Raw genomic sequence first — 72,089 nt, forward strand, 5'->3', positions numbered from 1 at the left:
GGGTCGTCAACAGGGTGAACGAATAGAGAGAAGGAAAGAGAAGGTAACAAACTTACTATGCCATACTGTATATAAGTAGATTACTGACTCCACTTCTATTAAAATCTGTTACAGCACACGTAACAACTATGTGGCTAACAACCTAGCTGGGTTTACTTTAGCAAGAGTGGCTTGACCCTCCTGAATTCCACTGTAACAAATATATATAGGTATCGTAACGCATTCTTTTCACGAGGGGGCGTAAATTTAAAATGCTTATAAAATGACAAACAACTAAAAGACAAACATGTATAATTCCCTCAATAGAAGTTCCAATACAACTGTCATAACATAAATGGTTTCCAATGAGTCGACACTTTTTTTCTTGCCTACTATATTAAGAACTGACATCTCTAATTGGCCTAGGGAATGAAAAGTATAACAAAGGGACACATATTGTAGAGTATTCCTGAACTAAAATCCCAACGTCACCTATTCAATTAGGACCTTATTAATTTCTGACTTCTCTAAAGATGAAAAGTTTGAGAAATGTTGAACAGGAGTATCATAGTCGCCAACTAAATATTTAAAGTGAAAACTAATCCTAATTAACGTGTACAGAAAAGAAAAAATTAATATGCACTGCAAAACTAGTGACATGTTTAACCATAGGTCTCCTGTAGATCATACTGATTTTCATGGTTTATAAATATCGCAGTTCGCTTCTGCATCAAAGGCGACGACGTGGTCTTTCTTCGGCAACGTTCACCCGGAGAGCTCGCCCGTCCAGACTCTGCACCACCAGCAAAAGAAGCAAGAGCATGTTTTGTAAAGAAAGTTGGGCAAGTAGCTACTAGAATGGTAGTGACAGTAAGAACAAATAGCAATATGATCCAGTAAGGCCACTAATCATCCTAGATTGTAAATCACTCTATTTTGGTGCTTGTTTCTTAGTTCTAAGTTCGCTGATGTAATGGTCGAGTAGCCTGACCATTAACTTTTCATCAATTTCAAACAAAGAAAGAGCAAATCAGCATTAGATTCATATAATTTTTTCACAGTTATTTATGTGCCTTCTGAATCATCACTAAAGAATTTATCTTCCTTGTTTTTAACATTCAAATGCCATTTAGTTAGGCCAGAATGGAAACCATGAGTCTAGACTCGTTCGGCAATTAAAATAAGCATTCTACAGTAATGATAGTACTACAATACACTACATATTTAAGAAAGAGGTCGCATCTAAAATACAATGCTAAGAAGAGGACTCACCTGCCCATCAAGTGCAGCAATGGCATCGTCCAGTTCACTTTGTGTTGCCATTGTAACAAAACCAAATCCACGTGAGCGTCCAGTTTCTCTGTCATATACAACCCTCGCATCAACAACTTTTCCATGCTCACTGAACACTTGTTCCAAGCGTGCATCATCCACTTGCCATGGCAGATTGCCCACATATATCCGGAGTGAAGGTATAGATTCTTGAGAAGTTCTTTCTACACGAGCACCTCTAGGAGCTGCCTTATTTACAGTCAGAAGCCGGCCATTGGTGTCCTGTTCCATGTAGCCATACAACTCAAGATAGATATTTATGAAATTAAATCAAAAGTCACTTCTAGGTTTTAACTTAACATCTTCCTCATTTACCCAACAAATTAGAGAAGAGAGGGACTTCCTCCAACACAGAAGATCAGTTCAGGCATGAGTTGTCCCTCAAAGTAATTCTGATGAAGATTGTTGTTTATTGCTCAGAAACCATTGGATGGGCCAAAGGCTCATACTTTAAATATCTGTAGATCACAACTGTTGCAACATTTTACCATACTCAACTACTTGATATAGTACTTTCTGAGAAAAACTACAAAAAGAATTACTAACCAAGAGGACATTGCAGAGGACAACTGGAAACAAATTCCTAAGCTGTGAACGGTGATTAATAATTATTTAAAATCAAAACATGTAGTGATTAATGGATTACCTAATCAACTTAAAACATGACACCCTAGTCTTGTTTGGAATTATGTAGATAAAAGGATTTAAATATGAGATAAAATGTAGGTTAAAGGACACTAATGCAACTTGAAAGGATTCTAATGTTACTAAAAGGATAAGAGGATCACAAGTTGGCTAGAATTTAGAAAAGGAACAGAAATAAGAAAGGTACAAAAGTAAGGGACAAGAAGAAAGAGAATCAAGATTCAGCAAAGCAAAAACTATCTTATTGATGTTCTTCGATACAAATTACACAAGAGACAGATATGTTCTTTAACTTACTATATACTTAAAAAGCACTGTCATATGCCTGTAAGGCATTAATTTTTTTTATGAATGAAACAATTTGTAATGAAGAAACAAGAAAGAACTCCAATTCCATGCATTTTCAGCAAAATACATCATTTGGAAAGAAAAGCAAGGTAAAAAGAAAGAAAAGAAGGTTATCTGAATTGTATACAGAGACATAGACATGTCGAAGAAACAATATTAACAGATCAAATATGGCACCAGTGTAGGGGCATCTTAATTGGCTAGCACAACAAAAATCAGCAAGCACATCTTAAAGCAGTACTCACGCAAAAATATAGACCACCATTTCGTCTTTCTCTATGAATGTTTGAAAGATTATTTTGTCATCCACAAGAGATTATCTTGGGTTCCATGATGTATTAAATGACTAAATTCCATAAGGAGTTACAAATTTCTCATTGTCAAGAATTATTAAAATAATCTTATGTACACCTATCAAAAATATTACTTATCATGGGTAGCTACTATATAAGGTGTGGTGAGCACCCAAGTAAAGGCATGAAAGAATATTTACCCTCTCTCTCTCTCTCTCTCTCTCTCTCTCTCTAGAGACCGGCGGCGCCCCTAAGGATTAGTAGCTCCACCAACCTCCATTCTCACCTCCTCAGCTCTCCTCAGCCTCTAAACTTCTTCCTTTCTCCCCTAAACCTACCTTACACTACCTCCAATCATGGAATCCCTAAAGAACTCTAGAGATCACCGCGGGCTGGTCTACCATATCCAACCAGCACCCACGTTTTGATTAATATCTCACTATCTACCATTCAATTATCACGATCTTGCGTTCATCAGGAAGCTCTCTTTAAGAGCGACAACATACCCAAATTGCAGATCTATCCAACGATTAGATCGTTAAAAATCAACCTCTACATTTTCGTTTAAAATCTATCTCAGCTCCAAACCGGTTCCACCATTGCCAAGCCCTTCCCACCTTTTTCACCAGGACCAGATCACGACAGTGGTATTAAAGATGCAGCCTACCTTGGACCATGACTGCAACGAGATCAATGATGAGAGGGAAGACTGCAGTAGAAGCTCTAGCTGAGAGTGATCACCCAACTAACACGACAGCCCCGACTGAGGCCGGAGCCTTCTTGAGTGCGCCCAGCACACCGTTTGCCGAGGGGGCTCCATAGCAAGAATACCTCACTACTCTCCTCTTCTAGAGGTTGCTGGAGTTGCAAGAGGTTGTTGGAGTTGCAGGAAAGGTCACAGGAAGAGATGAGAGGGTTGAGAGCAGATCTGAAATTAATGGTACTCGGAGGGCACTCGCAAGACTCGCGTCACACGTCGCACACCGGATCCGCCGCAGTCTCGAGTAGCAACATGGGCTACTCCTCCCTCAACCACTCTCCTCCTCCCTCACCCATGTGGTTTACGAGTCCACTAGCCACCTCCCTACGGCCTAGAGGAAGGAGAGCCACATCAGTGGGCTAGTAGATCACCAAATTGGCTACAGCAGCAAATCAGCCCAACTAAATTCTCATTGAACCTGCCACCAATCTAGACAGCCACCGGCCAAGGGGAGCCCCTCCTCCCTTAACCCACAGCCCTCAAGGCTGCCTGCTGCCATGCAACCCCTAAGGGACTTGCTCCTCTTCCACCGGGCTCTAGGTCCCTCCACCAGCCCCCTATGGACCAGATCAAGGAGGGGTGGACCTGAGACCCGAGTAGAACCCAAAGAGAGCTAACACGGCAACCACTACCCCATGGCTGCACCACGATGATCTTGGGGTACAGCGGGTTAATGATGAGCGACGACAGAGTGACCATGAGGTGCAGCTCCTCCATCCCCCCTTGGTCAGGCCAAACGTGGCTCATGACCCCTACCGCGATAACGGTATTTGTGGACGCACTACAAGACTCGATTTCCCCAAATTCTAAGAAGATAACCTATTAGATTGAATTTTTTGAGCTGAGCAATTTTTTAAATATTAGGGGACAGCAGAGGACGTCAAGGTGTTGTTTCTTAGCTTCCATTTGGAAGGGACTGCCATCTATTGGTACCAGTTAATAAGCACTCACCAACCATTCGAGACGTAGACCATTTTCATCAAGGGCCTACCAAGGCGACTTAAGAGAGCGGGCTTTGATGATTACCACGCTACCATCTCCAAGTTGGTTCAGCGGACATCAATGGTCGCGTACCAAGAGGAGTTTGAGCACGTTAGTAGCCGGTGCTAACACCTTTGGCCACAGCAGTTGTTGGTCAGCACTCATTGAGGATGCACAAAGAGATCAAGGTCGACGTCCTTTCCGTACAACCTCGAACTTTGAGTAAAGCCTTCGAAGACGCTACTCAAATAGAGCAAAAGCATGCCGCTTTGAAGAGTGTCATGAGGACCCCATGGACCAGTCAGAACAGTGGGCACGCACCAAGGGAAGCCACTGCGGCCAGTGAACTCGAGTTGGGCCTTAAGTCTACACCAACACCCTATGGCATGAAGACTATTCTGAGACTAGCAGTAGACCATGGAAAAGGGACACGACCTTTGGTTCACACTCTCACACTGACATAGGTGGAGCGACGAGCTAAAGGATTATACTTCCAGGAGCACGCATAACTTCTTAGATGAGCATTTCATCTAGATAATAGGGTTAGAGACCAAGCCAAAATCCAAACTTGAGGTATAGATTGGTGACGGCACGAAATTACGAGCGGACAGTTTGTGTCGCCAGATCAAGATCTACATATAGGGACACGAGCTTACCATTGACTTATACCCACTCACACTTCGAAGAGCTGACATTATCCAGGGTACACAGTGATTGCAGAGTTTGGGACACGTAATATTTGATTTTGGTAGTATATGGATGGCATTCCGACAGAACAACAGAGTGGTTTAGTTCGAGGGCGAAAGACGAGGCCAAGCCCAGCTTTGCATTGGATGATAGGGTGGCCCCGCCCCCCATGGATAGGGAAAGGCATAGTGGAGAATTGCTAACTTAGTTATTATGGGTAGCCACTATATAAGGTGTGGTGAGCATCCAAGGCATGAAAAAATATTTGTCCTAACTTACTCTCTTTCAATTTCTCTCGCTCAGTCCCATCTCCCTCCTTCAGAAACCGGCGGCACCCCCAAGGATTAGTAGCTCCACCGACCTCCATTCTCACCTTCTCAGCTCCCCTCACCCTCTAAACTTCTTTCCTCTCCTAAATCTACCTTCTACCTCCACCCACAAAATCCCCAAAGAACTTTAGAGATCACCTTGAACTGGTCTGCCATCTTCGACAAGCGCTCAAGTTTTGATCAATATTTCACTATCTACCCATCCGATTTTCACGATCTTAGGTTCATTAGAAAGCTCTCTTTAAAAGCGACAACATACTCAAATTTCAGGTCCATCCAACAGTTAGAGAACCTATACAGTTCTGCCTAAAATTTATCTCAGCCCCAAACTGGTTCCACCATTGCCAAGCCCCTTCCAACTTCACCAAGACCAGATACAACACATTCATCCTCCGTCTTGCTTTCGCTTGTATATATATATAGGCTGCAAGATCTCATGCCACTCCACAACAGAAACATATCCTAATTGCAAGAAAATAAATTATACTTTCAGTATGTTGCATGAAATGAAATTATTTATTATTTGATCCAAGGATGAAGACCATTAACTTCTATATGTTTTTAAAACAAATTACTCACAAATTATTCATCATTCCACCTGTTTTGGAGTATCCGTACTTCAGAGCAAGACATTGAGTGATCACCAATTAAACTATTATTGTTCTGCTACAGAGGAAAGGAGTTTTATATGGTTCAAGAAGTTGGTTTTTCATATGGCACCAATTATCCACATTTCCATATTGTTTAGTATTTCTGATTTTTTTTATTAAGCATTTCCAAGATTTTAAACATAAATAAAACCAAAAATCTAATGGAATAAATTCACAACATTCTATATCACGTCATAAAAATCATAACTGGATAATGAAAAAGAATTATTATATACCTATTTATAGTTAATAACTAATATGGTATTAAAAAGTTATAGGTTAAGAAACTGAGTGTTATGAAATAATGCAATATATCAGGTTTCAACATAACTCAAAATATGTTGGAGGTTTAGCGCATCAGTAAGAAGAAGTCTTCAGTCCAAACTGAAGGTTGGAGAGAGACAGCCCAGAAAAGATTGGATAAAGTTAATGAGAAAATACATTAATCCTTCAACTTGAAATATAGAAGATGCAAATATGTAAGCGAAGGAAAGTCGGATGAGGTGAGAGGAGAAATGTCTCCTAACAATTAGATATGAATAAAAAGGAAAGATACAAAATAAATGGGCAGAAAAGCACCACAGGAGAAGAGAGAATGACTATTTATCTTACTAGGTTATCAGGTAATCTGAAATAACAAACAATTATAAGTTTGTAAGTATATTCATCTGTATCAGAAAATAAAATGAAACAAGTAAATGCTATGCAAATCCACTGGCAGGAGAAACTTACATAACGGTGGAACATCTCAACAGCTTTCTCAGCTTCTTCAACAGTGCTCATAGTGACAAACCCAAAGCCTCGGCTCTGATCTGTCTCTCTATTGTAAATAACCTATACACAACAAGAAAGAATAGAAAGACATTTTTAAAAGTCCTTTCCTAATCAGACATAATCAATATAATAAAACCATAAAAAACAGCAAATCCAACTATCTCCTAATTTTACAAATCCAACTATCTCCTAATTTTACAGATCACTTTTTACAAATAAAATATTCAGCAAAGAAAGAATACATATATCATAAAAGCCAGAGCCAGATGAAGCAAGATTTCCTGCCACGTACAATTTCTAACTATCTGAAGACTACTCTAAACCATATTCATTTGATACGAATTTGGTTGGACCGGGTCCATTCATGACATATTTGACTCAATGGATTCAGGCTATTTATCTTATTTGCTTTTATAGTTTAGTAAGAGTCCAAATAGATTAGAAATTGTTAGTTAGCTAAATTCAGTCTGCGCAATTATGAAAAAATATTCACAGAATATTCATTGAATATCCAAATAATAAAAAAACCACTTGGATAGGATCAGGGACATCCTGATCTAGAACTTTCATATTCGGTATTTTGTCAGATCCGGACGCTATCTACGGCAAAAAGAACTATTTCAAGCTAGATAATGAAAACTGATTTAACTAAGTCATATTTATCTTTACTTTATGTTTATTTCTAATTTAAGCCCTTAAATGTAAATCCTAGTTTGAATCAATTTAGGACTAGCCTCTACATATATATGAAGTGCAGCCTTAATTAATAAAAAAAGCAATGATTATTTGGTTAAAGCTTGTCACCCCTATTTCCTCTCTTCTTCTCTTGGCAATCCGCACAACTCTCCCCACCTCCAATCAACCCACCTCCAATCAAGCCACTTTCTTCCATTGGCAAGAACCAGGTTCTCAACCGACTTCTAACCCCCTTCTAATCTCCTCTTCAATCTCTATTCCTTACTCTCACATCAACTTCTATACTAATCTCGCAAGTCTGTCTCTCCGACATTCATCCATTGATTCGAAGAAATCTCTAGATATAGCAATCCTAATTTCAATATATTAGATTCATTAAAAAGCTCTCTTTTAGAGTTAAAACATATTAAAATTTCACGTTAATTCAATAGCTAAATCCACCGAAAAATCTCTTGAAAGTTCTGTGAAAACCAGTCCAGGATTGTGATACGATTCGGACTTCACCGATGTTGTCTCGAGCATGGATACACTTTAGGAGTGTCTTTTATTCTTGTTTTAATATTTAATTCATAGAAAAATAATTTTTTTGTATGTCGCATTCGAACGCAAGTAGAGTGCGTTCGAACGCACTTACGAACGCTTGTATCAGGTTCGCAAATACAGAGAGTGCAAAATGTGTGTTCAAACACTACGTTCGAACGTAGTTGCAAACGCCTGCATCATGTTCGCACATACAAAGAACGCAAAATACTTGTTCGAACGCGATCGGGCGCATTCGAACACGGTCGGCGAAAATCTATTGTTTTAGGATTAATAATTGTCATTTTTGAATTGTTTGGTTAGCCTCTAAAGGTGTGGATGGCAACTATGGAATCATTATTGAATGAATTGAGTTTTGCCATTATCTCCTTCATCTTCTTCTCTCTCGTTCTCTCGTTCCCCGGCGACGCCGCTTCTAACCTCCCTCGACCGACCACTCACCCTAGTCCCTTAGGGGCGGCCCACTCCTCCCCTTTCTTCTAATCTTTCTATCACCTTTCCTAACCTCTACCATCACCAATAACCCTTCCACCTCGTATTCCAGGGCTTCAACATATCGAAATTTCATGTCGATCCGACGACTGCATCTTTCGGGAACTATTTTTAAAGTTCCATGTCAGATCATGTCTAGATCTGAAAATCAATATAAATCGAGCCTTGGCCTAAGGGGAGATTGTATCAAACTTAGTATTAGAGCCACCGTTCCTCGGACACACGCTTCCTATGATGACAACCAGAGCCATGACTACACGGCGAGATGAGGAAGACAAGATTTCCCTAATAGAGGAAGGGGAAATGGTTGCGAAGACTTCCACCCACGAAATCGCTCGACCAAATCTAAATACGAAAGAGCCTAGTGTTCAAGCCATGTTTGGGTCTCTTTCCGAACAAATGACCATCAACAACCAGATGATGATAGAGATGATGTGGGAATTACAAGCGACAAGGGAAGCCATGGCGAACGGAAATGCACCATCGACCCCACGATACGAATCCACCCCCATGAACCCGCCGCCACCAGTTCAAAATTTACACCCACAAGAGCCTTTGCTGCCACCACCCTATGGGCAGAGACAAGCAAGGATGGTTACACCAGGCCCAGTCGCAGGTGAGCCCATTTGACGAGCAAACCACTATGGAGATCATCTTGAAGATCTAGATCCATGAGCGGGGCAATACGAACCGGAACCACGTTGAGTTAATCAAAATCGAAGGGATCATCAACCATTCATAGTGCACCCTCCTCCGGTTAGACAGGGACTGGGATATGATCTGAATCGAGACAACAGTATCCGTGGGCAAATCGTGCATCTCGAATTTCCCAAATTCAAAGGTGGTGATCTGATCGATTGGTTGTATAGGGCGGAACAATTCTTCGCGTAACAAGGTACAGCGGAAGAATATAAGATGACGCTTGCGAACTTCCACCTTGAAGATGCGGCGCTTTATTGGTTTCGAGCAGCCAATGCCCATGAGACGATTGAAACTTGGGCCGACTTTTGTGCCAATATCACACAGCGATTTGGAGCGCCGGGGTATGAAGACTTCGATGCTCTCCTCTCAAAGACGGTGCAAAGAATCACAGTTGGGGAGTACCAAAAAAAATTTGAGGATAAGTAGCCGATGCCAACCTTCATGGACGGATCAGCAACTTCGCAGCACTTTCATCTCTAGGTTGCAGGGAAATATACAAGCCGACGCGAGGGCTTTAAGGCCTAGAACCTTAAAAAAGGCCTTAGAAGATGCAGTACTCATGGAAGACAAACATCAAGCTATGAAGTTACACCTAAAAAAAAACTGGACGAGCCAAGAAAGCCACAATCCAGCTCAACTAACCATAGCGGCAAGAAATTTTACCGGCATACCAAGAACCGCTGCTATAATGGTGCCTCCTCGGTCACCCCTGAAGCCCTCCCAAGATGTGAAGTACGCACCTACAAGTCCGGAACGAGTACTCACACCTGCTCAAGTGGAGGAACGAAGAGCCAAAGGCCTATGCTTTCATTGTGATGAGAAGTTTGTACCCGGACATCGCTGCACTAAACCGATAGGATCGGTGATGCTAATAGACGGATTAGAAGAGATACAGGATGAGATTGCCGCTGAAGATGAAGGTGTGGCTGGACAGCAAAGAATAGTTGACGAGCAACCCGTGAAAGACATGATAGCCGAAATCTCTCTCCACGCCTATTCAGGGATAACCACCCCAAAGACTTTACGAATGAACGGTATAGTCAAAAAAATCATAGTGAGAATTTTGATTGACACCGAGTCCACTCACAACTTCATTGATAAGAGGCTTCTTAGAAAGATTGGGCTCGAGTCGGAACCCACGGACGGATTCGACGTGACGATTGGAGATGGCACCACATTGCGGACAGATTTTATTTGTGGAGGTGTGAAATTGAAGGTGCAAGGCTAAACTTTCACATTGGATCTTTATTCGTTGGCCTTGCGAAGTGCTAATATTATCTTCAAGACCCAATGGCTTCAAAGCTTCGAGCTCGTAACATTTGATTTTTCAAACCTCACACTTACATTTCGGAGGAATGGTCGAAGAGTGCTGCTGGATGGAAACCAACCGCAGCAAAAGCCGACGTTGCAACCACATTTGGGACTTCCATGTGCAGGGACCGAGCTCTACTATTACAAATGGCTGTTGCTGAACCAGAATATCCACCATCATAGGAAATACCCGCTAACATGCAAGAGTTGCTGTAGGAATTCAAGACTCTCTTCGAGGAGACCCGAGGACTGCCACCGACCTGTCGGCTCGACCATCGCATCTAGATCATTCCAGGGGCTGAACCAGCAAATGTTCGGCCCTATTGGTACCCGCATGTCCAAAAGGAGGAGATCAACAAATTGGTGGTGGAAATGTTAGAGTAAGGGATTATTCAACCAAGTAGAAGTGCCTACTCATCGTCGGCGTTGCTGGTTCCAAAGAAAGACGGGAGTTGACAGTTTTGCGTCGACTATCGAGCCTTGAATGCGATCACCGTCAAAGACCGATCCCAATACCGGTGATCGAGGAGTTGCTAGACAAACTTACAGGGTCGGCTTACTTCAGCAAACCTGACTTAAGAGCAGGGTACCATCAAATCCGCGTCAACCTAGAAGACGTGCACAAAATGGCGTTTTGAACTCATAATGGCCACTATAAGTTTCGAGTCATATCGTTTAGGCTCACCAATGCATCGGCTACCTTTCAAGGGCTAATGAATGACCTTTTATGCCCGCTATTGCGTCAGTACGTGCTCGTCTTCTTTGACGATATTCTAGTGTATAGCAAAAATTGAAGCGAGCACTTGCGGCATGTGGGTGAGGTGTTGAATATCTTGCGACAAAACCAGTTAAAAGTCAAGATGAGCAAGTGCCTATCGGGTGAGCCACGAGTGGAGTACTTGAGTCATATAATTTCAGCGAAAGGAGTAGAAGTCGATCCAAGCAAGATCAAAAATATGGTGGACTGGCCGATTCCCACTAATCAGCAGAAATTGAGGGGATTCCTTGGGTTGACGGAGTACCATCGGCGATTTGTTGCCAACTACGACAAGATTGCTGCCCCGCTGACCACCTTACTCTAAAAAGGAGGGTTTCAATGGACGAGCAAGACAACGGAGGCTTTTGAAGCATTGAAGACAGCCATGTCTATCACACCGGTTTTCGCTCTGCCGGATTTCAGCAAGCCCTTCGTGATGGAATGCGACGCTTCGGGTGAAGGCATTGGAGCTGTATTGATGCAAGAGGGCAGGCCCGTGGCTTATATGAGCAAGGCATTGTCGAACCAGTCGCAACAGCTATCCACCTACGAACATGAAATGCTAGCAATTCTACACGCCATCACCAAATGGCGACCCTACTTGATTGGCCAACGGTTTACTATCCGCACGGACCAGTGTAGCTTACCCTACTTCATGGATCAACGTGTGCACACCTTAGCACAACAACGGTGGGTCACGAAACTTCTTGGGTATGACTACGAGCTAGTCTACAAAAATTGGATCAAGAACCGAGCGGTCGATGCCCTTTCACGCCAACCGAACACAAGTGAGCTCGCATCCTTTTCAGCACCAACCCTTCCTCTATTTTCAGATATGTGGGGAACCAGCACAAAGGATCAAGTCATGGAAAAGCTTGAATCAGAGTTCGATGATCGCTTCCCTAATTCACACCTTGAGGACTAGGTTACAGAAGCGTGGTGGATTGATACAATTCGGACTTCACCAATGTCATCTCGAACATGGATACACTTTAGAGGTGTCTTTTATTCTTGTTTTAGTATTTAATTCATAGAAAAATAAGTTTTCTCTATGTCGCGTTCGAACGCAGGTGGAGTGCGTTCGAACACGGGTGGAGTGCGTTCAAACGCGCTTACAAACACCTGCATCAGGTTTGCAAATACAGAGAACAGAGAGTGCAAAATGTGCGTTTGAATACTGCGTTCGAACGCGGTTGCAAACACCTGCGTAACGTTCACACATACAGAGAACGCAAAATGTGCGTTCGAACGCGATCTGGCGCGTTCGAACGTGGTCGGCGAAAATCTACTGTTTTAGGGTTAATAATTGACATTTTTTAATTGTTTGGTTAGCATCTAAAGGTGTGGATGGCAACCATGAAATCATTATTGAATGAATTGAGTTTTGCCCTTGTCTCCTTCGTCTTCTTCTCTCTCGTTCTCTCAATCCCCGGCGATGCCGCTTCTCACCCCCTTCAACCAGCCAATCATTATTGAATGGTCAACACATTCCTCCACAACTAAGCATCAAGAAACAACGGCCATGATGTCCACAGATCCACCACCTAGTGGATCGTAAACAGAAACGGAACTAGCAACCGTTTCTATGGGACAAATTCTGAAGCAAATGAGAGAGAACCAGCAGTAATTTATGAGGAGTATAGAAGCGTCCCAAAGGAATATCAAGGCACTCATGCAACTCTTCCTCAACTAGCAGCATGAGACACCAAACAATAATGCACCGCAACGAGCTAGGACTGAGCCGGTCTCATATCATGAGCAACAGGAACAGAGGGCTTCTCCACCCCAGGAACCCTCTTCCCCAATCCTCTAGACTCACGTTCAAACCAGCCAAGGGTCAGACCAAGGCCTCAACCTAATCTGGACCAAACCGAAGGATGCCATAGGGCAAGAGGAACTTCTCCTCCCTTAGACAATTTCGAGTCCAATAGCGAGTTAGAGCCAAGGTTTAGACCTCAAAAGCTATTGAACAACCACGCCATCACCATGATAGAGGCCGACATCATGAAGGTGGATACCACAGGCAAACAATCCATTTAGAGTTTCTGAAATATCATAGTGGGGATACTTTAGATTGGATATATCAAGTAGAATAATTTTTTGACTACTCTGAAACACTCGAGAGCCAAAAGGTACTCTTATCATCTTTTCACCTCGAGGAGACGGTCTTACGATGGTACCAATCGGCCAATTGTGTCCATCCTTTCATTGGTTGAGCCGATTTTGCAAAGTCATTATGTCATTATTTTGGTCCAACCGAATATGATGATTTTCAAGCGTTGCTAACCAAGGTTACTCAAAAGACCTACGTACGAGCATATCAAGAGGACTATGATAGAATCAGCAACCGAGTTGAAGGGTGGAGTGATTCTACATTAAAGATCACCTACATTAACGATCTTCACGCCCATGTTCAAGCCGAAGTCAAGACTTTTGAGGCCTAGATCATTGGACAAAGCCTTCACCCTTGTTATAATGGTAGAGGAGAAGATAAAGGCAACGACAATGTCAATGATAGGTAGTTGGGCTGCCCCTCAGACCAACCAAGCTGTGGGCACACCCATAAATCAGATGCCATGGAGCAACCCGAGATTGCCGACTTCGAGTGTGACACACCCAGGTAGGCTCGGCCTAATCCAAATCGGCCAAACCCACCTCAAGCAAGGTCAGATCGAAAGGACCAGTTGAGGATGAAGGACAAATGGCTTACTCCTATACAATTAGAAGAAAGATGTTTCAAAGGTCTATGTTTCTATTGCAATGAACGCTTCATTCTGGGACACAAATGTGCCAAACAACCTGTTGCTATTATGCTAATGGAGTAGTCGAACGAGTATGATCCCGAGAGCAATAAGGAGGACTAATTGGAGGAAGAGCATGGCCAAAACAAAGAGGACACACAATCAAAAGCCACTACATACGGTTTAGAAACCACCATGGATTCCTTGAGGGCAAGGTGATCGAAAATGTGGAGTGATACGAACTTGATCGAATCAGATCCATTCACAACACATTAGACTTAATAGATTAAGTCTATTTATCTTATCTATGAGTCCAAATATATTAGAAATTGTTAGTTAGCTAAATCCGATCTGCACAATTATGTAAAACTATTCACAGAATATTTATCAGATATCCAAATAATACAAAACCACTTGGATAGGATCGAAGACGTCCTGATCTAAAACTTTCATTTGCAGCAAAATGAAGAACTATTATGAGCTAAATAAGAAAGAATGATTTATATAAGTCATTTATCTCTACTTTATGTTTATCTCTAATGTAAGCTTTTAAAGGCAAATCTTAGGTTGAATCAATCTTGGACCAACCTCTATATATATGTGGAGTGCCAACCCCCTTATTAATAAAAAAAACAAAGATTATTTGGCTAAGGCATATTGCCCCTTATCTCCTCTCTTCTTCTCTTGGCTGTCAGCACAACTCTCCCCACCTCCAACCAAGCCACCTTCTTCTATTGGCAAGGTTCTCAACCAACTTCTGACCAACTTACTCCCTCCTTAATCTCCTCCTCAATCTCTATTCCTTACTCTCACATCAACTTTTGCACTAATCCAACCATTAAGGGTAGCAAGCATCCAATCCGAACAAAGCAGATCCAGTTTGGACCTTGATTCCGCAGGTTTATCTCTCCAACTTTCATCCACTAATTCAAAGATATATACAAATCTAGCAATCCAAATCTCAATATATTGGATTCATTGGAAGGTTCTCCTTCATAGCTACAATATATTAAAATTTCACGTTAATCCAACAGTTCGATCCACCGAAAAATCTCTTGACAGTTCCGTGCAAATCTGTCCATGATTGCACCTTGTTACGAATTCATTTTCTTCAAGGCTGATTGTAACATCATTGAAGAAACCAAGCGTGTATTGTTATCACGGACAACTGCTTAAATTAGTAGAAAAGAATAAGCCATCAAATAAAAATGAAGAAATGGAAAAGTAGAGCCACGAGCATGATATCAAGAATTCAATGAATACTTAGTATGATGATTACATACAACAAACCATTCAGCACATAGAACATGTGATTCAAATAAAATTTACCTCGGCGACCTCAACAACACCAGCTTGTTCAAACAGCTGGGCGAGCTTCTCGCTGTCCGTATCATAAGGAAGATTACCAACGAAAAGCTTAGCCTCCTTTGGCAGCTCCGGGTAGGACTCCACTCCCTCGTCTCCTTCGGCCTCCCCGGCCTCGCCAAGTTCGCTCTCCGGGAACTGGTCCTCCTCTCCCTCCCAGTTTAAGAGCCCGGCTTCCGCTCTCTCGGCTCCTGAATCCACCTCGCTCTCCTCCTGCTGCTTAGCCCAATCCGAGGTCTGGGCCACGAGAGGGGATAAAGGAAGCCGCTTTGTCATGGAGAGGAAAGGTTCGAAGGGATAAGAGGAGGAAGAGAACGAAAGATAGGATGCCCTGGTGGGTTTCAACGGGAAGAGGAGGAAAGGAATGGAGGAGGTTTTTGAGGGGAAGAGAAGGGTGGGGACGGAGGCCTCCGCCATGGATAAGGGCCTAAGAGCTGGAGCCGAGGACCTGGCGGAAGCGAGAGAGAAGAATGGAGGAGGTGAGGAGCAGGGGATAAGGGGGAGGGAAGGGTTTTGGTTTTTAACGGGACTGGGCGGATGGTCCAAGAGGCTAATTTGGCTTTATTTTTATTTATTTTTTTTCGTTAAACGGCTAGCCAAACTGACCTAACGTCAAACGGGTATAGATTTTTCTATCTTCTTAATATTCATATATACAAATATAAGCAGAAAAATAATATCGGAATTAACATTCGTATATTATTTGATTAAAAAATATTTTTATACATTTTATATAAATTTCTAATCTTAATTATATATATTGATTCTCCATAAATTGTTAGTAATTATATCACAAATTCATATACATTTAGAAAATAAATATAGATTTATCTCATATTTTTATACTTAGCACCCCGTTCGCTTGTGGAATAGGAATAGGCTTCTTCTAGAATAAACCTCCTAATTCTGGTGTAGTAACTAAATAACATCTTACCTTATTCTAGTATATTATTTTAACATTCTCATCTTATTCCATACAACTTTTAAAAACTAATTTATTAATACCTAAAAATTACTATTTTACCCTTTTGAGCTGACAGCACTAATTTAACATCTAATTAGCTACAGTTTGATTTCCCTTTCTCTCCTCTCTCTCTTTCTCTAGGCAGCCATGGCCTCCATCACCGAGCCAGCTTCGAGCTCCCTCAACCTCTACACACCTCTCCTCAGACAAAGCACTACGACCACGCTTTGCACGTCTCTCCTCCGACGAAGTAGTACGACCATGCTTCGCACACCACTCCTCCAACAAAACACTACGACCACACTTCACACACACTCTGCTTGTAGGAGCACATCTCTCCCATCTCTCCGATTAACCAACAAGAGGCAACTAAAGTGATCATTTCCAATCAACGAGCAACTACCGAGGAGCGAAGCACTAGAGGAGAATCGTCTTGCCTTTTGCGCCATCCACTAATATCCATTTGTTCTAGTAGTAGATCAGCTACTGTGACCTCCCACCAAGACAAGTAATTTCCTTTTGCGATCGCAACTTCCATTGTTTTCTAATTTTTTTAGTGTAGTTCTGTTTTTCAACAAGAGTAACTTTTCTTTAAGATTTATTTCAATGCCTTAGTGTGAATTTATTTTCTATAAATGCGGATTTATAACTATGCTCGCATTTCTATTTTTGGTAGTTAGTGTGGGCTTATAGTATGCAGTGTGGACTTATCTTACACAGCACGTGTAATGCCCCCGCCCGGCATAGGCACGTGAATGCCCACACGGCATGGGTGACGCACGAGACAGGTCGAGGGGGCCTGTCACATACAAATATACTTCTGTGCATATATAATCATGGCATCATCAAATAAAATATGCTACGTATTCATGCTTATATAATCCATCACTAAATAAATCATACTATTAATCAAATAAACCTATTAACATATGAATATCCAAATGCACAATAATATACACTAGACCATATCATAATCTAGTAGGACCCACACAGACCACGACAAACCATCAAGATACAATAAAAACAACTAATACAAAAGTACACTATGATTCGACCTATATTATACAAATCATCATCTAATATAAATGAGTACAAATATCAAATACAAGAATAACTCAATTTCTATATAAACTATCATCTATACCATCTCGCATCTATAGCTCACCTCATTATCGCTCTAAAATATCTTCTCAAGATAGTGATACACTTAGTTAGAGTCTTTTTTATTGCATTAGTTATTTGTTTCTTGCCTTGCTATCCTCCCTCTAGTCTCTCTACCTTAATCTCCCTTCTCCTTTTTCACTAACCTACCACCTCTACCTTTGGCAAAGTCTCTCCTAACTTCTAATCTCCCTCGTCTATCGAGTTCTCCCTTTTTCTTGGGATTTTTACCACTTCTTCCCCTTCATCTTTATCCCTTAACTACATCAACCATCCACATTCATCTCCATTATCATACATAACCCTAACATTTACTCCACTCGTTACCACCACTATCATCCGCACTATATCGTATTTTCATCATAGTTGAAGTTTGAATCTACGAAGGGCGTAAATACGAAAACGGTAGACTAAGGAGTTACAGATCTGTTTTGTAATTTTATGATGATGGAAGAATATATGGTACATATTTTTCCTCGATTGCGTGGACTACTTCCTACAATAAATTCAAATCTTAAATGAATCGTTCCATAACCTATCATTGGTATCAAAGCCAAGTGAATCTTAGACCTCCATTAATGGTGGAAATAAGAAAAATGGCATCAACAAGGAGATTAATGGAGAACACACCAGCAAGAGAAGACTCAATCCACGATAACCCTAACTATGAGGCCAATTTCTTTGGGGCGGACATAGCAGGACCGAGGACATTACCGGTGAACGAACTCGTTAGAAAGCATTGTGTGCACATCCTTATCAATTTCGGGACTACACACAACTTTCTAAACGAGAGATTAGTGTGGAAGTTGGGCTTGGATGCTAAATCGACCGCGAGATTTGACGTTGCTATTGGAGACAACATAAAGGTGAGAGTGGAGAGCTTGTGTTGTCGGGTCGATATATGGGTATAAAGACACAACATCATTGTAGACTTATATCCATTGGCGCTGTGAGGAGCGGACATTGTCCTTGGCACTCAGTGGTTGCAGAGCTTGGAACCTGTCACTTTTAATATTCGGAGCATGTGGATGAAATTTAAGTAAGGAAACAAAGATATGCGGCTTGATGGCATTCAGTCTCTACTGATTTCAGCGATGCAACCGATGGTGGGGCTGCCTTATGCGAGTGATTTGGCATATCTTCTTTAGTTAGGACCAGTACATTGTCCTTGGCACTCGGTGGTTGTAGAGCTTAGAACCTGTCACTTTTAATATTCGAAGCATGTGGATGAAATTTAAGTAAGGAAACAAAGATATGCGGCTTAATGGCATTCAGTCTCTACCGATTTCAGCGATGTAGCTGATGGTGGGGCTGCCTTATGTGAGTAATTTGGCATATCTTCTTTAGTTAGAACCAGTAGGAGATGAGCCTCAAATGAGTCTAAATACTATCATTGAGTTGTCTAATTTATTAGATAAAATTGTTAGACTATTTGAGGAGCCAAATGAGTTACCCCCAAGGCGAACGACGAACCATCACATAGAGATTGTGCTTGGGGCTGCACCAGCGAATGTGAGGTCGTATTGGTATCCACATGTGCAAAAGTAAGTTATCTCCAAGATGGTAGCCGAGATGTTGGAGCAAGGCCTCATACAACCAAGTCATAGCTCTTACTTATTGCCCATGCTATTGGTGCGAAAGGACGGGATATGGTATTTTTATGTCAACTATTGGGCACTAAACGTTATCACCGTTAAGAACCGTATCCCATACCCGTCATAGAGGAGCTGTTGGACGAGCTTGCATGGGCGACTATGTTCAGCAAGCTTGACTTGAGGGCCGTGTATCATCAAATTAGAGTTCACCCAGCGCTAAAACTTTATTTTGAACTCTGGATGGGTACTACGAGTTTCGGATGATGCCCTTTGGACTCACCAATACTCCAACTACTTTTTAAGGCCTCATGAATGATATTTTTCGGCCTCTACTGCGAAGGTATGTCTTGTTATTCTTTGACGATATTTTGATGTATAGTAGGATTGAAATGGAGTATTGGCGACACTTGGAGGATGTGCTGGATTTGTTGAAGCAAAATCAGTTAAAGATTAAGAAGTCCAAGTGCCTATGGGGAGTACCACAAGTGGAGTATTTATGCCACATCATCTCAGTTGAAGGTGTAGCGGCGGATCCTCAAAAAGAAGCATGCATGACCGCTTGGCCGATCCCTACTATCACCATAGGATTGCGAAGATTCTTGAGGTTGACCGGATATTATCGCTGCTTCATCACCGAGGATGGCAAAATCGCTGCTCCTCTCACTTCTTTGCTGAGAAAGGACTCTTTTAGATAGATGGATGAAGCCATTACAGTCTTTGAAAAACTAAAAACAGCAACGACGATGGCGCCTGTTCTAGCTCTATCGAACTTTATTAAAGAGTTCGTTATAGAATATGATGCATCGAGAGTTGGCATAGAAGCTGTACTAATGCAAGTAGGACATCCCATAGCCTTTCTTAGCAAGGCCTTATTATAAAAATCCCAATAATTATCAACCTATGAGAGAGAGAGATGTTGGTAATTCTACATGCGGCGATAAAGTGGAGGCCTTATTTAATCGGTAGATGATTCATTATCCGAACCCAATACCACAAAGCCTTATTTAATCGGCGATAAAGTGGGATAGCGTATTCACACTCCGGCATAGCAGAGATGGGTCACCAAATTGCTCGAGTATGATTAAAAAATTTAGTACAAAAAAAGAACAGAAAATAGAGCGGCGGATGCACTATCATGCCAACCCAATACCACAAAGCTTGCAGCCTATTCTTCTCCTACTTTTTCTTTTCTTGATGAGCTGAGGTATGTATGCACATCTGATCTAGATGTTTTGAGATTGTTATAGGAGGTGTTAGATGATCTGGAGCGCCATCCAGAGTTGGAGAATCGAGATGGTTTGCTACTAGATTACGGGTGCATTTGGGTGCCTACAAATGATGGATTGCGGCAGAAATTATTGGAGCACTTCCACCAAACTCTAGAGACTGGTCATGAGGATGTTTTGAGGACTTATAGGAGGATATCATAGAGTTGCACGTGGCCAAAACTGAGGCGAGATGTGAGGAATTTTGTCCGTGCTTGCGAAGTCTATCAAAGGGTTAAGGCAACCACATTGAAATCGGTCGGATTACTACAGCCTTTACCTATACCAGACCGTGTTTGGGAAGACATTTCTATGGACTTTATAGAGGGTCTTCCGATGGTACATGGTTATTCTGTTATTTTTGTAGTAGTTGATAGAATGAGTAAGTATGCACACTTTTTGGCATTATCACATCCATTTTCGGCCAAGTCAGTGGCTGAAATTTTTGTTAGAGATATTGCTCGATTATATGGCATGCCATGCACGATTGTCTCCGATCGTGATCGTGTATTTATAAGCAATTTTTGGATGGAGTTTTTCAGATTATAGGAGACTCGATTGAACTTCAGTTCAACCTACTATCCATAGACGAACAGCTAAACCGAGGTGGTCAATCAAGGCATTGAGCAGTACTTGCGGTGCTTTATTGGAGAGATGTCGAGACGATGGTTGGAGTTCTTACTGTAGGCGGAGTGGTCTTACAACACTACCTACCATAGCAGTATTGGCATGAGTTCATTCGAGGTGGTGTATCAACGCATGGCTCTAACATTACGCGCTTATGACCTAGTGGTATCTACAGATCGAACAGATGTGGACTTAGCCTTGATGGATAGAGATGCCACATTGAGGAGGTTGCGTGCCCATCTTAAACTTGCTCAAAATCGTATGAAGCAATTTTATGATCACAGCCATCGGGAGCAGGAGTTTGACATTGGCAATTGGGTGTTCGTGAGTGAAACACCCACTTTTAAAAATCACGTGTTCCTCACGTGGAGAATTCCACGTGATTCTCACATGACCTGTTAGTGAAATAATCTCACAAAGTATCTAGTTAAGTCTAAAAATACCATAATAATCCAACAAATAATTCAAGTTATAATTATCACAAGCCTCAACAAGCCTCTAGGAATACAAGTCCATACACAAATTTAAATATAAAATGTTACGATCCTTCCTCGGCTATAGGCTCTGATACCAGATTGATACGAACCCTCTTTTGGTGCTATGGCTCTGATTCAAGATTAATACGATCTTGCACGGAACTTTGAGATCAGATCCCGAAATATCCCGCCGTTGGATCGCTGTGAAATTTTGATATGTTGTAGGCCCGGAAAAGAGCTTTCCAACGGATCTAGTTTCAGGCGAATCGGAGATGGGGATCTCGAAATATCGTTCGTTTAGTGGACGAACGTCAGGATACTCTGTTTTGGATTCCGTGGATGAAGGCACGAAATCCTAGGTAATGGTGGATTGTGGAGGGCCGGTGTTGATGGGGTGGCACCGGTGTAAAAGTGATGGTGGAAGGGTTATGGATGATGGAAAGGTTAGGGATAGCGATGGATAAATTGGAAGAAGGGGGAGAAGAGGGCCACTCCTAAGGGACTAGGGTGATTGGCCTGTCGAGGGAGATTAGAAGCGGCGTCGCCGGGGAGATTGAGGGAACGGGAGCGAAGAAGATGAAGGAGGCAAGGCAAACTCAATTCTCAATATTCAATAAAAATTTTGGTTGCCCTACACATACTTTTATAGGCTAACCAACAACTCAATCTTATCCTAAAACACAATCTTATCCTAAAACTCAATCTTATCCTAAAACTCAATCTCATCCTAAAACTCAATCTTATCCTAAGGTAAATCCAAACTCGAGACGATGTCGGTGAAGTCCGAATCGTATCATAAAAACCCTCGGCTATGTCCAACTTGAAATAATAGAATAAACAATACTAAACAGGGAAATGAATATGCTATTCTTCGATATCCGCGTCCTCCATAATTAGCTCCATAAATTGAGACAAGGGGATTTTGGTTGGCTGCCGGCGCTCCGGTGACCCGCTGTCCGCGACGAGGTCTTCAATTGCTCAGAAGAGAAAAAAGAGGAAGGAAGAGGGAGAAAGAGGAATTGCGAAAAGTAGAAAAAACTTGAAGAGGAGGGGTGATGGTGTAACACCCGTATTTAAAAAAAATAAAATAAAATATTAGCGCACGCGCCATGCTCGTGCACTCTAACCGCAGCACACGCACTTGGCACATGCGCTGACCCCTTCTTCCTCCTCCCCACCTCTCGCAGTTGGTTGCGGGAGGTGGGAGAGGAGTGCGCCGGAGTGGAGCTAACTCCACTCCGCTGCCCTCTCGGCCTCACCCTATTTAAACCCCCTCCCCTCTCACCTTCTAGATTGGTTTCACTCTTCAAAATTCCTCTCCCTCTCGTTCTACCTTCCTCTCTTTTCTCTCCCAAGCCGCCGAAGTCCTCGTCGCAGGCAGCAAGTCACCGGAGCACCGGTAATCAACCAAAACCCCCTCATCTCAATCCTCAGGTTAGCCTTCATCCCCTCTTTAGTTCAATTTGAAAATAGCCTAGTTAATCATGCGTAATTAGGATTTTATTTTCATCTGCTTTCACCGGGGAAATTCACCGACTGGCGACCTCGGGTCGACCACCCACCGGTCCGGGAAGTTTCCTGCTTCAACCCCTTGCTGTGGGTACCCAAATTGGGTACCCACGGGGCGTGAGGGAGGCGATGCCATGTTGCCTCCCACCGCCGGGTTTCTTTGGCACAAGCGGCCACCACCGGCGGTGGTGGCCTCATTCGTCAACCTCGGTTGACCCACCTCTTCACTTGGAAGAGGTAGGTACGCGAGAAGAGGGCTTCGAGCCCACCTAGCATTGAGTTGAAAACTCCATGGCCGTCGACCATGGAGTCCCTCAAGTTTCACCCTCCGGCCGCACTAGCCGGAGGTTCTGATCACTCCTGCACCTAGTCGACTTGGGGAGGAGTTGCCGGAGCCGGGGGCTGCCGGTGAGCATCATCCCTTTTTCCTCTATTTCTCCTTCTCTAGCAAGGAGATGAGGAGAAGGTGGGGTTGGGCCAACCCCCACTGCTCTCTCTCTTTCTCTGGGTTGTGGCGTGGGCTGTGCTGCAGCCCAGGTCCTCAGACCTCTAAGGCCTCGATGGACTGGGCTCTGGAGCCCAGTCCACCCCCCTTAGTTTCTGGTGGGCTGCGGTACCTCCTCACTCTGTTGGACTGGGCTCTGGAGCCCAGTCCACCATCTCACCTTGTTGGACTAGGCCCTTGAGCCCAGTCCAGAGTGCATTAGAACCTAGTGGGCTGCGGTAGGCCCGCAGCCCACCTCCTCATTTTGTTGGACTAGGCTCTTAAGCCCACTCCACTGCCTCTAGTCCAGTGGGCTGCAGGTAGGTCTGCAGCCCACTCTCTCTCTCTCTCTCTCACACCTAATTTACTGGGCCTTGAGCCCAGCCCAACCATTAACTCTAAGACTAATCTAATTATTAGTCTGTTATTTTTAGAAAAATTATGTTAGCTACATAAATTGTAATTAATTAAATTTTTCTCAACTATGTTATTAATAAAATTAGGATTTATACATAATTAAATTAGACATTTGAATTTATTAGCCTTTTCATTTATCTTCGACTCTTATATTGTAAACGACTCTAAATGACCGTTATTCTTTTTAAATTAAGACAAATAATATTTCAGACCTAGAAAATCAAACTTAAATTCATACAACCAGATAGTTAGTCTATAAGTCCATTAATCTTATGTTTATTTTATTTATAAATTATTAGATCCATTATTGTGTGGGAAGGATTTCGAAAATCAAGAAGAGCCGACTGATTAGGGGAGTAAGAAGGATTCCAGAAATAACTCAGGTGAGTAGAATTCTATAATAGTCTATGAAAAATACATATTTATATCATTCTTACCTGTAATAATTAAATGTCGTTTTATTACTTGTGAAATTTATATGACATTTCATATCTGCATTTAATTACATGTCAATTCTTACTTGCATTATTTATCACTTAATGCATATGTATGATAGACTCTACGCTTGTTTATAATATCTGTTATTGTGATGATTATGCTAAATAAATAATAGAGGTCATGGCACCACATGCACGTATCATTGTTAGTCAAGTCCCAGTTAAGCAGTGCCCCTTTTACCTACTCAACCCGGGGTTAAGGGTAGAGTATTTATTATATAGTATTATATTAGTGGTCCACACCTAAGGTCGGTAGCTGGTGGAGCATTCAGGTGATTACACTGCCCTAGTTGGAGACTAGACTAGTATGATATTAGAAAAGATGATTGAGAGGTAGGGATTGTAGTTCTAGCGATACCCGAGGACGTAGGGTCAAGGCGTCTATCGAGCTGTGTGCTCTTATCCGCCGTACGTGATGATTTCGCTCTGTGCGATGATTACTAGAGCGGTGTTGATGGGCCTACGACTGGGGTCCTTAGTCTGATAGCCACAGACAACCGGTCATATGCAGCGTCGCCAGGCATGTATGGCCGATAATACCGCTAGTTGACTAGTCCCCCTCGATTTATGGTGCTTATGAGATATGATATTGTGACTCAACTTGGTATGGATTTATATGTAAAATGAGCTATAATGATGAAAGTTATTAAAAGTCATAATGAATACTTTCCTTGACATGTTATGGGTTTGCATTTCTATTTATCATGTAATATTCTTAGATTATTATTGGATTTTACTTGCTGGGCCCTGTGCTCACCGCCATTTTGGTGGAAATATTTCAGAGCTGATTATGGAGGACGTGGATAACGAAGAGTAGCAGATTCATTCCTCTATTTTTGTATTTGTTCATTCTATTATTTTTAGTTGGACTTAACCCCTATGAGGGTATTTATGTTTTTAGATTTGTGTTGGACTTGTACTCCTAGAGGCTTGTTGAGGCCTGTGATATTATAATTCTGGATTATTTGTTGGAGTATTATGGTATTTCTTGACTTATTTAGATACTTTGTGAGATCATTACACTGACAGGTCACGTGTGATTCACGTGGAAATTCTCCACGTGAGGAACACGTGAATTTTGGAAGTGGGTGTTTTAGATGGGGTTTAAATAGAGATGAGGCGGAGAGGGTAACTAATGGCAAGAGGTGGGATAGGAGGAAGAAGAAGTCAACGCATGCGCCAAGTGCGTGCGCTGCGATTAAAGTGCATGCGCATGGTGCGTGTGCTAAATTTTTTTTTTATACACGGATGTTACAACTATTCCCAACAAAATAAAAATTTCGTCCTTGAAATTACATACCAGAGTTGCGCAGCGGAAGCATGGTGGGCTCATAACCCATAGGTCCTAGGATTGAAACCTGGCTCTGATACCAAGTTGAAACACCCACTTCCAAAAATCACGTGTTGCTCACGTGGAAAATTCCACGTGATTCTCACGTGACCTGTGAGTGAAATAATCTCACAAAGTATCTGGATAAGTCTAGAAATACTATAATAATCCAACAAATAATCCAAGTTACAATTATCACAGGCCTCAACAAGCTTCTACGAATATAAGTCCATACACAAATTTAAACATAAAAACCCTCGTAGGGACTATGTCCAACTAGAAATAATAGAATAAACAACATTAAACAAGGAAATGAATCTGCTACTCCTCGATATCCGCATCCTCCATAATTAGCTCTAAAGTATTTTCACCAAAATGACGATGAGCACGGGGCCCAGCAAGTATAACCCAATGATAATCTATGAATATTGTATTGCATGATAAATAGAAATACAAATCCATAAACATATCAACAAAATGTGTATAGTACAACTTTTAATAACTTTCATCATCATAGCTTAATTACATAAAAATCCACACAAAAACTGAGTCACTAATAACATGTCTCACAAAGCAACATAGTATCGAGGGGGACTAGTCATTTAGCGGTATTATCACCCATATATGCTTAGTGACACTATATATGACCGGTTGTCTGTGGCCATCAGACTAAGGACCCCAGTAGTAGGCCTATCAACATCGCTCTAGTAAATCATCGCATAGAGCAGAATCATCACATACGGCGGGTAATTGAGCACACAACTCGATAGATGCCCTGACCCTGTGTCCTCGGGTACTGCTAGAACTATAACCCTACCTCTCAATCATCTTTTCTAATATCATACTAGACTAATCTCCAACTAGGGTAATGTAATCACCTGAATGCTCCACCAGCTAACGACCTCAAGTGTAGACCGCTAATATAATACTATATAATACATTCTACCCATAACCTCGGGTTGAGTGGGTGAGAGAGGCACTGCCTAGTTGAGACTTGACTAACAATGATACGTGCACGTGGTGCCATGACCTTTATTATTTATTATATCATGATCATCAAAATAACATGTATTATAAACAATGCATAGAGCCTATCATACATGTGCAATAAGTAGTAAATAATGCAAGTAAGAATTGATATGTAATTAATACAAGTATGAAATAACATGTAATTATTACAAGTAAGAAATGACATTTAATTAATACAGGTAAGAAATGACATAAGTATACATTTTTCGTAGACTAATATAGGTATCTACTTGCCTGGAATATCTCTAGAATTCGTCTCACTCTCCTAATCATTCGGTCCCTCCTGAATTTCGAGATCCTCCCCGCACAGTAATGGGTTGGAGTTATCTAGTAAGTGTGGATAAGTGGACTGGATCTCCTCCTCAAGCTCCTAAGTAGCTTCCTTTACACCATAATTTTGCCAAAGAACTTTGACCAGTGGTACGTTTCTCCTCCAAAGCATCTTCACGCATCTATCAATGATTCAAATTGGCTGCTCCTCATAAGACAAATCCTTCTTTAGCTGAATAGGTTCCTCTTTTGACACATGGGAGGGATCATGTAAATATTTCCTCAATACTGACACATGGAAAATATTGTGAATTTGAGACAACTCTAAAGGTAGATCCACGCGGTATGCAATTGACCCTATCCTCCTTATGTCCAATCTATCATGGTCTTTAAACTTCCTAAATCAATATGTGGACTATACCCTAGAGAGCTTGCCGGATTATGGTGAACCTATTCTCTGATACCAAGTTGAAACACCCACTTCCAAAAATCACGTGTTCCTTACGTGGAGAATTCCATGTGATTTTTACGTAACTTGTTAGTGAAATAATCTCACAAAATATCTGGATAAGTCTAGAAATATCATAATAATCGAACAAATAATCCAAGTTATAATTATCATAGGCCTCAACAAGCCTCTAGGAATACAAGTTCATACAAAAATTTAAACATAAAAACCCTCGTAGGGGCTATGTCCAACTATAAATAATAGAATAAACAATACTAAACAGGGAAACGAATCTGCTACTCCTCGATATCCGCATTCTCCATAATTAGCTCCGTAAATTGAGATGAGGGGATTTTGGTTGGCTGCCAGTGCTTCGGTGACCCGCTGTCCGTGACGAGGTCTTCGGCGGCTCAGAAGAGAAAAGAGAGGAAGAAAGAGCGAGAAAAAGGAATTGCGAAAAGTAGAAAAAACTTGAAGGGGAGGGGTGATGGGGTTTAAATAGAGATGAGGAAGAGAGGGCAGCGGAGTGGAGTTAGCTCCACTCCGTCGCACTTCTCTCCCATCTCTCGCAACTAACTGCGAGAGGTGGGGGAGGAGGAAGAAGAAGTGCCCATGTGCTAATTTTTTTTTATTTTTATACCTGGGTGTTACAGTGAGGGTGCAACCGTATCGACAGGTGACTTTGCCTTTGATACAAAATCAAAAGTTAGCACATCATTACTTTGGCTGTTTTGCGTGTTAGAGCATATCAGTCTAGTTGCATATCATTTGGAGCTTCCTGAGGGGCTGAGAGTGCATTTTGTCTTCTATATTTCATTGCTGAGGGAGCGGATTGGAAATCATGAGGTCGTTGGATCAGTTCTACCGGAGCCATTAGAGAAGACAGAGATTGTAGAGCCAGTTCGTGTACTTGCTAAGCGTCGACGACGTCATGGTACCATATTAGATATGGAAGTTCTAGTCGAGTGGCTTGGCAAGCCATCCGATGAGGTGACATGGGAGTTGGAGACGAAAATCTTGGAGCATTTTCCCGACTTTACACCTTGAGGACAAGGTGTGGGCAGCATGGTGGGCTGATATACCTAGTGAGAGTCTTTTCTTATTGCATTAGTTATTTATTTTTATTAAAATAAATTTTTTGTAAGTCACGTTTGAACATGGAAGAGGGCGTGTTCGAACACCTTTGCGAACGCCTACATCAGGTTCATAAAAATAGATAATGCAAAATGCGTGTTCAAACGCGGTTGCGCGCGTTCGAACGGCTACATCAGATTCACATCGATAGAGAACGCCTTTTGTGCGTTCTAACGCGGTCAGCTGTGTTCGAACATCGCATTCGAACGCCTGCATCATGTTCACGTACAGAGAACACCTTTTACGCATTCGAACATGATCGGGCATATTTGAACGTGATCGGTGGGATTCCACTAGGATTAGGGTTAATTACTCTTTTCCAAATCTATGACCTATCAAAAGTTCATATTGATCCGATGACTATATCTTCAGGAATCCTCTTCTAAAATTTCATTTAAGATTTTGCCTAGACTAGATAATGAGATAGATCAAACCTAATCTAGGGGAGATCGTACCAACATGCTGTGGAAATTGCGAAGGATGGGTTCTTAAAAACTGGTTGCAAACTATTTGTTTACCGACATGAAACATTATTTTTTTATATTTGTGCCATAAAGTTTACTTTTTTTTAAATGAATTTCTTTCTAGTTATAGTTACATTTTTTGGGTTGCTTAGTTTACGAGTGCAAGATATTTCTACATGAATATATCCACACATTACGCTGTAGTGTTTGGTAATTATCCACGCAATATAGCGCAGTGCAGGGTAAATATCTATGCATTACAACATAGTGTGGTAAATATCCACTCATTATGCTGCACTATAGTGGATATATCAAAATAAACGTATTGATTCACATGAAAAGAACAACAGAGAGTAATTGAGTTCCACATAGTTGTACTGCTCTTACATATTATAGAAAGCAATTATATAAAATGGTCCACACATACATGTTGTCCAAATAACATCATACCGACAATAATTTGTGTTCCACATAAGTTTCACATCATACTAACAACAAATTAAGTTCCACATAAGTTTCACATCATAAATTGCCATAACACCCATATAACAAAAATGACAAAAAGGCACTTAAAAAACTAGTAACAAAAGGTAAGCTTTAGAAGGATAGAAGTCTTTGGAGGTGAACATGATGGCTTATGATGCGCTACAATTAAATTCCTGTAAGAAGCTATAGCGGCATCTTTAGTACGGAAAGAAGCATCGCAAGCATTGGAAAAATGATTCGCTTGCACATGACACTTCGCCCATGAGTAGAAGACGCGGTCATCTGCCCAATGTAAATGACATAATATCATTCTCAAAAAATAATAATGTCATAATTACAATGTTGAAACAAAACAGTAAACTATGGGAAAATAATATGAAATAGAATTGACAATCAAAAACTGATACATGCTTCTAGACATGATACCTTTTACTGAGCATCTTCCCATAACTGACCTGCAATAATATCTCTAAGTTACGTACCATCAATTATAGATTCAGATGTTTCAACTCTTGGGAGCAAATCATGTAATTGTGCATCTATGTTTGTTTCAAATGATTGGACTCTATCTGTCCTATGCAATATATGATCATCTCCTGATACATTTAGTTAGAATTTTTTTCTTATTACATTAGTTGTTTATTTTCATTAAAATAAATTTTCTGTAAGTCGCGTTCGAATGCAGTTGGGGGCACGTTCGAATGTATTTGTGAACGTCTGCATTAGTTTCGCAAATATAAAAAAACACGTAATGTGCGTTAGAACGTGGTTGGGCACGTTCAAACGCAATTGGGCGCGTTCGAACGCCTGCATCGCGTTCGCACATGCAGAAAATGCCTTTTGTGCGATCGAACGTGATCGGGCGCATTTGAACATGATCAGCGAGATTGCACTAGAATTAGAATTAGTTATTATTAGTAGCGCTTGTTGGCAAGCCTCTATAAAGGTGTGGATGGCAACCAAATTCATTATGCTATTGGAATATTGATTTCTTGCCTCCTACCTTCTCTCCATTCTCTCTACCCTAATCTCCCTCCTCCCTTTTCACCAACCTACCATCTCTATCGTTGACAAGGTCTCTCCTAACTTTTAATCTCCCTTGTCTACTAAGTCCTCCCTCTTTTTTGGGATCTCAACCACTTCTTCCCCTTCGTCTTTATCACTTATACAACATCACATATCCACCCTCATCTCCATTATCATCCATAACCCTAACATCCACTCCACCCGTCACCACCACCACCATCTACACTAAATCATAATTTCATCCCTGTTGTAGTTTGAATCTGAGAAGGGCATAAATACAAAAAACGTAGATCAGAGAGTTACAAATCGATTTCACTTAGTTTCATAAATTTCCGACTATGGGAGAATATTCAGTGAATATTTTCCCTCTATTGTACGGAGTGCTTTTTGCAATAAATTCAGATCTTGAGGGAATCGTTCTGTAGACCTATCATTGGTATCAGAGCCTATCAGTTTGGTACCATAGAACCCTATCATTTGGTACCAGAGCTAGGCGAACCTCAAACCGCCATTAATGGTTGAAACAAAGAAGATGATGTCGACAAGGAGACCAATGGAGAGCACACCGACAGGGGAAGACTTAACCCACAATATCTCTAACCGTAAGGTCGATTCCTTTGGAGCGACTACGATAGGACTGAGTCAATCAACGTCCATAGGTGTGAATATGGGCTTGGTGAATAAACTTCGGGGCATGTTCTAAACATTGCTGCATAGAGTTGACGCAATGCATAACGATCATAATACTTTAAAGGAATATATTATGAATCGATTGGCTTCGTCATCTCCTCGATGATGATCGGTGCCTCATGAAGGACCAACGGCGGGACAATATTGAACCGATACCCCACAGGTCCAGGTGCGACATGTTAGTGTCAATAATCCTCTTTTATGTATGCCTACACATTATCCCCTACCTCCGTTACAAAACACAAGACTGGCGATGGTGGAACCCGAGAGGTGAGCGACACTAGTGCGCTTTATCGATAAGGTGATACGATTCGGACTTCACCGACGTCGTCTCGAGCATGGATTCACTTTAGGAGTATTTTTATTTCATGTTTTAGTGTTTAATTTCCATTAAAATAAGTTTTCTGTAAGTCGCATTCGAACGCGGATGGAGTGAGTTCGAACGCGGTTTGTGAACGTGGGTGAAGAGAGTGCACTGTGCGTTCGAACGCACCCGCGTTCGCAAATACCGACAGACGCGTTCGATCGCGCGTTCGAACTCCTGCATCGCGTTCGCAAATCCAGAAGAGCGAATTCGGTGCGTTCGAATGCGGTCGGGCGAGTTCGAATGCGGTCGGCGAAAATTGTGTTTTAGGGTTAATTTGAGTTGTTGGTTAGCCTATAAAAGGATGTGTAGGGCAACCAAAATTGATTATTGATTATTGAGAATTGAGTTTTGCCTTGCCTCCTTCGTCTTCTTCGTTCCCATTCCCTCAATCCCTAGCGACGCCACTTCTAATCTCCCTCGACCGGCCAATCACCCTAGTCCCTTAGGAGTGGCCCTCTCCTCCTCCTTCTTCTAATCTATCCAACACTTGCCCTAACCCTTCCATCAACCATAACCCTTCCACCACCACTTTTTACCGGTGCCACCCCATTAACGCCGGTCCTCCACCATCCATCATTACCTAGGATCACGTGCCTCCATCCACGGATCCAAAACAGATCATCCTGATGGTCGTCCACTAAATGAATGATATCTCGAGATCCCCAACCCCGATTCGCCTAAAACCTAATTTGTTGGAAATCTCTTTTACGAGGCTACAACATATCAAAATTTCACATCGATCCGACGGAGGAATATTTTGGGATCTTATTTCAAAGTTTCGTGCCAGATCTAGTCCAGATCTGAGAATCGAAAGAGATCGAACCTTAGCCTAAGGGGAGATCGTATCAATTTGGTATCAGAGCTCCATAGCCCGAGGTGTGATCGTATCAAGCTTGGTATCAGAGCCACCGTTCCTCGGATGAGCGCTTCCTATGGCAACCACCAGATCCATAGCTGCACGGCGAGATGATGAAGAAGAGATTCTCCCAATAGAGGAGGGGGAAACGATTGTGGGGACTTCCAACCGCGGAACCACCCGATCTAATAGGAATACGGAAGAACCTAGCGTTCAAGCCGTGTTGGGGTCTCTTTCCAAACAGATGGCCATCAATAATCAAATAATGATGGAGATGATGTGGGAAATACGGGCATGGCTGAAACCTTCTTCAACAAGCAAGGCAATCACAAGACAGCATGGGGAACCCTCCACAACATACCCAACATCCTCCACGGCCTCCCCGTTCATCACAAAAGTAGGGGAGAGTTCGGCTATCCAGCAAGATCGAGATTCTACACCTCGACCCATGGTTAGCCGCAACGAACTACCACCGGCTACAATGAGATCCTCAACCATTGTAGTAGCCCTCGGAACCTCCACATCTTCCCATGCACCGGAGACCTCGTCGACAAACCGCGAAGTGCTGGCTACACCATTCCTGATCCCTACAGAAACGGCGAAGAGTCCAACTTCAAGGCAACAGTTTCCTCCGGCGAGCTCGACGGTTGGAAAGGTTCTTTTGACATCAAAATGGAGTTCTTCGACGAGTCAACAACCGTGGGGAATCACTGTTAAATGGAGGAAGACCACACATGGCTGTTGGATATCCCTCATCTGGAATCCTCATCAGTGATGAGGGTGATGATCCGAAACCGCGAGCTCCGACACTTGGGCCGCTTTACACCACCTTCTTTTGCAACCACAGTGAGTCAGCAACTAGGAAGAGATCGCATATGGCCTCCAGCGACCTTCCACCATTCTCCTCGGTCAATCGACAGTCGACCGTGACAGCGTCGTCACCGGCGATGACGTTGCAGCTCCTTGCCAAGCTACAACTCAAAGGAGAAGGCCATGATCTTCCACCCATGGCAGCACCGAGTGTTGACAGCCCCGTAAAGACCTCGTGGGCTGCTACTTTTGTCACCCAGACGGCCGAAAGCTCCCTGCTATGGCTGCGATAAAATGAAGAAGGAGATGAAGATTTTAATTTTGTTAACCTCAGCCTTCCATAACAGTCAACCGCCGCCACCCCAAGAGGGACCTCACCAGCAACTATTATAGAAATCCAGATGGCCAAATGCTCCTTGCCATGGTGGCAATGGGATAGAGAAGAAGGATCTGAAGATTTCATTTTTTGGGCCAACTTCGGCCTTCCATCGCCGCCGACTGCCGCCACACCGTCGAGAACCTTGCTAAAGCAACTACTGGAGGTGGTCACTACTCAGCCAAGGCTGCACGTGCCAAGGTAACTCCTATGGCAACGGCTGATGGAGATGAAATTATGGGAGAAATATTAGGGGTTTCAAATTTTTTTGAAAACCCAAGTGGTTAAAATTTCAAGATGGCTACATGGTTGGGCTTGACCAAGTGGAATTGCTAGACAAGAGCTGGGTTGGACCTATGAGCCAAAGGGGTCAACTTGAGCATGAGTCAGCTCTGGACTTTGGGACTCAGTTAAGTCAAATAAGAGGCATGATCAAAAACCCTCTACTTGACTTAAGTTGAGTTTGCTTATACCAAGACACATTTGACTTAGATCCTAATCCATGGAGTGGGCAGAATGATTATCAGCACAACCAACATTCAGTTCGGCTGGTTGAACCTAACTCGAGTCATTGGGAGGACCAAATCCGGACCCACCAATTGCATCTAACTCGACCCCCCGAGCGCAATCGGATGCACCAGATTTCCATTGCTGAACTGACATTGAGTCAATTGGTTAGACCACCCGAGACCAAGTGGACTCAATGTAGACGGACTCGAATTCCACCATGGGCCAGTAGGAGTATAAGTATCCAAGCTCGACTAAGGATGACCCCCTTTGAGGCGGTTTATGGTCGCACTTCCCCTATCTTGTGTGCCTACGATAGACTTGCGGCGGCGGATAAGACTGAGCTTGACTTGGAGCTTGCTGATCGAGATGAAACATTGAGACGGCTCAAGACTCACCTAGCCACATCCCAAAACCGCATGAAGCAAACTCATGACAAAGGCCGACGTGAGCGAGAATTTGAGGTGGATCAATTGGTGTTCGTTCGAGCTCAACCGTATTGGCAATCCACATTGAGGCCAATTTTGAACCAAAAATTAGGTTACAAGTACTACGGTCCGTATTGAGTGCTACAACGAATCGGTCTAGTAGCTTACCGGTTGGACCTACCTAAAGGAACCAGGTTACATCCGGTCTTCCATGTATCAGCATTGAAGGCCTAGATCGGGCCTAACTATGTGGTGGGTTCGGCCTTACCCGAACCAATGGAGGAAGATGGCCCCATTGAACTGGTCCGAGTCTTAGGCCGTAGGAGAAGACGCCATGGGTCTAGATTAGAGACTGAAGTGCTGATTGAGTGGCTGGGCAAACCTACTGACGAGTCTACATGGGAGCTAGAGTCAGATATCATGGATCGCTTCCCAAATTTCAAACCTTGAGGACAAGGTTACGGAAGCGTGGTGGATTGATACGATTCGGACTTCACCGACATCGTCTCGAGCATGGATTCACTTTAGGAGTATTTTTATTTCATGTTTTAGTGTTTAATTTTCATTCAAATAAGTTTTCTGTAACTCGCGTTCGAACGCGGATGGAGTGAGTTCGAACGCGGTTTGTGAACGGGGTTGTGAACGTGGGTGAAGAGAGTGCATTGTGCGTTCGAACACACTGTGAACGCCTGCATCACGTTCGCAAATACCGACAAGCACGTTCAATCGTGTGTTCGAATGCCTGCATCGCCTTCGCAAATCCAGAAGAGCGAATTCGATGCGTTCGAACATGGTCGGGCGAGTTCGAACGCGGTCGGCGAAAATTATGTTTTAGGGTTAATTTGAGTTGTTGGTTAGCCTATAAAAGGATGTGTAGGGCAACCAAAATTGATTATTGATTATTGAGAATTGAGTTTTGCCTTGCCTCCTTCGTCTTCTTCGCTCCCGTTCCCTCAATCCCTAGCGACGCCGCTTCTAATCTCCCTCGACCGGCCAATCACCCTAGTCTCTTAGGAGTGGCCCTCTCCTCCCCCTTCTTCCAATCTATCCAACACTTGCCCTAACCCTTCCATCAACCATAACCCTTCCACCACCACTTTTTACTGGTGCCACCCCATTAACACCGGTCCTCCACCATCCATCATTACCTAGGATCACGTGCCTCCATCCACGGATCCAAAACAGATCATCCTGATGTTGGTCCACTAAATGAATGATATCTCGAGATCCCCAACCCTGATTCACCTGAAATTTGATTTGTTGGAAAGCTCTTTGATGAGGCTACGACATATCAAAATTTCACGTCGATCCGACGGCTGCATATTTTGGGATCTTATTTCAAAGTTCCGTGCCAGATCTAGTCCAGATCTGAGAATCGGAAGAGATCGAACCTTAGCCTAAGGGGAGATCGTATCAATTTGGTATCAGAGCTCCATAGCCCGAGGCGTGATCGTATCATAAGGAGGATTGGCACTTTAAGGATGAGGTTGATCCCTTCGGAGATGGTGATGGACATGCTCGAGGATTCAGAGAAGGAGATCAACAAGCACAAAGGTTCAGACCTGAACTAAGGATCTTTTGCGAACCGGATAATGCTATTTGGGGGGAGAACCGCATGCTTGGACTTTCCAAAATTCCAAGGTGGTGATCCAACAGATTGGGTGTTTCAAGTTGAACAATACTTTGATTGTCAAGGGACAGCAAAGGATGCAATGGTCCAGATGGCAAGCTTTCACCTCCAAGGAATGGCATTGCATTCGTATTGATCGGTTATATGTGGTGGAGGATTTACTAGTTGGGCTGACTTTTATAGGAGGATACATGTAGATTTGGAACAACGGCATATGAAGATTTTGCTGCCACATTAAGCAAGATGGTTCAAAGAACGACCGTATTGGAGTACCAAGCTAAATTTGAAAGAGTTAGTAGTCATTTTAAGCCACATTGGTCCGAACTGACATTGATGAGCACATTCATTTCAGGGCTACGAGATGAGATATAGGCAGATGTTCGTGCTCTTTGTCCTACCACTCTTGAAGAGGAGTTTGAGAAGGCCGTAAGGATGGAGCAAAAACATAAGGCTCTCAAGATGACAGCAAAAATAAGTTGGGGCAACCGACATGGGCGATTTGCGCCTAGAACGCTAGTTAGAAATTCTGCGGGTTCATAGACAGCGGCTGCGAGTATGATACATTTAGTTAAAAAATTTACTTATTGCATTAGTTATTTATTTATTTTTATTAAAATAAAATTCCTATAGGTCGCATTCGAATGCAAGAGAAGTCGCGTTTGAATGCCCTTGAGAATGCCTACATCAAGTTCGCAAATAGAAAGGACACAAAAAATGCGTTTGAACGTGCCGTATTCGAATGTCTGCACTGCGTTCGAACGTCTGCACCGCGTTCGCATATACAAAGAACGTTTTTTGTGCGTTCGAATGCAATCGGGCGCGTTTGAACGCGATCGACGGGATTGCACTAGGATTAGGGTTAATTATTAATATTAGGGCTTTTGGCTAGCCTTTATAAAGGTGTTGATGGCAGCCAAATTCATTATGGAATTGGATTATTGATTTTTTGCCTCCTATCTTCTTTGTATTCTCTCTCCCTCCCTCTTCACCATCCTTCCACCTCTACCATTGGCAAGGTCTCTCCTAACATATAATCTCCCTCGTCTGTCGAGTCCTCCTTTTTCTTTGCGATCTTGACCACTTCTTTCCCTTCATCTACATCCCTTAACCACATCCAGCATCCACCTTTATCTCCATAATCATCCATAACCCTAACATCCACTTCTCCTATCACCACCACCATCACCCACATTATTTTGTGTTTTCGTCCTAGTTTCTATTTGAATCTATGAAGGGCGTAAATACAAAATTGTAGATCAGGGAGTTACGAATCTAATCCACTTGGTTTCATAATTTGCAAACTATAGGATATTTTCCAACGGTTGCGTGAACTGATTCCTTTAATAAATCCAGATCTTGAAGGAATCGTTCCATAGCCAATCTTTTGGTACCGTAACCCATCAATTTGGTTTCAAAGCCAAACAAACCTCAGACCTCCATTAATGGTTGAAACAAAAAAGATGATATAAACAATGAGACTAATAGAAAGCACACCGACAAGGAAAGACTCAACCCACGATAACCCTAACCGAGAGGCCGATTCCTTTGGAGTGACCACAGTAGGACCGAGTTAACCAACGTCCATGGGTGTGAATATGGGCTTGGCGGATGAACTTAGGGGCATGTTCCAAATATTGTTGTATAGAGTTGACGCAATGCAAAAGGATCATAATGATTTAAAGGAATATGTCATGAACCGATCGGCTTTGTCATCTCCTCGACGATGATCAGTGCCTCAAGAGGACCAACGGTGGGACCTCATCGGATCGATACCCCACAGGTCTAGGTGCGACATGTGAGTATCAATGATCCCCTCTTATCCATGCCTACATATCATCCCCTACCTCCGTTACAAAACTCAAGATTAGCGGTGGTGAAACCCGAGAGGCGTGCGGCACTAGTGCGCTTCGTTGATGAGGAGGATTGGCACTTTGAGGATGAGGTTGATCCCTTCGAAGATGGTGATGGACGTGCTCGAGGATTTAGAGAAGGAGATCAATATGCACAAAGGTTTAGACCTAAACCAAGGATCTTTCGTGAACCCGACAATGCTATTCGGGGAGAACCGCATGCTTGAATTTGCCAAAATTCTAAGGCAGTGATCCAATAGATTGGGTGTTTCAAGTTGAACAATATTTTAATTGTCAAGGGACGCAAAGGTTTAGATGGCAAGCTTTCACCTCCAAGAAACGACATTACATTGGTATAAATTGGTTATTCGTGCTGGAGGATTTACTGGATGGGCTGACTTTTGTAGGAGAATTGCAGCAGATTTGAGACAACGGCATATGAAGATTTTGCTACCACATTAAGCAAGATGGTTCAGAGGACGATCGTATTGGAGTACCAAGAAGAATTTGAAAGAGTTAGTAGTCGTTGTGAGCCACATTAGCCCGAACTGACATTGATGAGCGCATTTATTTCAGGGCTGCGAGAGGAGATACAAGCGGATGTTCATGCTCTTTGTCCTACCACTCTTGAAGAGGCCTTTGAGAAGCCGTGAGGATGGAGCAAAAACATAAGGCTCTTAAGATGGCAGCAAAAATAAGTTGGGGCAACCAAGATGGGCGGTTTATGCCTAGAACGCCGACTGGAAATTCTGCGTGTTTAAAGACACCGACTGCGAGTACTAGATCATGACCACCTTTGAGACCTTCTTCAAATGTTAGATAAGGCACAAGACCCCCTGTTCGAACTCTCACACCTACCTAGGTGGAGGAGCAAAGAGCGAAGGGCCTTTGTTTTCGATGTAATGAACGTTTCACCCCCGGTCATCGGTGTTCCAAACCGATCGGGAGTGTGATGCGCATCGACAATCTCAAGGAGAATGATGAGGTTGTTGATGATGGTGAGTCTCTAGAGGAGGTCCATGAGGAGGCCGTAGAGGAGGGCGTGGAGAAAGATATCCAAGCTGAAATATCAATGTATGCATATTCGGGTACTTTTATGCCGAGGATGTTATGTGTAGACGGACTCGTTAAAAAGCATTGTCTGCACATCCTCATCGATTCTGGGAGTACACACAACTTTCTAAAGGAGAGGTTAGTGAGGAGATTGGGTTTGGATGCCGAATTGACCACGGGGTTTGATGTTGCTATTGGAGACGACACGAAACTTAAGGCGGAGAGCTTATGTCGCCAAATCGGTATACGGGTGCAAGGACACGACATCATTATGGACTTGTATCCGTTGGCACTACGAGAAGTGGACATTGTCCTTGGCACCCAGTGGTTACAAAGCTTGCGACCCGTTATTTTTGATTTTCGAAGCATGTGGATGCAATTTAAGCAAGGAAATAAAGATGTGCGGCTTGATGGCGTATGATCTCTACTGATTCTTACGATGCAGCCGATAGAAGGGCTGCAATGTGCGAGTGATTTGGCCTATCTCCTTTAGTTAGAAATAGCAGGAGATGAGCCTCAAATGAGTCTAGACACTACCATTGAGTTGTCTAATTTATTAGACAAATTTGCTAGACTGTTTGAGGAACCAAAGGAATTACCACCAAAGGGAACGGAGGACCATCGCATAGAGATTGTTCTCGGGGCTGCACCGGCGAACGTGAGGCCATATCGGTATCCACATGTGTAAAAGGAAGTTATCTCTAAGATGGTAGCCGAGTGTTGGAGCAAGACCTCATTCAACCAAGTCATAGGTCATACTCATCCCTCGTGCTGTTGGTGCGAAAAAAGGACATGACATGGCGTTTTTATGTCGACTATCGGGCACTAAACACTATTACAGTCAATGATCGGTATCCCATTCTGGTTATAGAGGAGTTGCTGGATGAGCTTGCAGGTGCAACCATATTCAGCAAGTTTGATTTGAGGGCTGAGTATCATCAAATTAGAGTTCACCCGGCAGATGTGCACAAGACTACATTTCCGACTCCGAACGGGCATTACGAGTTTCGGGTGATGCCTTTTGGTCTCACCAATGCTCCAACTACTTTTCAAGGCCTCATGAATGATATATTTCGGCCTCTATTGTGAAGGTATGTCGGTATTTTTTGACGATATTTTGGTGTATAGCAGGATTGAATTGGAGCATTTGCGGCATTTGGAGGATGTGCTGAATTTGTTGAAGCAAAACCAACTAAAGATTAAGAGGTTCAAGTGCCTATGGGGAGTACCACAAGTAGAGTATTTAGGCCACATTATCTCAGCGGAAGGTATAGCGGCGGATCCTTAGAGTTATAGAAGGATATCTCAGAGTCGCATATGGCCAAGATTGAGGCGGGATGTGAGGAGTTTTGTCCTTGCTTGCGAAGTCTGTCAAAGGGTTAAAGCAACCATATTGAAACCAGCTGGATTACTACAGCCTTTACCTATACCGGATCATGTTTGGGAAGACATTTCTATGGATTTCATAGAGGGTCTTCTGCTGGTACGTGGTTATTCCGTTATCTTTGTGGTGGTTGATAGATTGAGCAATATGTACACTTTTTGGCATTGTCACATCCATTTTCAGCCAAGTGAGTAGCTGAAATTTTTGTGTGAGATGTTACTCGGTTACATGGCTTCATGCGGTTTTGAGCAAGTTTAAGATGGGCACACAACCTCCTCAATGTGGCATCTTTATCCACATGCTCCGGAAATAAAAAATGACGGGTCCCAAACTTTGTAACCACTGACTGCCAAGGATAATATTTGCTCATCGTAGCGCCAACGGATACAAGTCAACAATGATGTTGTGTCCTTGTACCCGTATACCGACCCAACGACACAAGCTCTCTGCCTTAAGCTTCGTGCCGTCTCCAATAGCAATGTCAAATCCTATAGTCGAATCAGCATCCAAACCTAATCTATTCACAAACCTCTCGTCTAGAAAGTTGTGTGAACTCCCCGAATCGATGAGGATGTGCACATAATGCTTTCTAACGAGTTCGTTTACTTGTAATGTCCTCGGCGCGGAAATACCCTGATACATTTAGTTAGGATCTTTTCTTATTGCATTAGGTGTTTATTTTCATTAAAATAAAATTCCAGTAGGTCACGTTCGAACGCATGTGGAGTCGCGTTCGAAAGCTTGTGAACCCTTGTGAACACCTTGTGAACACTTGTGAACGCCCGCGTTTGTGAACGCATTTGTGAATGCCCACGTTCGAACGACTTGTGAATGCCTGTGTCGCGTTCACAAATCCAGAGAAGGGGCTTTTTGAGTGCGTTCGAACATGATCGGGCGCGTTCGAATGTGATCGACGGGAATCCTCTAGAATTAGGATTTCATATTATTTTAGGACTTGTTGGCTAGCCTTTATAAATATGTGGATGGCAACCAACTTCATAATGCAATTGGATTCTTGATTTCTTGCCTCCTATCTTCTCTCTAGACTCCTCCCTCCTCCCTTTTCACCATCCTTCCACCTTTACTGTTGGTAAGGTTTCTCCTTGCTTCTAATCTCTCTCGACTGTCGAGCCACCCCTCTTCTTTGGGATCTCGACCACTTTATTCCCTTCGTCTACTTCCCTTAATCACTTCCACAATCCACCCTCATCTCCATACCCATCCATAACCCTAACATCCACTCTACCCGTCACCACCACCATCACCCACGTTATTTCGTATTTTCGTCCCTACTACAGTTCGAATCTACGAAGGGCATAAATACAAAAGTTGTAGATTAGTAAGCTACGGATCCAACCCAATTAGTTTCGTAATTTGCAGACTATCAGAGAATATCTGACAAATATTTTCCCACGGTTGCGCGGACTGCTTCCTGCAATAAATTTAGATCTTAAGGATTTATTCCGTAGCCGATCTTTTGGTTCCAGATCCTATCAATTTGGTATCAGAGCCTATCAATTGGTATCAGAGCCTATCAATTGGTATCAGAGCCTATCAATTGGTATCAGAGCCCACTAGATATTTTGAGATTGTTGTAGGAGATGATGGATGATCCGGAGTGCCATCGCGAGTTGGAGAATCGAGGCAGTTTGCTGCTGGATCGTAGATGCATTCGAGTGCTTGCAAATGATGGATTGCAGTAGAATTTGTTGGAGCACTTTCACCAAACTTCAAAGGCTGGTCATGAGGGTGTCTTGAGGTCTTATAGGAGGATATCTAATAGGTTCTGATATCAATTTGTTAGGTTCTGGTACCAATTTGATAGACTCTGATACCAAATTGATAAGCTTTGATACCAAATTGATCGGATCAGGAACCAAAAGATCAGCTATGGAACAATTCCTTAAGATCTGAATTTATTGCAGGAAGTAGTCCGTGCAACTATAGCAAAATATTGGTCAAATATTCTTCGGTAGTCAGAAAATTACAAGACTAATTGGGTTGGATCTGTAACTTCCTAATCTACAACTTTTGTATTTATGTCTTTCACAGATTGGAACTGTAGCAGGGACGAAAATACAGAATAACGTGGGTGATGGTGGTGGTGACGGGTGGAGTGGATGTTAGGGTTATGGATGGGTATGGAGATGAGGGTGGATTGTGGAAGTGATTAAGGAAAGTAGACGAAGGGAACAAAGTGATCGAGATCCCAAAGAAGAGGGGTGACTCGACAGACGAGAGAGATTAGAAGCTATGAGAAACCTTGCCAACGGTAGAGAAACCTTCCACATAAACATCTTCATTCAGAATACCATTCAAGAAAGCACTTTTAACATCCATTTGAAATAATTTAAATTTTAAATGATAAGCAATGGTAAGCAGTATACGAATAGACTCTAATCTAGCAACATGAGCAAATGTCTCATTAAAATCTATATCCTCAACCTGAGTGTATCCCTGTGCTACTAGTCTGGCTTTATTTCGAACTATATTGCTATGTTCATCACTTTTATTCTTGTAAATCCATTTTGTTCCAATGACGTTAACATTCTTAGGTCTAGGAACTAAATACCAAACATCATTCCTAGAAAATTGCTCTAATTCCTCATGCATAGCATTAACCCAAGAATCGTCTAACAATGCTTCCTTCATATTTTTAGGTTCAAAAGAAGATGTATAACAAGTAAATGATACCTCACTTTGGATTTGTCGTCTTGTCTTAATTGGTTCATTCACGTCTCCGATCACTTATGACAGTGGATGATTTGATTTCACTCTAGCAGATGGTTCCGATGCGTTGTAGTCATTTTTGTTCATTTCAACTTTGTCCTCGTCCTGATTCTTAATTTCCAGATCAAGCTCCTTTCCTATTTCTTCGTAATATGTATCTGCAGAAACAGAAATAGAAGTAGCTTTAGTTAAGTTAGTCGAGGATTCATCTATCATAACATTAGCAGATTCCATAACAGTAGAAGTGTCAAGATTAAATACTCTGTAGGCTCTACTATTATTCGAGTACCCCAAGAAGATGTCTTCGCTACTTCTAGTGTCAAATTTAGTCAAATATTCTCGATCACGCAAAATATAACATTTACTACCAAAAACTCGAAAATACTTAACACTAGGTTTCTTACCTTTCCAGATTTCATAAGCAGTCATATTTGTACCTGGTCTTAGATAAACACGATTTATCACATGTACCGCTGTATTGACCACCTCTGCCCAAAACCTTTGAGTTACCTTTTTAGCGTGAAGCATAACCCTAGCCATTTCCTACACAACTCGGTTTTTTCTTTCAACAATCCCATTTTGTTGTGGAGTTATAGGAGCTGAAAACTCATGTTGAATACCAAGAGAATCGCAAAATATAGAAAAAATTTTATTTTCAAATTCTCTACCATGATCAGAACGAAACCTAACTAGGGTTGTAGATTTTTCATTCTGCAATTTTAAGCATAGTGATTTAAAAACATCAAAGGTTTCAGACTTCTCACATAGAAAGGCAACTCAGGTATATCTGGAGTAATCATCGACCATTAAGAATATATAGCGTTTACCTCCAAGACTTTCCATTTTTGTTGGACCCATCAAGTCCATGTGAACTAATTGTAGCACACGGTCAGTAGTAGCTGCATTTACCTTCTTGTGTGAGATACGAATTTGTTTTCCAATTTGACACGAACCGCACACTCTTTTTGACATTTCTTTCATCTTAGGTATTCCTCTTACCACTTCATATTTGGACAGAGTAAATAATTTCTTGTGATTCACATGTCCAAGACGTTGATGCCAAAGATCTGCAATGTCGAAAGAGGCACTGTTACATTTCAGTTTATGTGAAGTTTCAATGACATAGCAATTATCAGATGTTCTAGATCCATAACATATAACATTACCATCATGATCTAGAATAGTACAATCATTTTTGGAGAATTTTACCTCAAAATCTTCATTACAAAATTGACTGATGCTCAGTAGATTTGCTTTCAAGCCCTTAACATAAAGAACATTTTCGAGAATATGAATCCCTGGAGTACTTACCTTTCCTTTACCTATTACCTTTGATGAATTACCATCTCCAAATGTCACAACTCCCCCTTCATGTTTTTCAAGATTAGAAAATGACGACTTGTCACTTGACATATATCTTGAACGGCCACTGTCTAAATACCAGAAATTAGAATTTAAAGCTTTTAAGGCTGTATGCACAACATAACATTTCAAATCACTTTTCTTGACCCATATGGCCTTTGTTTTCATCCCATAAATGAAAGCAGTTCTAGGTTTTTGCAAAAATTTGCAATGAGGTCGAATATGCCATAAAATGCCGTAATGATAGCATGTCGAAACAAACCCTTTTCTACTCACCTTTTGTTGAGGGGTGTGACTAAAGTTTACCTTTGGTGTCGTCAAAGATTCACCAGTTTGTTGATTCAACTTCAATTTGGAAGGATTCATCCAGGATTGCTTTGAAAATGCGATTGATGACTTCATGTATTCTTCCTTTTGTATACCTGCAGAAACAAAAACAGTTTTATTATTATTTGAATTACTAGTATATCCAACACCATACCTGTCTTTTCCAGAGATCTGAGCTTTTAGAATCTCGTCCAGTTTGTTCTTCCCTTTTAGAAATGTAACTTCCTTATGCAATCGCTCTAATTCGATTTCATCAGCCTTCATTTTATTTTTCGCATTGTCAAGTTGTTCAGAAAGGTCTTTGACACGTTCAAGCTCCAATTTGTACTTCTCTTCAAATTGAATTCTTTCTGGTTCAATTTCTTTGAGTCGTTGAAGTAGTCTAAGATTGCTTTTCTTGAGTTTAAACGACTAGAGGTACAAGTCATTATATGCCTTTTGAATTTCAGATTCATCTTCCTCAGCTGGTAGCATATCAAGATCATCTATACTATCAGTATCATCAACAGAGTCAGTATTAAGCAGAGAAGAGGCAAAGGCTACAAAGTTTTCTTTGTCTTTTTCAGAATCATCATTAGATTCATCTGAATCATCCCAAGTAACTTTCATAGCTTTGCCCTTTCTCTTAAGACGATTAGGGCATTCTTGTGCGATGTGTCCAAAACTAGAACATTCAAAACATTGAACTTTATTCTCAGAATTCTTATTTTTCTGTTTGACATTGTTGTTGCTACCACCTGTATTCGAAGTCACAGTATTCTTCTTTTTCACAAAAGCTTTGCCTTTTTCAAATTTTTCAGTATTCAACTTGTTTGGCTTCCGAAAGAATTTATTGAACTTTTTGACAAACATAGCCAACATCTCAACATCTAAATCACCTTCATCTTCAGACTCCTCCAAATTTTGTTCAACAGTGGATAAAGCCATCCCTTTGGACTTCCTTAGTTTTGAAAGACTGGACTCAAATATTTGTAGATTTCCTACCAATTGTTCAATTTTCATAGAGTCGATGTCCTTACTTTCCTCAATAGCTGTAACTTTTGCCTGAAACCTTTCTGGAAGAGACCTAAGGATCTTACGGACAATTCTGTTTTCAGGTATTTTCTCTCCTAGATTGAAACTGGAGTTGACTATATCACTCAGCTTTGCATAGAACTCATTAAATGTCTCATTCTCCATACGTAGAGTTTCAAAACTAGTAGTCAACCTCTGAAGTTTCGAAAGTTTTACAGCCACAGTTCCTTTATGAGTTGTTTCTAAGATCGTCCAGGCTTCTTTTGCTATTTCACAAGTAGAAATTCTTTTAAATTCTTCCGAGGAAACACAACTAAAAATTGTATTTATTGCTTTGCTATTCCAGCCAACTTTTTCATAATCTGTCTTATCCCATGACTCAATCGGTTTCTCAACAAACTCCTCATTCACCATGTACATTGGTGGATCCAACCGTTCACAATGGCCATCCATACTCGCTCATCTATAGACTTCAAATAAGTTCTCATCCTAGCTTTCCAATATCCATAATTTGATCCATCTAAAATAGGAGGTCTAATAGATGATGGTCCATCTCTATGAAAATCCATGCCCATCTGATCTCTCTCAAAGAGTGAGAGAACCTGCTCTGATACCAATTAAAAAAAACCCTAGACACACGTATGTATCTAACCTTTAGGCAATAATATCGTTCGTTCGCTTAAGTAAAAGTCGGAAGAAATATTTAAAACGAAAGTAGAGATGAACGCCAAGATTTTAACGTGGAAAAACCCAAAACGGGAAAAAAACCACGGATGCAAACTCGGATTAAAACCAATCACTATGATAGTAGCAGTTACAAGACTGACTCACAAAACAACCCGTCGATCCAAACGACTTTGTTCCTCTCAGTCTTGATCGCTAGAACCCACGACTCACTGCTTCTTGTGATTGAAATCCAATCTCAGTAGCCCTCGAGATTGATCTTTCGTCTAGATAGCCCTTAAGACGAAAGATTAAATTCTTGTAGATGAGTGGAACCTTGTTAGTTGAAGAACCGATGTAGCCTCAAGAAGTCTCTCTCAATAATATTTCTTCAACCACCCTAGAGTTAGGGTTTCACAATCCTTATATATGATCTTCAAGATAGAGCCAAATCCGAGTCTTATCCGAACTCACGAAAATCCAATAAATTGCAAACTTCATAGGTGCGTTTGAAAGCGGCCCGGGTGCGTTCGAACGGTCTGACTTAATCTCAGGTGCGTTCGAACGGACCCAAGTGCGTTCGAACGCGATAGCTTGAATTCTTCAGGTTGCATTCGAATGCGTATGTGAACGCTGCTCTCGGTCTGTGTGAACACAGTACCCGCGTTAGAACGCGTTTGTGAACGCGCTGGCATTTGTGAACGCGGTGTGAACTCAACAGCTTTTCTCCAATAATTTTGCAATTCTTCAAACGAGAGATATTCTAAACTTGTATAAAGCTCATATACATGTAAAAATACACTTAAAATATTTTGTACACAATTGCCAACAATTAAAAAACTAACAATCTCCCCCTTTGGCAATTTGTGAAAAAACATCTAGTTTACAAGATATTATAAAGATTTCAAAATGAGCATTCAACAAGTCTAGAATATTTTGCACATCAAGCCCTGCAAATAAACATATACCAATCCAAGATCAAGTGAAAATAACTTGAAATGAATAAACAATTCAAACACAAGTTATCAATGGAGCATAAATTCAAAAGTACTTAAGCAGATAAAGTTCACAGGTACTTCAAGCAAAGTTCAAAAGTACTTAAGACTCTTATAAACTCCCCTTATGCTCATACTCCCCCTACACACCTAGACACCTAGACACTAACCTAGACACTAAGACACTCTCCCCCTTTTTGACACAAATGCCAAAAACTAGGAACTCGGAGGGAACTGACGATAAAGAATTGTCAACACGAAGTCGAGGTAGGTGACGAAGGCGGCCTTGGTTTCTTAGTAACTGAAGTTTTTTTTTTTTAGGCATTCTAGAGAAGGAAAAAAGTCGCAAGATTCAACATATGCCCAAAGAGTACAAAAAAAATAACAAGAAATCCAAAAATTCTAGAAACTATGAAGACCCTAAGTGAAATCCATCTTCCACTTAAAAATGCTAAGTTATCACGTTCAATCGCACAAAAAAAACATCAAGATATTAACTTTAACGTGATCAAAACTTGAAACCGCTCGAAATCAATCAAGATCAATAGACTTTGGAGATGCACTTCTAGAAATTCAAAATATATTCAAGATATAGAATATGACAATCAAATGAAATAAGTCATACACAGATCAATCAAGTCATCAAAAGCATATTATAATCAATTCTAATGCATCACTCAAAATTAAATTAATCTTGATTGATCATAATGATACGCATATGCAAGATGAGCATAGATAACATGAACAAATCTTCTTAAACAAACTTTCCTATATAAACAATGATGCAACATAGTAGTCAAACCGACTTAGTATTGAAATTTTGCACTTTTCGACTTATTCTCCATAACATAACATGAATTTTTCCTGTATTATTTTTTAAAAGAAAATAGGTGCAATGATGGCTTTCACACATGAGTAGGTAGCCCTTTTTTTGTAGTACAAATCAAATAAAGTGCAAGAAGAAATTCACATCTATCATTTTTTTTTGAATTTGCATGTAATGTACTGAGTCAAACTGGACTCGAAACAAGACGGCTTTCACACTAACTCATTGTAGCCCTTCTCATTGATCTTTTATGAACAAATTTTTGATGACTAAGCATGAGGTCAAACTGTACAAATCAAGGTTAATAGTGAGCAATTTAAAAAAATAATTCATAATATCATGCTCACTCAAGAATACACATACGTTATGAGTGCATTAAATTTGGTTTCATTATAATAGAAGTCGAGGGAGTGACAAAATCAAAATTGATACAATATACTACAAGATGACAATATTGACTATAATAACTCATAATCAAGAGAAAAATCATATTTTTATGTCAAGAGTATATTATTGAATCTAGGTGTGCATCAATTTTATTTTATGACAAAAACTCTTAACAAATCTGAAACTAAAACCAAAGAAAATTTCAGAGTTAAAGAAAACCTAAAAAAAACGAAACGAAAGAAACTCGCAAACTAAAAAGAACTCAAATCCCAATAAAATTAGTCCAAAGTACAAATCCCTAAAGAAGTACGAAGATACTCAAATCTCTGTAAATCCAAGGGTTTTTGTAAACAAATCACCCAACTGTTTCTCCGTCTCAACATGTTCTAGTGCTATTGTTTTGTCTTCAACTAACTCGCGTATAAAATGATGTCGGATATCAATATGTTTTGTACGCGAGTGTTGAACAGGATTTTTTGATATATTAATAGCACTCATGTTGTCACAATAAAGCACCATAGTATCTTGTTCAATGCCATAATCCTTGACCATCTGTTTCATCCATAGTAACTGAGAATAACTCCCTGCTGCAATGTACTCGGCTTTCGCAGTAGATAAAGATATCGAGTTTTGTTTCTTGCTGTGCCAAGCAACTAGATTGTTTCCAACATAAAAACATCCACCTGAAGTACTTTTTCTATCATCACATGAACCTGCCCAATCAAAATCCGTGTATCCCGATATGATAGCGCCCAAGTCATAAGTAAACCAGATACCTAAATCAACTATGCCACTGACATATTTTATGATACGTTTCACAGCAAACAAATGTGACTCCTTAGGTTCAGACTGAAACCTAGCACACACACCGACACTAAATGCAATGTCAGGTCTACTAGTAGTTAAGTAAGTACAAAAGGCTACCAATCATGCTCCTATACACTGTCTGATCAACACTTTTTCCTGACATGTCCTTACTTAGTTTGGTAGTTGTACTCATAGGAGTTCTAGCATGTTTTGCATTTTCTAAACCAAATTTAGTCACAAGATCCTTAGCATACTTGGTTTGAGCGATAAAAATTCCTCTCTCCAATTGAGTAATTTGAAGCTCTAAAAAGAACTTCAACTCACCCATCATGCTCATCTCAAAATGATTATGCATGAGATCTGCAAACTCCTTAGCTAATAATTAACTCATCGCCCCGAAAACAATGTCATCCATATATATTTGTGCCACAACTAAACTCTTGTTTTCACGTCTATTGAACAATGTCTTGTCCACTCCCCTTCGAGTGAACCTCGCATCCACTAAAAAGGTGGTCAACTTCTCATACCAAGCTCTTGGAGCTTGTTTTAGCCCGTAAAGAGCTTTTTTCAATTTAAAAACATGAGAAGGAAATTTTTGATTTTCGAAACCCTTAGGTTGTTCCACATAAACATCTTCATTCAGGATACCATTCAAGAAAGCACTTTTAACATCCATTTGAAACAATTTAAATTTTAAATGACAAGCAATGGCAAGCAGTATATGAATAGACTCTAATCTAGCAACAGGAGCAAATGTCTCGTCAAAATCTATACCCTCAACCTGAGTGTATCCCTGTGCTACTAGTCTGGCTTTATTTCGAACTATATTGCCATGTTCATCACTTTTATTCTTGTAAATCCATTTTGTTCCACTGACGTTCACATTCTTAGGTCTAGGAACTAAATACCAAACATCATTCCTAGAAAATTGCTCTAATTCCTCATGCATAGCATTAACCCAAGAATCGTCTAACAATATTTCCTTCACATTTTTAGGTTCAAAAGAAGATGTATAACAAGTAAATGATACCTCACTTTGGATTTGTCGTCTTGTCTTAATTGGTTCATTCACGTCTCCGATCACTTGTGACAGTAGATGATTTGATTTCACTCTAGCAGATGGTTCCGGTGTATTGCAGTCATTTTTGTTCATTTCAACTTTGTCCTCGTCCTGATTCTCAATTTCCAGATCAAGCTCCTTTCCTATTTCTTCGTAAAATGTATCTGCAGAAACAGAAATAGAAGTAGCTTTAGTTAAGTCAGTCGAGGATTCATCTATCATAACATTAGCAGATTCCATAACAGTAGAAGTGTCAAGATTAAGTACTTTGTAGGCTCTACTATTATTCGAGTACCCCAATTGAAAATCCATGCCTATCTGATCTCTCTCAAAGAGTGAGAGAACTTGCTCTGATACCAATTGAAAAAACCGCTAGACACACGTATGTATCTAACGTTCAGGCAATGATATCGTTCGTTCGCTTAAGTAAAAGTCGGAAGAAATATTTAAAATGAAAGTAGAGATGAATGCCAAGATTTTAACGTGGAAAAATCCAAAACGGGAAAAAAATCACGGATCCAAACTCGGATCAAAACCAATCACTATGATAGTAGCAGTTACAAGACTGACTCACAAAATAACCCGTCGATCCAAACGACTTTGTTCCTCTCAGTCTTGATCGCTAGAAACCACGATTCACTGCTTCTTGTGATTGAAATCCAATCTCAGTAGCCCTTGAGATTGATCTTTCGTCTAGATAGCCCTTAAGACGAAAGATTAAATTCTTATAGATGAGTGGAACCTTGTTAGTTGAAGAACCGATGTAGCCTCAAGAAGTCTCCTTCAATATTATTTCTTCAACCACCCTAGAGTTAGGGTTTCACAATCCTTATATATGATCTTCAAGATAGAGCCAAATCCGAGTCTTATCCGAACTCACGAAAATCCAATAAATTGCAAACTTCATAGGTGCGTTCGAGCGCGGCCCGGGTGCATTCGAACGGCCTGACTTAATCTCAGATGCGTTCGAACGGACCCAAGTGCGTTCGAACGCGATAGCTTGAATTTTTCAGGTTGCGTTCGAACGCGTTTGTGAATGCTGCTCTCGGTCTATGTGAACGTAGTACCCGCGTTCGAATGCGTTTGTGAATGCGGTGTGAACTCAACAGCTTTTCTCCAATAATCTTGCAATTCTTCAAACGAGAGATATTCTAGACTTGTATAAAGCTCATATACATGTAAAAATAAACTTAAAATATTTTGTACAGAATTGCCAACAATTAAAAAACTAACACCCTTCTTGTATTGAATTTCATAATCATACCGTAGAAGTTTTGTGACCCATCGATGTTGTGTCGGAGTGTGTATGCGCTGTCTCTTAAAGTATGGAAGGCTCCTTTGATTGGTTCGGATAATGAATCGTCTACCGATCAAATAAGGTCTCCACTTTATCACCATATGTAAAATTGCCAACATCTCTCTCTCGTAAGTTGATAGTTGCTAAGACTTTTATGATAAAGCCTTGCTAAGATAGGCAATGGAACGACTTTCTTGCATTAGTACAGCTCCTATGCCAACACTTGACGCATCATATTCCACAATAAATTCTTTGGTGAAGTCCGGTAGCATTAGAACAGGTGTGATCGTCATTATTGTTTTTAATTTTTCAAAGGCTAAAGTGGCTTCATCCGTCTATCTAAAAGAATCTTTCTTCGACAAAGAAGTGAGAGGAGCAGCGATCTTGCCATATTCGACATGAATTATCGATAATAACTAGTTAGTCCCAAAAATTCTCTCAATTCGGTGGTAGTAGTAGGAATAGGCCAAGCGATCATATATACAACCTTTTGAGGATCCGCTGCTACACCATCCGCTGAAATGATGTGGCCTAAATACTCCACCTTTGGTACTCCCCATAGGCACTTGAACTTCTTGATCGTCAATTGGTTTTGCTCCAACAAATTCAGCACGTTCTCCAGATGCCGCCAATGATTCAATTTAGTCCTATTATACACCAAAATATCGTCAAAAAATACCAAGACATACCTTCGTAAGAGAGGCCGAAATATATCATTCATGAGGCCTTGGAAGGTAGCTAGAGCATTGGTGAGACCAAAAGACATCACTCGGAACTCGTAATGCCTGTCCGGAGTCCGAAAAGCAGTTTTATGCACATCCGTCGGGTGAACTCTAATTTGATGATACCTGTCCCTCAAGTCAAGCTTACTAAATATAGTCACCCCTACATGCTCATCCAGCAACTCCTCGATAACTAGAATGGGATACCCGTCCTTGACGGTATTAGCGTTTAGTGCTCAGTAGTCGACACATAAACGCCATGTCCCATCCTTTTTTCGCACCAAAAGCATGAGGGATGAGTATGAGCTATGACTTGGTTATATGAGGCATTGCTCCAACATCTCGACTACCATCTTTGAGAGTAGTAGGGCATATAGCACGTACATCCGCTTGTATCTCCTCTCGCAGCCCCAAAACAAATGTACTCATCAATATCCATTCGGGTCACGGTGGCTCATAATGACTACTAACTCTTTCAAACTCAGGTTGGTACTCCAATACGGTAGTCCTTTGAACCATCTTGCTTAATGTGGTAGTAAAATCTTCATATGTCGCTATCTCGAATCTGCGTGTAATCCTCCTACAAAAAGCAGCCCAACTGATAAATCTACCATCATGAATTATCGATCTATACCAATGCAATGCCGTTTCTGGAGGTGAAAGCTTGCCATCTGGACTTTTGCATCTTCCGTTGTACGTTGACAATCAAAATATTATTCAACTTGAAACACCCAATCGGTTGGATCACCGCGTTGGAATTTTGGAAAGTCCAAACGTGCAGTTCTCCCCCGAATAGTGTTGTTAGGTTCGCGAAAGATCCTAGGTTCAGGTCTAAACCTTTGTGCATGTTGATCACCTTCTCTAAATCCTCGAGCACGTTCATCACCATCTCTATAGGGATCAACCTCATCCTTATAGTGCCAATCATCCTCATCGATGAACCGCACCGGTGCCACACGCCTCTCGGGTTCCACCACCGCTGGTCTTGTGTTTTGTAATGGAGGTGGGGGTTGATGTGAATGCATATGTAGGAGGGGATAATTGACACTCGTATGATGCACCTAGACATGTGGGGTATTGGTTCTATGGGGTCCCATCGCTAGTCCTTCTTGAAACTCTACTTATCGTTGAGGAGATGATAAACCCAATCGATTCACGACATATTCCTTGAATTCATTGTGATCCTTTTGTATGTTGTTAACTTTATGCAACAATGTTTGGAATATGCCCTTTAGTTCATCCATATTTGAACCCATGGATGTTGGTTGACTCGGTCCTGCCGTGGCTACTCCAAAGGAATCGGCCTCCCGATTAGGATCATCGTGCATTGAGTCCTCTCTTGTCGGTGTGCTCTCCATAAGTCTCCTTATTGATATCATCTTTCTTATTTCAACCATTAATGGAGGTCTGAGGTTCGCCTGCTCAATACCAAATGGTAGGCTCTAATACCAATTTGTTAGGTTATGATACCAATTTGATAGGCTCTGATACCAAATTGATGAGCTCTAATACCAAATTGATAGGATCTGGAACCAAAAGATCGGCTACGGAACAATTCCTTAAGATCTGAATTTATTAAAGAAAGCAGTTCGTGCAACTGTGGAAAAATATTCGTCAGATATTCTCTGGTAGTCCAAACATTACGAGACCAATTGGGTTTGATCTGTAACTTCCTAATCTACAACTTTTATATTTACGACCTTCGCAGATTTAAATTGTAGTAGGGACGAAAATACCAAATAACGTGGTGATGGTGGTGGTGATGGGTGGAGTGGATGTCAGGGTTATGGATGGGTATGGAGACGAGGGTGGATTGTGTAAGTGATTTAGGGAAGTAGACGAAGGGAACGAACTGGTCGAGATCCCAAAGAAGAGGGGTGACTCGACAGACGAGGGAGATTATAAGCTAGGAGAAACCTTACTAACGGTAGATGTGGAAGGATGGTGAAGAGGGAGGAGGGAGGAGTCTAGTGAGAAGATAGGAGGCAAGAAATCAAGAATCCAATAGCATTATAAAGTTGGTTACCAGCCACATATTTATAGAGGCTAGCCAACAAGTCCTAAAACAATATGAAATCCTAATTCTAGAGGATTCCCGTCGATCGCGTTTGAACGCACTCAAAAAGCCCCTTCTCTAGATTTGTAAATGCGATACTGGCGTTCACAAGTCGTTCGAATGCGGGCATTCACAAACGTGTTCACAAGGCGTTCACAAATGCGGGAGTTCACAAACGCGAGCCTTCACAAGGCGTTCACAAGGTGTTCACGAGGGTTCACAAGCGTTCGAACGTGACTCCACCTGCGTTCGAATGCGACCTATAGGAATTTTATTTTAATGAAAATAAACACCTAATGCAATAAGAAAAGATCGTAACTAAGTGTATCAATATCTCAGAGTTGCATGTGGCCAGGATTGAGATGGGATGTGAGGAGTTTTGTCAGTGCTTGCGAAGTCTGTCAAAGGGCTAAAGCAACCACCTTGAAAACGGCCGGATTACTACAGCCTTTACCTATACCAGACCGTGTTTGGGAGGACATTTCTATGGACTTCATAGAGGGTCTTCCTCTGGTACATGGTTGTTCTGTTATCTTTGTGGTGGTTGACAGATTGAGCAAGTATGCACACTTTTCAGCATTGTCACATTCGTTTTTAGCAAAGACGGTGGCTGAAATTTTTGTTAGAGATATTGTTCGATTACATGGCATGCCACGTACGATTATCTCAGATCATGATTGTGTATTTATGAGCGAATTTTGGATCGAGTTTTTCTGATTGCAGGGGACTCGATTAAACTTCAGTTCGGTCTACCATCCATAGACGGACGGCCAAATCGAGGTGGTTAATCGAGGCATTGAGCAGTATTTGAGGTGCTTTGTTGGAGAGATGCCGAGACGATGGTTGGAGTTCTTACCGTGGGCGGAGTGGTCTTATAACACCACCTACCATAGTAGCATTGGCATGACTCCATTTAAGGTGGTGTATGGACGCACGGCTCTGATGTTACGCGCTTATGATCCAGTGGCATCGGTAGATAGGACGGAGGTGGACTTAGCATTAATGGATAGAGACGCCACATTGAGTAGGTTGTGTGCTCATCTTAACCTTACTCAAAACCGCATGAAACAAGTTTATGATTGTAGCCATAGGGAGTAGGAGTTCAACATCGACAGTTGGGTATTTGTGAGGGTGCAACCGTATCGACAGGTTACCTTACGTCCGATGCAAAACCAAAAGTTAGCACATTGCTACTTTGGTCCGTTTCGACTGTTGGAGCGTATTGGTCCAGTTGCATATTGTTTGGAGCTATCAGAGGGGTTGAGAGTGCAACCTGTCTTTCATGTTTTATTGTTGAGAGAGTGCATTGGAGATCATGAGATTGCTGGATTAGTTCTACCGGAGCCATTGGAAGAGAGAGAGAGATCATAGAGCTAGTTCGAGTACTTGCTAGACGCCGATGACGACATGGCACCAGATGGAGATTCTAGTTGAGTGGCTTGGCAAGCCATTTGATGAGGCGACATGGGAGTTGGAGACTGATATCTTGGAGCGTTTCCCCGACTTTTCACCTTGAGGGCAAGGTGGGGGAAGCGTGGTGGGTTGATACACTTAGTTAGAATTTTTTCTTATTGCATTAGGTGTTTATTTTTATTAAAATAAAATTTATGTAGGTCGCATTCGAACGCAGGTGGGGTTGCGTTCAAACACCCTTGTGAATGCCTGCATCAGGTTCGCAAATGCAGAGAACACATATTGTGCATTCGAACGTCTGTGTATTCGCAAATCCAAAGAAGGGGCTTTTTGAGTGCGTTCGAACGCGATCGATGGGAATCCTCTCGAATTAGGGTTTCATATTGTTTTAGGACTTGTTCGCTAGCCTCTATAAATATATGGATGGCAGCCAACTTCTCTAGACTTCTGCCTCCTCCCTCTTAACCATCCTTCCACATCTACCGTTGGCAAGGTTTCTCCTCGTTTCTAATTTTACTTGACTGTCGAGCCACCACTCTTCTTTGAGATCTGAACCACTTTATTCCCCTCGTCTACTTCCCTTAATCACTTCCACAATCCACCCTCATCTCCATACCCATCCATAATTCTCATATCCACTTCACCCGTCACAACCACCATCACCCACGTTATTTCGTATTTTCGTCCCTGCTACAGTTTGAATCTGCAAAGGATATAAATACGAAAGTTGTAGATTAGGAAGTTACTGATCCAACCCAATTGATTTAGTAATTTTATAACTATCGGAGAATATTTGAAAAATATTTTCCCACGATTGCGCGGTCTGCTTCTCACAATAAATTTAGATCTTAAGGAATTGTTCCGTAGCCGATCTTTTGGTTCCAAATCCCATCAGTCTCCCACCACGACTATGCCGTCTCTAATCTGCTTGTCTGGCCTATCTCCCTAGACCCTTAGGAAAGGCCCCCTTCTTTCTCTTCTTTTCCTCTCCTTTATACCTAAATATTTTTCATTGAGATCGAGATCACATCAGTGGTATTAGAGCCACCGATTCTCAGACTCATGACCACCACAAGAGTAATAGCCAATTGACGCACTGCAATGGAGGTACCATGGAGACCAAACCTAATACGCCCTCAACGTCGGTGGGTAGAGCGGCTACGAGCACGAGCGCGACCTCGACTAGTTCGGCGCCTAATGTGGATCCAATCTTGGTCTCCCTCTTCCAACAAATGATAGATCTACAACACACGCAGTAGGAGGAGATGAGAGGCATGAGGGAAGAGTTGTAGAACCTCGCAGCCACCATGCGAATGATAGAAATTCCAGCGCCAATAAATCCAACTGCGATAGTGTTGTCTCAACCAGGAGCTAGGGCAACCCTGAGGGAACCTCGCAGCCACCATGCGAATGATAGAAATTCCAGCGCCAATAAATCCAACTGCGATAGTGTTGTCTCAACCAGGAGCTAGGGCAACCCTTGCCCATAATAAACCTTGTTGCCACCACCCAATGGCCCTAGAAGATCTTACCAAGGTCCCTATGATCTACCAAGGGGCGCGAAAGTGGGCGCATCCAGATCTAAATCCCAACTGCGCTGAGGTAGATATAGGTTGGCCGAATCGGGATGATCCTAGTTGGCACCATGAGTGAGATGATTGAAGGCGTCGAGAAAGCGATGTACCGATTCTACATCCTCCTAACATTGGACCTAAATTCGTGTATGATGCAGGGTGTGATAATCCTATGCGAGGAAGAACAGCGAGGTTTGAGTTCCCTAAGTTCAAAGGAGGTAATCCTTTGGATTGGATTTTTCGTGCTGAACAATTTGAAGGAGGCAAGGCAAACTCAACCAATAATAATTTTGGTTGCCCTACACATACTTTTATAGGCTAACCAACAACTCAATCTTATCCTAAAACACAATCTTATCCTAAAACTCAATCTTATCCTAAAACTCAATCTTATCCTAAAACTCAATCTTATCCTAAGGTAAATCCAAACTCGAGACGATGTCGGTGAAGTCCGAATCGTATCAGCAGCCACCATGCGAATGATAGAAATTCCAGCGCCAATAAATCCAACTTTATGTACCAAGGAACAATGGAAGATGCTAAGGTGTTGTTGGCATGCTTCCACTTGGAAGGCGCAACATTACATTTGTATCAATCCGTGAGCGCACACCAAGTGTTCGGTGGATGGTCAGTGTTCGTAAATGCCCTATCTAGGTGCTTTGGAACCGAGGGCTTTGAGGATTACAACACCACTCTATCAAAGCTTGTCCAAAAGACGTCATTGCTTACTAGGAGGAGTTTGAACGAATCAGTAGTTGATCACGACCACAATGGCCACAAGATATCCTAATCAACACTTTTATTTCTGGGTTATGCGAGGAGGTCCGGGCTCATGTACTTTTTCTACGACCTAGGACCTTGAGCGAGGTCTTTGAAGATGCAATTAGGATGGACCCAAAGCATCAAGCCTTGAGGAATGCTAACAAGCTCGGCTGGAACAATAGGTTTATGCCACGGGCAACCAGGGCAATTGGCGCGTCGAGTATGACTACTAGAGCACCAGCGACCATAATAGGGCTGTCGGCCATTCCAAGGCTTGTTCTAGGAGTATGAGGAGGTGGAGCATCCCCCGGGGTCCGTACTCCTACACCTGCATAGGTGGAAGAGCGACGAGCTAAGAGGTTATGTTTCGATTGCGACAAGAGGTTCATCTCGGGCCATCGTTGTGCTAAGGTGACGGGCAGCATTGTGTTGATCGATGGGCATGGGTATGACACGGAGGAGCTTGGTGGTGATGACTTGGTGTTTAAGGAGGTTAGGGAGGAGACATATGGGGAGCTAGAGGAAGAGGTACCGGCTGAGATATCCATGCATGCTTATTCTGGCATGAGCGCCCCAAAGACCCTACGAGTGGACGATCTAGTCAAGAAACAGTATGTACGCCTCTTGATTAACACAAGAAGCTAATACATTTAGTTAGGATCTTTTCTTATTACATTAGTTGTTTATTATCATTAAAATAAAATTACTGTAAGTTACGTTTGAATGCCCTTGTGAATGCCTACATCAGGTTCGCAAATACAGAGGACGCAAAAAGTGCGTTTGAACATGGTCGGGTGCATTCGAACATGGTCGGGCACGTTCGAATGTTTGCATCACGTTCGCACATACAAAGAATGTCTTTTGTGCGTTTAAATGCGATCGGGCCAGTTCGAACGCGATTGGCGGGATTGCACTAAGATTAGGGTTAGTTATTGTATTAGGGCTTATTGGCTAGCCTCTATAAAGGTATGGATGGCAGTCAAATTCATTATGCTATTGAATTATTGATTTTTTGCCTCCTATCTTCTTTTTATTCTCTTTCTCTCCTCCATCTTCACCAACCTACCACCTCTACTGCTGACTAGGTCTCTCCTAACTTCTAATTTCTCTCGTCTGTGGATTCCTCCCTCCTCTTTGGTATCTCGACCACTTCTCCCTTCGTCTATATCCCTTAACCACATCCACTATCCACCTTCATCTCTATACCCATCCATAACCCTAACATCCAGTCCACCCGTCACCACCATCATCACCCGTGGTCTTTTGTGTTTTTGTTCTAGTTACAGTTCAAATTTGCAAAGGGCGTAAATACAAAAATTATAGATTAGGGAGTTACGAATCTAATTCACTTTGTTTCGTAATTTTTTAACTACGAGAGAATATGTGGTGAATATTTTCCCATAGTTGTTGCAGACTGATTCCTATAATAAATTCAGATTATGAAGGAATCATTCCGTAGCCTATCTTTTAGTACTGTAACCCATCAATTTGGTATCAGAGCCAAGCGAATCTCAGACCTCCATAAATTATCGAAACAAGGAAGATGACATCAATAAGGAGACTAATGGAGAGCACACCGACAAGGGAAGACTCAACCCACGACAACCCTAATCGTGAGGCCGATACCTTTGGAACGACTACGGTAGGACCGAGTCAACCAACATCCATGGGTGTGAATATGGGCTTGGCAGATGAACTTATGAGCATGTTCCATACATTGTTGCATAGAGTTGACGTAGTGCAAAATGATCACAATGATTCAAAGGAATATGTCATGAACCAATTGATTTCGTCATCTCCTCAATGAAGATCGGTACCTCAAGAAGGACCAGTAGTGGGACCACACCGATCTGATACCCCACAGGTCCGGGTGCGACATGTTAGTGTCAATAATCCTATTTTACCTATGCCTACACATCATCCCCCACCTTTGATATAAAACCCAAGACCGGCGATGGTGGAACCCGAGAGGCGTGTGGCACCGGTGCGCTTCGTCAATGAGGAGGATTGGCACTTTGAGGATGAGGTTGATCCCTTTGGAGATGGTGGTGGATGTGCTCGAGGATTTAGAGAAGGAGATCAACATGCACAAATGTTCAAACCTGAACCAAGGATCTTTCGTAAACCCGACAATGGTATTCGGGGGAGAATCGCATGCTTAGACTTTCCAAAATTCCAAGGCAGTGATCCAACGGATTGGGTGTTTCAAGTTGAACAATACTTTCATTATTAAGGGACAGCAGCGGAGGATGCAATGGTCCAAATGGCAAGCTTTCACCTCCAAGGAATGGCATTGCATTGGTATAGATTGGTTATTCAGAGTGGAGAATTTACCGGTTGGGTGTTTGTGAGGTAGTAGGAGTTCGACATCGGTAGTTGGGTGTTTGTGAGGGTGCAACCGTATCGACAGGTGACCTTACGTCCGATGCGAAATCAAAAGTTAGCACATCGCTACTTTGGTCCGTTTCGGGTGTTGGAGCGTATTGGTCCGGTTGCATATTGTTTGGAGTTGCTAGAAGGGTCGAGAGTGCATCCTGTCTTTCATGTTTCATTATTGAGAGAGCGCATTGGAGATCATGAGATTGTTGAATCGATTCTACCAGAGCCATTGGAGAAGATAGAGATCGTAAAGTCAGCTCAAGTATTTGCTAGACGCCGATGACGACATAGTACCAGATTGGAGATGGAGATTCTAGTTGAGTGGCTTGGCAAGCCATCTGATGAGGCGACATGGGAGTTGGAGACTGATATCTTGGAGCGTTTCCCTGACTTTTCACCTTGAAGGCAAGGTAGGGGAAGCGTGGTGGGCTGATACACTTAGTTAGGATCTTTTCTTATTTCATTAGGTGTTCATTTTCACTAAAATTAAATTCCTATAGGTTGCGTTCAAATGCAGGTGGAGTCGCGTTCGAACGCTTGTGAACCCTTGTGAATGCCTTGTGAACGCCCGCGTTTGTGAACGCCTTGTGAACACGTTTGTCAACGCCCGCATTCAAACAACTTGTGAACGCCTGTGTCGCGTTCGCAAATCTAGATAAGGGGCTTTTTGAGCGCGATCGAACGCGATCGGGTGTGTTCGAACGCGATTGGGCACGTTCGAACGTGATCGACGAGAATCCTCTAGAATTAGGATTTCATATTTTTTTAGGATTTGTTGGCTAGCCTCTATAAATATGTGGATGGCAACCAACTTCATAATGCAATTGGATTCTTGATTTCTTGCCTCATATCTTCTCTTTAGACTTCTCCCTCCTCCCTCTTCACCATCCTTCCACCTCTACCATTGGCAAGGTTTCTTCTCGCTTCTAATCTCTCTCGACTATTGAGCTACCCCTCTTCTTTGGGATCTCGACCGCTTTGTTCCCTTCATCTACTTCCCTTAATCACTTCCACAATCTACCCTTATCTCCATACCTATTCATAACCCTAACATCCACTCCACTAGTCACCACCACCACCACCCACGTTATTCCATATTTTTGTCCCTTCTATAGTTCGAATATATGGAGAGCGTAAATAAAAAAGTTGTAGACTAGGAAGTTACGAATTCCACCCAATTGGTTTCGGAATTTTTTGACTATCGGAGAATATCTGACAAATATTTTCCCACAGTTGCGCGGACTGCTTCCTATAATAAATTTAGATTTTAAGGAATTGTTCCGTAGCCGATCTTTTGGTTCCAGATCCGTTCAATTTGGTATTAGAGCCTATCAGACTCGAATATACATGCATCGATATTTAAACTTGGATATCTTCCTCCGCATTCTCCTCAACGGCCTCCACATGGACCTCCTCCAGACACTCTGTATCATCAACAACCTCATCATCCTCCTTGGGATAGTCGATGAGCATCACACTCCTGATCGATTTGGAACACCGATGATCGGGGGTGAAACGTTCATAGCATCGAAAACAAAGACCCTTCGCTTGAGACACTCCTAAAGTGTATCTATGCTGGAGACGACATCAGTGAAGTCCGAATCGTATCACTAAGTTCATCCGCCAAGCCCATATTCACACCCATGGATGTTGGTTGACTCGGTCATACCGTGGTCACTCCAAAGGAATCAGCATCGCGGTTAGGGTTATCGTGGGTTGAGTCTTCCCTTGTCGTTGTGCTCTCCATTGATCTCCTTGCTGATGTCATCTTTCTTATTTCCACCATTAATAGAGGTCTAAGGTTCGCCTGGCTCTGATACCAAATTGATGGGTTCAACGGTACCAAAAGATAGGCTATGGAACAATTCCTTCAAGATCTGGATTTATAATTGGAATCAGTCCATGCAACCGTGGTAAAATATTCACAAAATACTTTTTGATAGTCAAAAAATTACGAAACTAAAAGAATTAGATCCATAACTCACTGGTCTACAATTTTCATATTTATGTCCTTCGAAGATTTGAACTACAACTAGGACGAAAATATGAAATAACGCGGGTGATGGTGGTGGTGACGAGTGGAGTGGATGTTAGGGTTATGGAGGGTAATGGAGATGAAGGTGGATGGTGGATATGGTTAAGGGATATAGACGAAGGGGAAGAAGTGGTCAAGATCCCAAAGAAGAGAGAGGACTCGACAGATGAGGGAGATTAGAATTTAGGAGAGACCTTGCCAATAGTGGAGGTGGAAGGATGGTGAAGAGGGAGGAGGGAGAGAGAATAGAAAGAAGATAGGAGGCAAGAAATCAATAATCTAATAGCATTCTAAATTTGGCTACCATCCACACCTTTATAGAGGCTAGCCAATAAGCGCTAACAACAATAACTAACCCTAATCCTAGTGCAATCCCATCGATCGCGTTCGAGCGCACCCAATCCCGTTCGAACGCATAAGACGTTTTCTGTATGTGCGAATACGATGCAGGCGTTCAAACGCACTTTTCGCATCCTTTGTATTTATGAACCTGATGCCAGCGTTCACAAGGGCGTTCGAATGCGACCCTCTTGCGTTCGAACACGACCTATTGAAATTTTATTTTAATGAAAATAAATAACTAATTTAATAAGTAAAGGTCCTAACTAAATGTATCACTTACCCTAAGCCCTTCCATCACCCATAATCGTTCCACCACCACTTATCCATTGGTGCCTCCCCATTATCGCCGGTCTACCACCACCCATCATCACCTAGGATCTTGTGCCTCTATCCACGGATCCATAGACAAACTCCCTGACGTTTGTCTACTTCTTAGACAATATCTCGAGATCCCACCGTCCAATTTTCCTAAAACTAGGTTTGTTCGAGAGCTCTTTTCCAGATTTTGTCCAGATCTGAAAATGTGATAGATCGAACCTTAGCCTAGGAGGAGATCGTATCAATTTGGTATTAGAGCCACCGTTTCTTGGACACGTGCTTCCTATGACGACAACCAGAGCCATGGCTACACGGCGAAATGAGGAAGACAAGATTTTCCCAATAGAGGAGGGGAAAATGATTGCGGGAACTTCTACCTACGGAACCACCCGACCAAATCTGAATACGGAAGAGCCTAGCATTCAAGCCATGATCGGGTCTCTTTCTGAGCAAATAGCCATCAATAACTAGATAATGATGGAGATAATGTGGGAAATACGGGCGACAAGGGAAGCCATGGCGAACGGAAATGCACCACCAAACCCATGACGCGAGTCCACCCCTATGAACCCGCTTGATACGATTCAGACTTCACCGACGTCGTCTCGAGCATGGATTCACTTTAGGAGTGTCTTTGTTTCTTGCTTTAAAATTTAATTTCTAAGAAAAATAAGTTTTCTGTAAGTCACGTTCGAAGGCGGGTAGAGTGAGTTCGAACACGGTTGTGAATGAGGTTGTGAACGTGGGTGAAGAGTGTGCATTCTCAATTCGAAGATCCAGAGAAGTGGGAAACAGGCGCGTTTGATCGCGCGTTCGAACGCCTGCAGCTCGTTCGAACGCCTGCATCGCATTCGCAAATCCAGAGAAGAGCGAACTCGGTGCGTTCAAACGTGATCTGGCGCGTTCGAACGCGATCGCGAAATTGTATTGTTTAGGGTTAATTTTGAGATGTTGGTTAGCCTCTAAAAGGATGTGGATGCAACTAGAGGTCATTATTGATTATTAAGAATTGAGTTTTGCCTTGCCTCCTTCGTCTTCTTCACTCCCGTTCTCTCAATCCCCGGCGACGCCGCTTCTAACCTCCCTCGACCGACCAATCACCCTAGTCCCTTAGGGGTGGCCCTCTCCTCCCCCTTCTTCCAATCTATCCAACACTTGCTCTAACCCTTCCATCAACCATCACCCTTCCACCACCACTTTTCACCGGTGCCACCCCATTAACGCCGGTCCTCCACCAACCACCATTACCTAGGGTCACGTGCCTCTATCCATGGATCCTAAATAGACCACCTTGACTTTCGTCCACTAATTATACGATGCCTCGAGATCCCCACGTCCGATTCGCCTAAAACTAGATTTGTTGGAAAGCTCTTTTCTGGTGCTACAACATATCCAAATTTCCCATTGATCTGATGGCGACATATTTCGAAATCTTATTTCAAAGTTCCATGCTAGATTCAGTCCAGATCAGAGAATTTAAAGAGATCAAACCTTAGCCTAAAGGGAGATCGTATCACCGCTGCCACCGGTTCAGAATTTACACCAACAAGAGCCTCTGCTGCTACCACCCTACGAGTAGAGACAAGCAAGGATGGTTTCACCAAGCCCAGTTGCAGGTGAGCCCATCCGATGAGTGAACCACTATGCACGTGGGCGTGTTACGATCCTTCCTCGGCTATAGGCTCTGATACCAGATTGATACGAACCCTCTTTTGGTGCTATGGCTCTGATTCAAGATTAATACGATCTTGCACGAAACTTTGAGATCAGATCCCGAAATATCCCGCCGTTGGATCGTTGTGAAATTTTGATATGTTGTAGACCCGGAAAAGAGCTTTCCAACGGATCTAGTTTCAGGCGAATCGGAGATGGGGATCTCAAAATATTGTTCGTTTAGTGGACGAACGTCAGGATACTCTGTTTTGGATTCCGTGGATGAAGGCACGAAATCCTAGGTAATGGTGGATTGTGGAGGGCCGGTGTTGATGGGGTGGCACCGGTGTAAAAGTGATGGTGGAAGGGTTATGGATGATGGAAAGGTTAGGGATAGCGATGGATAAATTGGAAGAAGGGGGAGAAGAGGGCCACTCCTAAGGGACTAGGGTGATTGGCCTGTCGAGGGAGATTAGAAGCGGCGTCGCCGGGGAGATTGAGGGAACGAGAGCGAAGAAGATGAAGGAGGCAAGGCAAACTCAATTCTCAATATTCAATCCTAATTTTGGTTGCCCTACACATACTTTTATAGGCTAACCAACAACTCAATCTTATCCTAAAACACAATCTTATCCTAAAACTCAATCTTATCCTAAAACTCAATCTTATCCTAAAACTCAATCTTATCCTAAAACTCAATCTTATCCTAAGGTAAATCCAAACTCGAGACGACGTCGGTGAAGTCCGAATCGTATCAATCCACCACGCTTCCGCAACCTTGTCCTCAAGGTTTGAAATTTGGGAAGCGATCCATGATGTCTGTCTCTAGCTCCCATGTAGACTCGTCAGTAGGTTTGCCCAGCCACTCAATCAGCACTTCAGTCTCTAATCTGGATCCTTGGCGTCTTCTCCTACGACTTAGGACTCGAACCGGCTCATTGGAGCCATCTTCCTCCATTGGTTCGGGTAAGGTCGAACCCACTACATGGTTAGGCTCGATCTGGGCCTTCAATGCCGAGACATGGAAGACGGGATGTATCCTGGTTCCTTCAGGTAGGTCCAATCGGTAAGCTACTGGACCGATTCGTTGTAGCACTCGGTACGGACCATAGTACTTGTATCCCAACTTTTGGTTCAAAATGGGTCTCAATGTGGATTGTCGATACGGTTGAGCTCGAACGAACACCAATTGATCCACCTCAAATTCTCGCTCACGTCGGCCTTTGTCATGCGTTTGCTTCATGCGGTTTTGTGCTGTGGCTAGGTGAGTCTTGAGCCGTCTCAATGTTTCATCTCGATCAGCAAGCTCCAAGTCAAGCTCAGTCCTATCCGTCGCCGCGAGTCTATCGTAGGCACGCAAGACAGGGGGAGTGCGCCCATAAACCGCCTCAAATGGGGTCATGCCAATGCTTGAGTGATGAGCGGTATTGTATGACCACTCAGCCCAGGGAAGAAATTTGACCCAATCCTTTGGTCGATCCGCCACAAAGCATCGCAAGTATTGCTCTAGTCCACGATTCACCACCTCGGTTTGGCCATCCGTCTCGGGGTGATAAGCTGAACTAAGATTGATTTGAGTCCCTTGCAATCTGAAGAACTCGGACCAAAACTCACTTATGAAGATGCGATCCCGGTCTGACACGATCGTCCTAGGCATCCCATGCAAGCGTGCCACTTCCCGAACAAAAATTTCAGCAACCCTTTTTGCTGAAAACGGGTGAGACAATGTTATGAAATGTGCGTACTTGCTCAGTCTATCCACCACAACAAACACCACCGATTGTCCCCGAACCTCCGGCAGCCCCTCAATGAAGTCCATGGAGATATCCTCCCAAATACGCTCTGGTATAGGTAGTGGTTGCAGCAGCCCGCTAGGCTTGAGTGCCTCCGATTTGACTCGTTGGCAGATTTGACATTCACGCACATACTTCTTCACGTCCGTCTTCATCCCAGTCCAAGTACAGTTTTGGGCCAGCCGCTTGTAAGTACGTAATACCCCTTCATGACTTGCTATAGGAGTATCATGGAAGTGTGCCATCAATAGCCTCCGTAGCTCTTCGTTTCGGGGTACCTTGATTCGCCCGTGCTCTAGTACTAACCCATTGCGCTCCTCGTGCTCGGGGTTGCTTGAGGGGTTCTCTCTCAACTCCTCCATGAGTCGGACCAGATCACTATCCTCTTCACTGGCTCTCCGTAGATCTGAAAAGAAAGGAAAAGTGGGTGCCGAGAAAGAAGCGAGCCCCCTTTCTTTTGGAAGTTCAAGCAGCGGTTTACTTCCATCCAACAACACTCTCTGATCATCTCTCCAAAAAGTCAATGTGAGGCTTGTAAAATCAAAGGTCACGGGCCCCAAGCTCCGAAGCCATTGGGTCCCTAAAACAATATCGGCACCTTGCAAGGCCAATGGATAAAGATCCAATGTGAAAGTTTGGCCTTGCACCTTCAATTCTGCACCTCCACAAATAGAATCTGCTCGCAAGGTGGTGCCATCTCCAATCGTCACATCGAACCCTTCCGTGGGTTCCGACTCGAGCCCAATCTTCCTAAGGAGCCTCATGTCAATGAAGTTGTGGGTGGACCTAGTGTCAATCAAGATTCTCACTGTGGTTTTCTTGATTACACCGTTCACCCGCAAGGTCTTTGGCGCGGCTGTCCCCGAATAGGCGTCGAGGGAGATTTCGGCCTTCGTGTCCTCCACGTGTTGTTGCTCCTCAACTTCTTCTCCTCGATGTCCAGCCACATCTGCACCTTCAGCTGCCATGGGTGGAAGATCGTGGCCTTTTCCTTTGAGTTGTAGCTTGGCAGGGAGCTGCAACGTCATCACCGGTGACGAAGCTGTCGTGGTCGACTGTCGATTGACCGAGGAGAATGGTAGAAGATCGCTGGAGGCCATATGCGATTTCTTCTTAGTTGCCGACTCACGGTGGTTGCAAAGGGAGCTGGTGAAAGGCCGCCCAAGTGTCGAAATTCGCGGTTTCGGATCATCTCCTTCACCACCGATGAGGATTCCTGATGAGGGATATCCAGTGACCAGGTGTGGCGTAGCCAGCACTTCGCGATTTGTCGACAAGGTCTCCGGTGCATGGGAAGATGTGGAGGTTCCGAGGGCTGCTACAATGGTTGCAGATCTCATTGTAGTTGGTGGCAGTTCGTTGCGGCTGACCATAGGTCGAGGTGTAGAATCTCGCTCTTGCTGGATAGCCGAACTTTCCCCTATTTTTGTGATGAACGGGGAGGCCGTGGAGGATGTTGGGTATGTTGTGGAGGGTTCCCAATGCTGTCTTGTGATTGCCTTGCTTGTTGAAAAAGGTTTCGTCCATGCCCGTATTTCCTGCATCATCTCCATCATTATTTGCTTGTTGATGGCAATCTGTTTGGAAATAGACCCCAACATGGATAGAACGCTAGGTTCTTCCGTATTCCTATTAGATCGAGTGATCGTCATTGGAAGCGCTTGTCCGAGGAACGGTGGCTCTGATACCAGCTTGTTACGATCCTTCCTCGGCTATAGGCTCTGATACCAGATTGATACGAACCCTCTTTTGGTGCTATGGCTCTGATTCAAGATTAATACGATCTTGCACGGAACTTTGAGATCAGATCCCGAAATATCCCGCCGTTGGATCGCTGTGAAATTTTGATATGTTGTAGGCCCGGAAAAGAGCTTTCCAACGGATCTAGTTTCAGGCGAATCGGAGATGGGGATCTCGAAATATCGTTCGTTTAGTGGACGAACGTCAGGATACTCTGTTTTGGATTCCGTGGATGAAGGCACGAAATCCTAGGTAATGGTGGATTGTGGAGGGCCGGTGTTGATGGGGTGGCACCGGTGTAAAAGTGATGGTGGAAGGGTTATGGATGATGGAAAGGTTAGGGATAGCGATGGATAAATTGGAAGAAGGGGGAGAAGAGGGCCACTCCTAAGGGACTAGGGTGATTGGCCTGTCGAGGGAGATTAGAAGCGGCGTCGCCGGGGAGATTGAGGGAACGAGAGCGAAGAAGATGAAGGAGGCAAGGCAAACTCAATTCTCAATATTCAATCCTAATTTTGGTTGCCCTACACATACTTTTATAGGCTAACCAACAACTCAATCTTATCCTAAAACACAATCTTATCCTAAAACTCAATCTTATCCTAAAACTCAATCTTATCCTAAAACTCAATCTTATCCTAAAACTCAATCTTATCCTAAGGTAAATCCAAACTCGAGACGACGTCGGTGAAGTCCGAATCGTATCAGGGCGGGCAATACGAACTGGAATTGCGTCGAGTTAACCAAAATCGAAGGAGGGATCATGAACCATTCATGGTGCACCCTCCTCCGATTAGACAGGGATAGGGATATGATCCGGATTGAGACAACAGTATCCGTGGGCAAATCGTGCGTCTCAAATTTTCCAAGTTCAAAGGTGGTGATTCGATCGATTGGTTGTATAGGGCGGAACAATTCTTCGCATACCGGGGTATAGCGGAAGAATATAAGGTGACGCTTGCGAGCTTCCACCTTGAAGATGCGACGCTTCATTGGTTTTGAGCAGCCAATGCCCATGAGACGATTGAAACTTGGGCCGACTTTTACGCCGATGTCATAGTCGGGGTATGAAGACTTCGATGCTCTCATCTCAATGACGGTGTAGAGGACCACGATTGGGGCATACCAAAAAGAATTTGAGAGGATAAGTAGTCGATGCCAACCTTCATGGATGGATCAACAACTTCATAGCACCTTCATCTCTGGGCTGTGGGGAGACATACAAGCCGACATGAGGGCTTTAAGGCCTAGAATCTTAAAGGAGGTCTTTGAAGATGTAGCACTCATGGAAGACAAACATCGATCCATGAAGTTACACCTCAAACAGAACTAGACAAGCCAAAGAAGCCGCAATCCAGTTCAACCAACCATAGCGGCAGGAAATATTACCGGCGTACCAAGAAACGTTGCTGCAATGGTGCCTCCTTGAGCACCCCTGAAGCCCTCCCAAGATGTGAAGTACGCACCTAGAGATCCGGGTCGAGCACTCACACCTGCTCAAGTGGAGGAACGAAGAGCCAAAGGCATATGCTTTCGTTGTGATAAGAAGTTTTTACCTAGACATTGCTGCGCTAAACCGATGGGATCGGTGATGCTAATAGACGGATTGGAGGAGGTAGAGGATGAGATTACAGCTAAAGATGAAGGTGTGGCTAGACAGCAAGGAGGAGTAGCTGAGGAGCAACCCGTGGAGGACATGATAGCTGAAATCTTCCTCCACGCCTATTCAAGGATAGCCGCACCAAAGACTTTGCGGATAAACAGTGTAGTCAAGAAAACCACAGTGAGAATCTTGATCGACACCGGGTCCACCCACAACTTCATTGACAAGAGGCTCCTTAGGAAGATTGGGCTTGAGTCGGAACCCATAGAAGGGTTTAATGTAACGATTGGAGATGGCACCACATTGCAGGCAGATTTTATTTGTGGAGGTGTGGAGTTAAGGTGCAAGGTCAAATTTTCATATTGGATTTTTATCTGTTGGTCTTGCGAGGTGCCGACATTGCCTTGGGGACTCAATGGCTTCGAAGCTTGGGGTCCATAATATTTAACTTTACAAACCTCACACTAACATTTTGGAGGAATGACCGGAGAGTGTTGTTGGATGGAAATCAACGGCTGTTTGAACTTCCAAGCGAAGGGGATGTAAGTGAGCTCGCTTATTTCTCAGCACCCACTATTTCATTCTTCTTAGATCTGCAGAGGAGAGTTATTTTGGTCTGACTCTGATGGGTTATGGTACTAAAAGATAGGCTACAGAACGATTCCTTCAAGATCTGGATTTATTACAGGAATTAGTCCGCGCAATAGTGGGAAAATATTCACCAAATATTTTCCTGTAGTCCAAAAATTATGAAATATGTGGATTAGATCCGTTGCTCCCTGATCTACAATTTTTATATTTATGATCTTCATAGATTCAAACTGAAACTAGGACGAAAATATAAAATAATGCGGGTGATGGTGCTGGTGACTAGTGGAGTGAATGTTAGGGTTATGGATGGTAATAGAGATGAAGGCGAATGATGGATGTGGTTAGGGGATATAGACGAAGGGGAAGAAGTGGTCAAGATCCCAAAGAAGAGGGAGGATTCGACAGATGAGGGAGATTAGAAGGTACGAGAAACCTTGCCAAGGATAGAGGTAGTAGGTTGGTAAAGAGGGAGAAGGGAGAGAGAATAGAGAGAAGATAGGAGACAAGAAATCAATAATCTAATAGCATAATAAATTTGGCTGCCATCCACACCTTTATAGAAGCTAGCCAATAAGCCTTAATAACAATAATGAACCCTAATCCTAGTGCAATCCTATCGATCGCGTTCGAACGCACAAAAGACGTTCTCTGTATGTGCGAACACAATGCAGGCATTTGAACGCGCCCGACCATGTTCGAACGCACTTTTTGCGTCCTTTGTATTTGCGAACCTAATGCAGGCGTTCGCAAGGGCGTTCAAACGCGACCTACAGGAATTTTATTTTAATGAAAATAAACAAGTAATGCAGTAAGAAAAGATCCTAACTAAATTTATCAGACTCATGGAGGAGCTGAGAGAGAACCCATCGAGCCACCCCAAGCATGAGGAATGCAACGAGTTGGTACTCGAGCACGGGTAGATCAAGGTACTCACGGACGAAGAGCTACGAAGATTATTAATGGCACACTTCCATGATACTCCTATAGTAGGCCTTGAAGGGGTCTTACGTACCTACAAGTGGCTGGCCCAAAACTGTACATGGACGATGATGAAGTCAGACATGAAGAAATATGTGCGTGAATGCCAAATCTGCCAATGAGTCAAATCAGAGATGCTCAAGCCCA

At 42.5% G+C, this 72,089-nt stretch overlaps 1 protein-coding gene across 1 annotated transcript; it reads right to left on the reverse strand.

Moving 5' to 3' along the window:
• Positions 1-274: 274 nt before the first annotated feature.
• LOC140768860 (28 kDa ribonucleoprotein, chloroplastic-like) lies at positions 275-15,892 on the reverse strand. The gene is made up of 4 exons (XM_073109309.1): positions 15,347-15,892; positions 6,737-6,838; positions 1,252-1,533; positions 275-772 (listed from the first exon to the last, which is right to left on the reverse strand). Exons 1-4 carry the CDS (start codon positions 15,797-15,799, stop codon positions 710-712), a joined length of 900 nt encoding a protein of 299 aa, XP_072965410.1. The 5' UTR covers positions 15,800-15,892; the 3' UTR covers positions 275-709.
• Positions 15,893-72,089: the final 56,197 nt, after the last annotated feature.

Source organism: Typha angustifolia, chromosome 10 (genome assembly GCF_048772165.1).
Source record: "Typha angustifolia cultivar Huaian chromosome 10, ASM4877216v1, whole genome shotgun sequence".
Classification (NCBI taxonomy): Eukaryota; Viridiplantae; Streptophyta; class Magnoliopsida; order Poales; family Typhaceae; genus Typha; species Typha angustifolia.

Excerpts from the sequence above, each read along its gene's own strand:
- LOC140768860 (XM_073109309.1), bottom strand. The coding sequence starts at position 15,799 with ATGGCGGAGGCCTCCGTCCCCACCCTTCTCTTCCCCTCAAAAACCTCC. Across the intron at positions 6,839-15,346 it reads GTGTTGTTGAGGTCGCCGAG|GTTATTTACAATAGAGAGAC; the intron begins GTAAATTTTATT and ends TGTTGTGTATAG. Across the intron at positions 773-1,251 it reads TTGCTGCACTTGATGGGCAG|AGTCTGGACGGGCGAGCTCT; the intron begins GTGAGTCCTCTT and ends CTGGTGGTGCAG.